This window comes from Oratosquilla oratoria, chromosome 9 (genome assembly GCF_046742065.1).
Source record: "Oratosquilla oratoria isolate Oo_2021 chromosome 9, ASM4674206v1, whole genome shotgun sequence".
Lineage (NCBI taxonomy): Eukaryota > Metazoa > Arthropoda > Malacostraca > Stomatopoda > Squillidae > Oratosquilla > Oratosquilla oratoria.
Genome location: NC_134785.1, coordinates 72,715,402 through 72,787,490, shown reverse-complemented (window position 1 = coordinate 72,787,490; position 72,089 = coordinate 72,715,402). Strand labels below are relative to the sequence as shown.

Here is a 72,089-nt window from a genome sequence, read left to right as displayed (position 1 = left end):
CCTTAGCTTGGGCTTCAAGGTCTACCTCCTACTGAAGGTAAAATATAGTCCATAAATTGACAGTATGGATTTTTTTTAATAAATTTGTTTCCATCTCCTCGTGAATCTCACATCCCCAATCAAATATATTCTCTGTCGGTGTTACAAAATTCTATTAACGACCTTAATACAATTGGTAAGTTATCTCCCTGCTCCCTATTTTTTCAGTCTTCTTTATCATCATATTAATATAGATTACTTAATGAGGTTACAATTTTATTATCTCCTTGTCCATGGTTTCATCCACGATTTTACATTATACGTTTGTCAGATGTCAAAGTATCCGTGACCAACGTACATACATATACCAAGGCTTTTTCCTCCTTACAAGGGAGGTAGCCAAAAAGGAAAAGGCATAAAATCATTCCCACCCAATCCATCCTCGAATACACTCCACATCCCTTCACCCTCCCTCTTATCTTAGCACCTCCTGGATGACGGGCCATCCCTGCACCTTGTCCACTGCCCTTGGTCAGAAGCAGTGTCGCAAGACACAGCACATCCACAGCAAGGCCGCTTCATAAAAACAACGACCCCCCTCACCGCCCCCCCCCCCCCCCATGCATAAAAGGAGAAGACGGGGAGAAATCCCTTCGGGCTGCGTAAATTTTTGCTCACACCAAGGTCAATACATATGTATTGACCTTGGCTCACACACACTACCTCACCCCCCGTTCCCCCGTCCATTCCACCTCATGCATCACAACATCATCCATATACAACCATTCTCCATTCACCCCTGTCTTCTGTCCTCTCCCGTCCTTCCTTAACAGACATTCCACTCTTCCCCAAAGCCCCCTTCACCCCATCCATCCACCTCATCCTAGGACGTCCCCTCATGTTCACTCCCTCCAAATCTGCCTTCCACACCTCTTTTACTAGTCTTTCTTCATTCATTCTTTCCATGTGTCCAAACCATCCTAATACTCTTTCATCAACCCTATCTCCCAACTCCCTTTCCACCCCCGTTCTTCTCCTCACCTCCTCATTTCTCACTCTAGCCTAGTAACCCCCATCATACTTCTCATACATACATACATATATATATATATATATATATATATATATATATATATATATATATATATATATATATATTATTCTGGTAACCACTTAAGAAAGAGAAACACAGAAATCCCAAGCGCTTTCATGTAATTCACATCCTCAGGGGAGAAGACAGACAAAAGTACAATACAAAGACAATACAAACGGAAAAGTATAAACCTAGGAGAGCTAAAAGGCTCCATACAGGAAAATAGGAAGGGTCACCACACGGAAAAATTAGGAGAGGTCACAATGCCCCCACACGGATCATATCATCATATACCAAGGCTTTTTTCCCCTTACAAGGGGGGTAGCCAAAAAGAAAATGGCATAAGATAATTCCCACCCATTCCATCCCTGAATACACTCCACACCCCTCCACCCTCCCTCTTATCTTAGCACCTCCTGGATGACGGGTCATCCCTGCACCTTGTCCACTGCCCTGGGTCAGAAGCAGTGTCGCAAGACACAGCACATCCACAGCAAGGCCGCTTCATTAAATCGGCGACCCCCTCTCTCCGTCTCCCCATTGCATAAAATGAGAGGCCGGGGAGAAATCCCTTCTGGCTGCGTCAAATTTTGCTCACACATACTACCTCACCCCCCATCTACCCGCCCATCCCACCTCATGCTATCACAACATCATCCATATACAACCATTCTCCATTCACCCCTGTCTTCTGTCCTCTCCCTTCCTTCCTCAACAGACATTCCCCTCTTCCCCAAAACCCCCCTCACCCCATCCATCCACCTCATCCTAGGACGTCCCCTCATGTTCACTCCCTCCACATCTGCCTTCCACACCTCTTTTACTAGTCTTTCTTCATTCATTCTTTCCATGTGTCCAAACCATCCTAATACTCTTTCATCAACCCTATCTCCCAGCTCCTTTTCCACCCCTGTTCTCCTCCTCACCTCCTCATTTCTCACTCTATCTAGCCTAGTAACCCCCATCATACTTCTCAGACACCTCATCTCAAACACATTCAAACTCCTTCTCTCTTCTTCTCTTATGTTCCATGTTTCTGCCCCATACAGTTCTGTTGGCACAATCACTCCTTCATACAGTCTCCTCTTAGCATCCATTCCCAAATGTCTATTCCTCATTACACTCTTTAATCCACCAAGGCATTTACTCGCTTCTCTCAATCTACATTCTACCTCCACCTTCACTCCACCTTTCCCTGCCACATTTGCACCCAAGTATCTAAAACTATCCACTTCCTCCAGTCGCTCTCCCTTAATGCTCACTTCCAGTCTACTGCCACTTTCACCCCTTGTACATCTCATCACCTTACTTTTACCCACATTTATCTTTAGCTTTCTTCTATCACATACTCTCCCAAACTCTGCCACCAACTTCCTCAATCCCTTCTCCGATCCTGCCACAAGCGCAGTGTCGTCCGCAAACAACAGCTGGCTCACCTCCCACTTTTTCTCCACACGGAACCACACGTAATTTGTCCTCTCTTGGGATTAACCAAAATCCCCTATACCGGATTGTTTACAAATTTTCCCAATTATGTAATTATCTAATTTATACAAACCATTACTTATGTTCAAATTGTCTGACTCAGTTTGTTTGATAAGGCTACTTTCAATAATGTTCCTGTTAACAATAGGATTACATGATAAAACTGATGATGCCTTAGTCCAGTCTATACAATGATTATAATCCCTCATGTGCACAAATAAAGCATTAGAGTCTTGTCCTGCTCTGACACTATATTTATGTTGCTTTATTCTAGTTGAGAGATGTTTACCTGTTTGCCCTATATAACAATTCCCACAATCTTTACACGGAACCTTGTATATGCAACCACATGAATTTTTTGGAGAATTCTTAATAATCAATTTCATTTCTTGAATGTGCGTGAATTGTTAAAGACTACATTAACGTTCCATGTTTTCAGTAAATGAGGAATCTGAGAAAGATTTTCACTAAAAGGCAAGACTAAAAGATTCTTAGTTTCAAAGGGATTTCTGTGTTTCTCTTTCGTGGTTACCAGCATATTTCTGATCACGTGTTCAGGTGGTTTATTTGCAATATATATATATATATATATATATATATATATATATATATATATATATATATATATATATATATATATATATATATACATATACATATATATATAAGTAAATTACTTATTACAGAATACTTCATGTGATCTAATATTTTACTTATTTCTATTGCTTTCCATTTTTTCGTGGTGTAAGTTTTCCATGACTGGTTCTTGTAGATATATTTTCGACATTTTCTTCAAACTTTGCGTTGTCTGTAAGTACGAACCCTTACCATCCATTTTGTTCTCTTTTTTTCTATAAGTTAAGGGAGAATAAAGCTATAAAGAATGCGCAGTAGAGTATCAAAGAGGGGAACGGCACCCCTTGTATGGAATAAACTAAGCTAGCCTATCTATTCATTTTACAAAGATGCGGGATAATCATTCAAATTGGTCTGAATCGGTGTATTTTGGCGTTGTGGAGTCCTCAAGCGTTTTTTTTTTTTTCTTCCGAAAAACGACTCACCATGCGGTGGAATATGATGTTCAGTGGTTCGGTTTTATCATTATTATTATTATTATTATTATTATTATTATTATTATTATTATTATTATTATTATTATTTTTATTATTATTATTATTATTATTATTATTAATTATTATTATTATTATTCTTATTATTATTATTATTATTATTATACCCCGTCTGGGTATTGGCTGCTTGTTATTGTGGCAAAGTAGCATGCAGTCGATACTTTAGGGTCTATATGGGGCGCCCCTACGGACCAGAGCCACACATCATTTTGTCTATGATAGAAGAAATTCTGTTCATAGAGAAATGATGACACTTTTATACTACGACTGTCCCTCCGTTATGCTGTCCCCCAACCCCTTGTTGCTGTCCTGTACCATTTCTCTGAGTATTCTCTTTCTGTGATGGGGGAATTCCCTGTGGTAGGGGAAAAGAATACTGCCACCAAGTATCCCACTTGGATCGTAAGAGGCGAGAAGAAAGGGACGGGGAGAGGGACTAGGCATCCTTCTCCCTGTAGCCCCACGGGGCACATATCCTAAAAAGAAAAGTGAAGGCATAAGGGGTGCTGGAGGGCCTCGGGCCAGCACCCTAAGGTTTGGGTCTTTTAATGTGCGTGGATGTGGTACAGATGAGAGTAAAAGGGAAGAGATAGGTAGTATGTTTGTGAGAAGAAAGATGGATGTGTTGGCTTTGAGTGAAACTAAGTTGAAAGGGAAGGGTGAGTGTAAGTTTGGGAGTGTAAGTGGGAGGTTATCAGGAGTGAAGAGAGGGCGAGGGAGGGAAGGGGTGGCTATTCTAGTAAGTGAGGAGATAGGTAAACAGGTAGTGGAATGGAAGGAGGTTTCCTCAAGGATAATGTGGATGAAGGTGAAACTGGGAAAGGAGATGTGGGTCTTTGTAAGTGCATATGGGCCTGGCAGTGAGAAGAGCGTGGAAGAAAGGGAGGCCTTTTGGATAGATTTAAATGAGTGCATAGAGGGTTTAGGAAGAAATGTCAATGTAATAGTACTGGGAGACCTTAATGCTAGGGTGGGAAATGGTCCAATCGATGGAGTGGTTGGGAAGTGTGGAGTTCCAGGAAAGAATCGTAGTGGAGAGTTGATGGTGGAAATGTGTCTAGAAAGAGAGCTGATGATAGCAAATACAGTGTTTCGGAAGAAAGTCAAGCATAAGTACACATGGGAGAGGGTGGTGGAGGGAAGGGTGGTAGATAGAGCGCTAATGGATTATGTAGTGGTAAATAGGATTATGATAGGAAGAGTTAAGGATGTACATGTGCTAAGGGGAGAGGGTGGGGGAATATCAGATCATTGTTTGGTGGAAGGTAAGCTGAGAGTGGAGGATAGATGGAGAAAGAGGAAAGGGACAAAAGGTAGGGAGGTTCTTAGAGTGAACTCCTTGAATGAAAAGGAGAAGGAGTACGAAAAGAAGCTGAAGGAGGAGTGGGAGGGAGTAAAGGATGGAGCAGAGATGGGTGTGGAGGAGGAATGGGGATGGTTCAAGGAGGGAGTCTTAAAGTGTGCAAGGATGGTGTGTGGAACAAGAAGGACAGGGGGAAATAGAAGAAAGGGTAGTGAATAGTGGGATGAGGAAACAAAGAAGGTTGTAGAAGAGAAGAAGCGAGCATTCACAGATTGGTTACAAAAGAGGACGGGGGAGTCATATGAGAGGTACAAAGAAAAGAAAAGAGAAGTAAAGCAAAAGGTAAAGGAGGCAAAGAGGAGAGCAGATGTGAAATGGGGTAGGAGTATGACAGAAAGTTTTGAAAGTAATAAAAAGATGTTTTTGAAAGAAATTAAGAGAGGAAGAGGAGGCGAATCAAGTAGGGAAGAAAAGGTAAAAGGTACAGATGGAGAGATGATAATGGAAGAGATGGCAGTAAGGGGAAGATGGGCAGAATATTTTAGGGAGTTGCTAAATGTGAAGGAGGATAGGGAAGGAAAGATAGCTGCAGTGGGAAATGCGGAGAAAATGAGAGTGATGAGTGAGGAGAATGGAGGAGAAATAAGGAAGGATGAGGTGAAGGCAGTTGTAAAGATGATGAAAGCAGGTAATGCACCTGGTCTGGATGGATGCCATGCAGAATGTCTGAAAAAGGGAGGTTCAGTGATGGTGGACTGGTTGGTGAGGTTATTTAATGTTTGTTGGAGAGAGGGTAGAGTACCGGAGGACTGGAGAAGTGCCTGTATAGTTCCTCTTTACAAGGGAAAAGGGGACAAGTGTGAATGTAGTAGTTTCAGAGGGATTAGCCTGTTAAGTGTAGTAGGGAAGGCTTATGGGAGGATCTTAATTGAGAGGATTAGGAGAGGAACAGAAGGAGTAATTGGTGAGGAACAGTGTGGATTTAGGACAGGTAGAGGTTGTGTAGATCAGATCTTTGTGGTAAGACAGATATGTGAGAAAGCTATAGGAAAGGGGAAGGATGTTTTTTGGGCTTTTATGGATCTGGAAAAGGCTTATGATAGGGTAGACAGAAAGGCACTGTGGGAGGTTATGCAGATTTATGGGATAGGAGGAAAGCTTTTGGGAGCTGTCAAGAGTTTTTATGAGAGTAGTAGAGCTTGTGTCAGGATTAGAAATGGAGAGAGTGAAGGGTTTGAAGTAAAGGTGGGGCTTCGTCAAGGATGCGTTATGTCGCCCTGGCTGCTCAACTTATACATGGATGGGGTGGTGCGAGAGGTGAATGCTAGGGTAGTGGGTCAGGGATTGGAGATGGTTAAAGAAAATGGAGAAAAGTGGGAGGTGAGCCAGCTGTTGTTTGCGGACGACACTGCGCTTGTGGCAGGGTCAGAGGAGGGATTGAGGAAGCTGGTGGCAGAGTTTTGGAGAGTATGTGATAGAAGAAAGCTAAAGATAAATGTGGGTAAAAGTAAGGTGATGAGATGTACAAGGGGTGAAAGTGGCAGTAGACTGGAAGTGAACATTAAGGGAAAGCGACTGGAGGAAGTGGATAGTTTTAGATACTTGGGTGCAAGTGTAGCAGGAAAAGGTGGAGTGAAGGTGGAGGTAGAATGTAGATTGAGAGAAGCGAGTAAATGCCTTGGTGGATTGAAGAGTGTAATGAGGAATAGACATTTGGGAATGGATGCTAAGAGGAGACTGTATGAAGGAGTGATTGTGCCAACAGCACTGTATGGGGCAGAAACGTGGAACATAAGAGAAGAAGAGAGAAGGAGTTTGAATGTGTTTGAGATGAGGTGTCTGAGAAGTATGGTGGGGGTTACTAGGCTGGATAGAGTGAGAAATGAGGAGGTGAGGAGGAGAACAGGGGTGAAAAAGGATTTGGGAGATAGGGTTGATGAAAGAATATTAGGATGGTTTGGACACATGGAAAGAATGAGTGAAGAAAGACTAGTAAAAGAGGTATGAAAGGCAGATGTGGAGGGAGTGAACATGAGGGGACGTCCTAGGATGAGGTGGATGGATGGGGTGAAGGGGTCTTTGGGGAAGAGGGGAATGTCTGTTGAGGAAGGAAGGGAGAGGACGGAAGACAGAGGTGAGTGGAGAATGGTTGTATATGGATGATGTTGTGATTGCATGAGGAGGAATGGGCGGGGGGGGGGGGTGGGGTAGTATGTGTGAGTAAATTTTGACGCAGCCCGAAGGGATTTCTCCCCGTCCTCTCCTTATATGCAAGGGGGGACGGAGAGGGGGGGTCGCCGATTGAATGAAGCGGCCTTGCTGTGGATGTGCTGTGTCTTACGACACTGCTTCTGACCCAGGGCGGTGGGCAGGGTGCAAGGATGACCCGTCATCCAGGAGGTGCTCAGATGAGAGGGAGGGTGGGAGGGGTGTGGAGTGTATTTAGGGATGAAATGGGTGGGAGTGTTTTTATGCCTTTCCCTTTTTGGCTACCTCCCTTGGAAGGGGGAAAAAGCCTTGGTATATGTATGTATGTATGTATTATTATTATTATCATTATAATTATTATTATTATTATTATTATTATTAATATTATTATTATTTTTTATTGTTGTTGTTGTTGTTGTTGTTGTTGTTGTTGTTGTTGGAAGTAGAAGATAAATGTAAGATAAAAAGTTGAAGTTGAAGAGAAATGTAAAATAAAAGTTAAGGCGATGAGATGTGCAGAGAAGGTTGCAGTAGACTGGAGGCGAGTATTAAGGGAGAGAGACTGGAGGAAGTGGATAGTTTTAGATATTTGGGGGCGAATGTGACGGGAAAGAGAGGGGGTGGAGGTGGGGGTAGAATGGAGATTCAGGGAAGCAAGTAAATCTCTTAGTGGATTAAAAAGTGTAATGAGAAATAGACATTTGGGAATGGATGCTAAGAGGAGATTGTATGAAAGAGTGATTGTGCCCACAGCACTGTATGGGGCAGAAACATGGATCATAAGAAAGGAGGAGTTTGAATGTGTTTGAGATGAAATGCCTGAGAAGTATGATAGGGGTTGCTAGGCTAGATAGAGTGAGAAATAAGGAGGTGAGGAGGAGAACAGTGGTGGAAAGGGAGTTGGGAGATAGGGTTGATGAAAGAGTATTAGGATGGTTTGGACACATGGAAAGAATGAATGAAGAAAGATTAGTAAAAGAGGTGTGGAAGGCAGAGGTGGAAGGAGTGAACATGAGGGTCGACCTAGTATGAGATGGATCGATGGGGTAAAAGGGGCTTTGGGCAAGAGGGGAGTGTCTGTTGAGGAAGGACGGGAGAGAATAGAATATAGGGGTGAATGGAGAAAGGTTGTGCAGGGATGATGGTGGAATGCATGAGGTGGAATGGGTGGGGAGTGAGGGAGTATTAATTTGAGGCACCCCGAAGGGATTTCTCCCCGTCTTCTCCATTTCTGCACGAGGGGACGGAGGTTTAATGAAGCGGCCTTGCTGTAAATGTAGTGTGTCTTGCGACACTGCTTCTGACCCAGGGCAGTGAGCGAGATGCAGGGATGACCCGTCATCCAGGAAGAGCCAAGATAAGAGGGAGGGAGGGAGGGGGTGGATGGGAGTGGAGTGTGTGGGGATGAAATGTATGTGAGTGTGGATTTATGCCTTTGACTTTGGCTACCTCCCTTATAAGGGGGAAAAGGCTACTGGAATGTGTATGTATGTGTGTATTCCTATTTGTGGTTTTCGTCTATGATTTCTTAATATGGCGGAGTCTGTCCACAGGCAAACCTGAGAAATTTATTTTACTTTTTTTTTTTTTTTTTTTTTTTTTTTTTTTTTTTTTTTTTTTTTTTTTTTTTTTTTTTTTTTTTTTTTTTTTTTTTTTTTTTTTTTTTTACTTTTTTCAAATTCTGAATCTGGTTCCTGGCTTTGCCGCGATGACCTCTCTTTGTTTTAATCTGTCGCTGTGTCAGTTTGAATTCCATTAACTCACCAGTCAGTGACGTGCTATGGGGGTGGGGGCCGAAAGGTCGGTGCCCTAGGGCAGAGGTTCTCAAAGTGGGGGTCCCGACCCCCAGAGGGGTCGCGAAATAATTTTGAGGGGTCGCGATCGAGATCGTGCAACCCCTCCTCCTCCTCTTCCTCCCACTACCCATCCTAACGCGTCTATAACTCGCCGCAGCAAGAAATGGCCGTTATGGCGGAGCCACCATCCAATGTTGCCACATCTCCTTCTTACTGTTCTTTCACTTGTATGCGACCCCAAGAATTCCTCCACTGACGGTGTGGTGCAGATTGATGAGTCGACTGACATCTCAAATTCTGCTCAGTTACTCGTATTCATGGAAGACTTCATGAAGACATGCTGTTTTGCTCTACTCTGGAAGGAACATGCACAGGGGATGCTATTTTCACAGAGTTAGACAGCAAGCTACGTGAGATGGGATTGCTGTGGGACCAGTGTGTCGGTGTATGCATAGGCGGGGCTGGGGCAATGCTAGGTGAAAGAAAAGGATTAAGAGGAAAAATCATGCAGGTGGCTTCTAATGTGAATTTCGCTCATTGTATCATTCATCGGGAAGCTCTTGCCGTTCCAGAGCTAAACAGTGTTCTTGAAACTGCAATTAAAATAGTCAATTTCATAAAGTCACAGCCATTGAACGCCAGATTGTTTGCCATACTTTGTAAGGACATGGGTTCGGACTATGAGGCTTTATTGCTCGACACAGAGGCCAGTTGGCTCTCCCGAGGCAAAGTTCTCACACGCCTGTATCAGGTGAGGGATGAAATTCGCCTCTTTCTTCTTGAATGTGGGTCCACACTCAATGTTCATTTGTGTGACTCCATATGGCTAGCAAAACATGCATATATGAAAAAGTGAATGAGCTGAACTTGTCAATACAAGGCCCAAACACAAACATTTTGACAATGTCCGACAAAGTAAATGCATCCAGAAGGAAGCTAGAACGATGGGCTGTGAGATCTGAAGAGGGAAATGCTGAAATGTTTTCCTTGCTGGAAGAATTCGTTGAAGAGGATGAATTACACGCATGTTTGGATAACATGAGAGGAGCCATCGCCACTCACCTTCGAAGCCTCTTTGACCACTTCAAAAAGTACTTCAAGGAAGAGACAACTCTACAACAACATGACTGGATTCGACAGCCGTTCACTGCTACCGGGAGTCACTTACCATCAGATCTGTAGGATGCCTTGCTTGAACTTTCGAGTGCTGGAACCTTACGGATAAATACAAAGTAATGTCGTAACACATTCGTAAAATTCAACAAGAACCCACTTTGTTGGATAAGAAGAAATGAAATAGATGATTTCCATAGATTTCGATCACGGACTGTGATCCTCTTCAGTGGAATACGTGATCGAAATATATGGAAATCATCTATTTCATTTCTTCTTATCCTACACAGTGGGTTCTTGTTGAAACTTACGAATGAAGTTTGAGTCGACAACACTGGACGAGTTTTGGATATCAATGGCACTCCGTGTTGCGGTTTCCAGCATTGCCCCAAGGCTGGAGACGCCGTGCTCCAAGAACCAAGCCTATACTTCCCATTAATAATGGTAAGTTGTTCAGCCTTTAAAGACGGTGAGAGAGAGAGAGAGAGATATCCATACAAGCTTACATACGTACATGCATATATACTGTACATACATTATCCATACGTGCGCACGTACACAGGCTGCATACATTAAGATTACAAAGGATTACAAAGGCGGAGCATGCCGACAGGAGACCTTTTGATCCATATCTAGGTCGGATGCGAAAAAAAAATTTCATATTAATAATAAAACAATGAATAAAAACTATAATAATGTAAATAACAAATAAAATACATAAATAAATGCATAGGTATAGTTGAATAATAAACAAACAGGTAAATAGTAAATAATTATAAATTGACATATAACTAATAATAAATGAAAATCAGACAGACAAATGATAACAAAACAAAAACAAAATAAATGAAAATCAGACAGACAAATAATAACAAAACAAAAACAAATAATATAAGATAAATTATAATCATTACAGCATCTTACTTAGGTATTTATCTAACTGATTCTTAAAGCTTCGAACTGAACTACATTGCACTACCTGTGCAGGAAGTTTATTCCATTCATTTACTACACGGTTGGCAAAGTTGTTTCTACCTACTTCCAAATTGAATCTATTTCCGGACAGTTTGAGACCATTGTTTCTTGTCTGGTTCTCATTCAATGTGAAAATTTGGTCACTTTTGATGTCAATTCCCTTTAAAATCTTAAAGACCTGTATCAAGTCACCTCTGAGTCTACGCTTTTTTAGGGAAAACAGATTCATGTGTTTTAGTCGATTTTCGTATGATTTATTTTTGATATTTGGAATCAGTTTTGTGGCTCGCCGTTGTACTTTTTCCAGTCTGTCAATATCTTTAATGAGATTCGGTGACCATACGGAAACAGCATATTCCAAATGTGGACGAACTAACGATTTATATAGCTTGTTAATGAGTGATGGACTTTTGAAATCAAAAGATCGCGCAATCAGTCCCAGAATCTTATTTGCTTTCTCAGAGGCTGAAATACACTGCTTGGATGATTTGAGGTCGTTACTGATAATTACGCCGAGATCTTTCTCACTATCCACTTTTGTTAACGAATTACCAAATAACTTGTAATCGTACTTACTGTTATTTTTACCTATGTGCATTACCTTGCATTTACTTGTGTTAAATTTCATTAGCCACTTTTCAGACCATTGCTGTAATTTATCTAAATCTACTTGAATATCTAATTGGTTTGAGTGATCATTTGGCACTCCGCACAGTTTTGTATCATCAGCAAATTTGGAAACAGTAGATTTTAGTCCATGGTCTATATCATTTATATATACTATGAAAAGAAGTGGCCCAAGAACGGAACCCTGAGGAACTCCACTTGCAACACTTTTCCATCCAGAAGTTTTTCCATTTAAAACAACTCTCTGTTTTCGACCATTCAACCAATTACTAGTCCAACCTAATAGGCTACCACTTATTCCATGCAAAGCTAATTTAGTAAGTAGTCTTTCGTGTGGGACGGTATCAAAAGCTTTTGCAAAGTCTAGATATATTAAATCTATATTGTTTCTTTTGTCATAATTCGAGATAACTGAGACAGGGAAATGCGTTATAGTGATTGTCAGAAATTTGTTGTTGTTGGGGAAGTGGGTCGCGACTCTATCGAAGTAATTTGTAGGGGCTCGCAGCCAAAAAAGTTTGAGAACCCCTGCCCTAGGGCATGTAAATGGAGAGGGGGGCATAGAGTCAGATCATTTGGGGAGGGGAGGATTTAATAGATTTGGTTGATTTATATTTAAATCGATTAAAGTGTTTATTTCAAATATGTGTTTACATATTAAAAAATCTTCCTTTCTCATAATATCCCTGCTCTGAATATTTCATCGTCTCGCTTCTTACTGTTACTGGTGTTGGGTCGAACTTAAATATTGTTCTCATGCTGTAATCACATATGTGACAATAATTTTCTTGTGTTCCGAAATGTTTAATATATTTCTCTGCATACAATACCTCAAAGTGGCGAAACGATAGATCTTACAAAAATAAAGAGAGTGAATTACAGGGAAAATAATACACTAAAACCTAGCCCACTATTATAAGTTCCCATGCAACACCCTTCCCATCCCAACCACCTTGCGACAGAAACTGGCCTGAGCAATTATACCCTTCGATTCACTTTGCATTTGCGAGTTGAACATCATTCGTATTATTCATTCACCTCCAAAACTACTTTGAGTCTTTTCGTGTTTACATCACTGAAAATTAACTGCCGTTTCTGGAATTAGAATGATACCATCCGCAGATTTAAGGTGATTCAAATATTACCCATTATTTTCGAAACTTTTCTTTACCAACTAAACATAGAAAATTTTCCTTTATTTTATCTATATCCTTATGTAGTTGAATTACAGTGGTACCTTTCACATAAATGTTTTGTAGAGCTTTATTTTATTCAGTTGTTTTAGTGATTGGATGATTCATTGTATGTAAATTATCTCAATCTAAGTATCCGATTCTGAAACATTTAGATTTTTTATTACTGGAAATATGTAACGGTTGAACAAAAGAGATTTATATCAAAGAGAGGAATACAGCCTGAGATTCCGAAAAAAACATTGAGTTGAGATAATAGAATTTAAATTCTGAGGTCAATTGGATAAGAAATTTTAATCAAATAGTAAATTTTGGAACTCAGGGCAATTAACTCCTGGCTTCAAGTACGTTCCTCTTGGAATCGAATCGTGTAACGTCAACCAAAATAATATATGGAGAATGTAACTCCATAATTATCTTAGCAGAAAACAATCACTTCAGCTTCCATGTTTTGTTTTTTTCTGACTCGAGTCTATATAAAAAAAAATGTGGCAGTCCTTCAGTGAAGAAGGTTAATGAAATTTGCACGCAACAAATAAACACTACTGTTTATATCCTTTTCGCAAGTATTACATTGAAAGCTTAACCCCAACCCCACGAGTATTTAGAAGCATGTGGAGGAGACGAAGACGATGTAGTTTGTTTTACTGTGGGTTGCTTTTTTTTCGTGGCGGACGCTTGGGGAAGACTGCATCATCGATTAGATAGGTAGCAGAAGCAAATATGGCGCATGTTGTAGAAGGAGGTGGGGAACGAGTGAACATCACCTTTCCCTGGCTAAAACGGATTTCCATTGCTAGTTTGGACTTGATAACACTATAAACAGTGGATTTTGTAGGCTTTTGCAATTTTTTCAATTAACAACTTCCATATATATATTTATATATATAATATATATATATATATATATATATATATATATATAATGTATATATACTGTATATATATGTATATATATATATGTGTGTATGTATATATATATATATATGTGTGTGTGTGTGTGTGTGTGTGTATGTATGTATGTATGTATATATGTATGTATGTATGTATGTATGTATGTATGTACAATTACAAACGCGTGATTCTAAAAAAAAAAAAAAATAGACTAAGACCAAGTAAGAACATATTTAGTACCCAGGATTGGCATTGAAAATCTTTTCAAGTTGATTTCCCTCGGTAGGCTCCTACGCTGAAGGAAGTTAATGTGTGCTTAATCCTAACCAACACCCAGGGTTGCCACTCTGATCTGTGCCAGTTCCCACAAATGAGTGATTTTTCCCCCACAAAATTCCCACAAGGAAATCTGAATTCCCACATTTTTTCCCACAAAAAGAAGGAATTATTATAAACACAAATAAGTTCATTGCAACATATATCTAATCAAATTCTACACAAAAATAATGGTAAGCAGTTTAAACATGATAGGTTGGAAGCTACAGTAACTTAAAATTTACTTTTGTATGAAAGATATAATTCAGAATAAAAATAAAGTATTGCCTTTTACATTGAAATTAAGTTGTAATGATTTATTCTAAAACTGCATTGAAATGATTAAAAAAAATGGTTTTCAAAATACAATTTCATTCTATGTCTACTTCCAAATAAACAATGTCTTGATTTTCTTGTGTTTTTTCTTCAGCCTTAGCAAAAAAGCTCCTTAACATGTCTTCAGTGGGAATAAAGTCAACACAAGATGAACCCTAAAGAGACAAGCCATACCTAATTTGCAAAATTGCCTCAACAGATCGTACACTAAAGTTGTTCCTTACTTTTGAGTGCACGATGTTCATAACCGAAAATACCCTTTCTACATTTGCATTTGAGAAAGGCAAAGGCAATAATGCCAAGGCGAAGGGAGAAATATTAGGGAAGTTCCGGTTACCTGCAGAATCTAGTTTTTCATATACCTCTGCCCAAAATGCAACACTGCTTTCCAAACATGATTTTGGCCATTGCTCAAGGAAGTACACCCCATTCATTTTCTAGTTCATCTATATCTCTAACTATAGATCTGTACCTGGAAGCAATAGTTACAATAGAACCCTTGATTTGAGAAGTGGCTACACGAGGATGCAATTTCTGTAAAAGAAGTAGGGTGTCAACATTATCTGGCAGGCACAGCTGCACTTGATTAATCAACTCAAGTACAAACTCTTTACATTTCTCTTTGACGTTAATCAACTGTTTTTTGGTTAAGGTACAAGAGTCTGCAAATGTGTTGAATTCATAACCAAAATTGATAGCATTCAAAGGCAAAATATAATTCTGAAATTTCAAAGAAGGGAGATCTTCTTTGGCACATTTTGATAAGTGACCTGATTCTACCACCATATGCATAATATTACGATACATATCGATCAGGTCTTCAGTAAGTTTAGCTACCTCAACATTTTGCCCTTGGAAAAGTGTGTTGACTCTCACCACCTCCTTAAGTACTTTCCGAACATATAAAAGGTACAACTTATTATGAGGATCATTGTATGCTAAGATTAGTTGTTTTGCTGTGTAGCAACGCTCACTTGTTTCACACATTTCAAAATGCAGTTTTCGGGAGTCCCATTGATCAAGGATAACGCTGATTGCCTCCAAACGGGACAACCAACGTGTGCTAGCTAACCCAGGCACTTTCTTGGGTACACGGTCCTCAAGAACTTAATACAACTCTGTATATTTCTTGGTCCTATTTGGACTATTAGAGAACCATGTGCGTGTCTCTCTAACTAAAACATCAAGAACAGTGGGGAGGTTTTCACATGCCTTACTTGCAGCTAGATGCAGGGAATGACACACACATCTAATAAGAGTTATTTCAGGGTTGTCATTCTTTAATAATGTTATGAGTGATGACGACCTACAGTTGAATTTGCCCCATCTGTGCCTATACCTATCAATTTGTTAACATCTAATCCATCTTCCATCAAACAGTTTTTGACAGTTATATAAATGGTGTCTGCTTTTGCATCCCTTAGAGGTACTAAACGGTAAAAAGTGATTGTTCCTGTCCACCTACTTTATGTAAACTGTATGTCGTCACTTAAGGTCTACGTTTGGTACGTCCGAGTCTTACTGGGCACTCAATTCAAATTTCGTAATTCATTCTATACGTTGGTCCTACTCTCCACTGTCCGCTCTCACACGCTCTATGTGAAATCACGCTTGGGGTCCCGTGAGACGTGCAAAACGTTCTCCTTCTTTACCTCTATAGGTTCTGTACGTATACATACATCATATAACTAGACATTAAGCAATAAAGATTAAATGTGATGTTTTCCTTATTAGGGTAGACTTAGCTAGAATATAATCGGTATTCGGTAGTCTTAATTTCTTTACCAGTGCCTATTTATCTACAAATTTAGGGCACTTGTCACATTTTTATCTTGGTTAATGAAAAACTACAAGATTTGTGGTGTTTTCAGAAGAAAAAAAATACAAGACTCCAAGATCAAAGCAAAAAAAAAAAATACTAGATCTAGAAGGAAAACAAAAGGAGTGGCAACACGAAATACGAATTTATGAGAACACCAATGCCACCCCCCACCCCCCATCGCCAGGCCCGGGCCAGCTATAACCGTTTCTGTTGATACTTGGCTGATACATATTTGAAAATTGACGGGGTGTCTTGCCTTATTTAGCTGTGTATGTACTTTTGCACTAATATTATTACCATTATTTTAACATTTACTTGATATCCCATAAAAATTCCACAAAAATCAAAATTCCCATGAGACCTCCAACAAAAATGCAAAATATCCACCAAAAAAATCCCACATATATTGGGGTGTTAAAGTCCTCCCACAAAACATCCCATGTGAGCAAATTTCTCCCACAAATTTGTGGGACATTCCCACAAAACGGCATCACTGCCAATACCATACTCTCATCAACCAGAGTGATCTCCATAACCAGGTGTAATTCTCACTACCGATTTCCCCACATCCATAGCGGTAAATAAGAGCGTATTAGTAGGGAGTTATTAATATTGTAACACAAGGGAGGACATCTAAGTCATGGGAAGTCATTCCTTGAAACCATCTACCATTCGTTGTGGTTAGAATTAAATTTATTGTAGAAATTACATACTTTATTATTTAATATCCAATTATATTGTATTGATTTTGTTTTTGTATTTCAATTAATAGTTTCTTTGTGTTTATATTTTGATAAATTAAAATTATATAATATTTTTTTGCTTGTGCTACAAAAATATTTTTAAGATTTTTATTTATTATTTTCTTTTGTTTTATTTTATTTTGCTAAAGATTATTAGGGGGTAACTTTGCTTATACTTATCTCTATCCCGTGTAAACCCTTCAGACAACAGCTACGAACTAAAATAACCGTGTCATGATTCTTCTTCAGGAATCGCCATTCTACTTTTACACTGAAACCCGATGCATTTTATCGGGAACTGTTTACCAAGTGTTTTACTGAGTTTTTCTCTACATATTTTCATTTTGCATACGAATTTTTACAAGGATATAATGTCTGAGGTGTTTGGTTTGAATATATTGAACAAGATATCCGTATAATTTGAATGTTCAAGTTGACCAGTGCCAAACCAAAGATCTCGATAACTGATATACGTTGACAATTCAATAGTCTTTTATTTTCTAATACCTTTGGATCATTACATAGCTGATGATATATACGAAATTGCTTATCATCATGTAACCTCTTCTGAATGACAAAATAATTTTCATTGTAGAATGACCGTTGGTGTGACAAAACAAAGAAGTAAATATTCAATCGCCTATTCAAATCCCAACGTACAGTAAAAACAGACAAATTCCCTACAGAACACTTGTTCTGAGAACAGTTCATTTTAGCTAACGCCGGGCGGTTTTAATTTAATAATAATAATAATAATAATAATAATAATAATAATAATAATAATAATAATAATAATAATAATAATAATAAAAGAAATGTATACGTTCATTGTGCGAAAACATTCCCCCAACTGCAATCTATTTTGCAATACTATGCCCCCCCATGATCAAGGAGATGGATGTATGGTGTGTCCTCAGAACATAACCCACTGATCGGGCTGTATCATCCTGCATGAGTTCTCGTCCAGGATATATCTACCAATTGCGAGTCCAGCACATGGTTAAGATATGGTGAAACGTACACGAAGAATACACTGCCGCGTGCACTTTCCCTCACGGGCGCACGCACATAATACGCACCTACTACTCATTGACGGTGCAGCAGATGTCGACACACTTGTATTGGAACACTAGACCCACCAAAGCTTTATTTCTTTGTTTTATTTTGTTTTTCTTTCGACGGTGCAAAGTAAGATTTTGGATAGAAAAAACAGAAACTATGAATTATTTGGAGCATGATATAATAATAAAAAAAAAAAACTTCAATTAAAAATCCTTCCGGGCGGAATAAGAGGAGGAGGAAATGATGCGTAGGTTCTGGCACAATAACGTTATGTCGTTAGCTTTCTTTTCGAGGTTAAATGAACTGCTATCGTGTAGACCCGACTTGCTTTTCTGGTAAACAAGATCACATCTACTACTTGCCACGAGGCAAAAGGAAGTAGCCTACAACTATTTAACCTTTTGATCAATCGAGACGACTCCAACTGAAGAGCAAAATAATTTCTTAATGGTTGTGCATTTTAAAAAGATTATCTACAGAAGAAATGGCGGTAAATTTTGGCAGTACGATTCAATTTTAAAACTAGACCATACAGGTGCTTTGAAGCTGCATCAGCTTCTACCTTCGGATTTCAGTCCCATAATGCCATAACTCTCCAGCCTGTGGTTTTCTGAGGCGGCTCCCAAGTTGCATAGGAGGCAAAGCGGTCGAGACGATGATCCAACAGGAACGCCAGGCTGGTTGTGCAAGCCATGATTGTTCTGGGAGGCTGTGGAAGTCATCTCACCTCCTTGCCACCTAGTTTATGGTGAGATGTGTTGTTGGTGCCGCTTTATTTTGCCGAGCTAAGCCCTAGATTTTAATGGTTCATGTGTGCGCGCGAGCTGATCTTCGTCTCATCTTTCGTACTAGACCTGCTCGATGTGGGTGACACAATTTTGATCTCTATTTACTCAACTCTTGTTGTCAGATAGTCAAGCCTATCCAACATATCAAGGTGTCAGCTCTCGGATAAGTGTTTACATACATACATACATACATATTGTATACACATGAATTTGTGATATACGACGTTCTTCTCATGTCTTATCTATATGTTTTTATTATTATTATTTATTCGATAATATACATATTGTAAAGGAAGCTTTGCAATACAATAAGTACAATTTTTTAGGATTGTAATAGCGATTACTCATCCCAACCCACCTGTGACACCTCGGCGTGGCGACATGGGGGGAGGGGGAAGCGCTTATGCCACGTATCTTAGTTAATTATTTTCGTTGTTATAATTCTATAAAAAAGGGATACTCATTGTATTACACATCTTCCTTTACTGTATACAGAAAATAAGATAGCGCATAGATGGTAAATAAGAGAGAGAGAGAGAGAGAAACTAGTAATTGGTTGAATGATCGAAAACAGAGTTGTTTTAAATGGAAAAACTTCTGGGTGAAAAAATGTTACAGGTGGAGTTCCTCAGGGTTCCGTTCTTGGGCCACTTCTATTCATAGTATATAGAAATTATATAGATCATTAGGCCCGTGCACAGGGGGGGGGGGTGCTGGGGGTGTCCGAGCACCTGTCCCTTTGCCCTGTGCCCCAAAAGTGCCTTTCACAAAAATATATAAAAATGAATAAAAATATTTCTTACAGGCTTTTTCCATTTTCTTACCATTCAGAAAATATAATGTGGAAAATGGTGTTGCACCCTACCGAATAGTTGCCAAATACGAATAATTAATACAAAAGAGTGAAGTGCCCAATTTCCTGCCCAAAGCACCTGCCCCTTGCAATGTCTGTGCACGTTAATTTAGATCATGGACTAAAATCTACTGTTTCCAAATTTGAAGATGATACAAAACTGTGCGGCATGGCAAATGATCACTTAAACCAAATAGATATTCAAGAAGATTTAGATAAATTACAATAATAGTCTGAAAAGTGACTAATGAAATATACACAGGTAAATGCAAGACAATGCACATAGGTAAAATAACAGTAGGTACGATTACAAGTTATTTGGAAATTCGTTAACAAAAGTGGGTAGTGAAAAGGATCTCTGGGTAATTATCAGTAACGATCTCAAATCATCCAAGCAGTGTGTTTCAGCCTCTGAGAAAGCAAATAAGTTTCTAGGACTGATTGCGCGATCTTTTGATTTCAAAAGTCCATCACTCATTAACAAGCTATATAACTCGTTGGTTCGTCCACATTTGGAATATGTTGTTTCCGTATGGTCACCGAATCTCATTAAAGACATTGACAGACTGGAAAAAGTACAACGGCGAGCCACAAAACTGATTCCAAATATAAAAAATAAATCATATTAAAATCGACTTAAACATATGAATTTGTTCTCCCTAAAAAAACGTAGACTTAGAGGTGACTTGATACAGGTCTTTAAAATTCTAAAGGGAATTGACAACATCAAAAGTGATTTTTATCCACATTGAATGAGAATCAGACGAGAAACAATGGTCTCAAACTGTCCGGAAATAGATTTAATTTGATAGTGGGTAGAAAAAATTTCGCTAACCGTGTAGTTAATGAATGGAATAAACTTCCTGCAGAGGCAGTGCAATGTAGTTCAGTTCGAAGCTTTAAGGGTCTTTGAGATAAACACCTAAGCGAGATGCTGTAATGATTATAATTTATTTTATATTTGTCTATTTGTTTTGTCATAATTTGTCTGTTTATTATTATTTGCTTGATTCTCATTTATTATTAGTTATATGTCAATTTGTTATTATTTACTATTTACCTGTTTGTTTATTATTTAACTATACCTATGCATTTATTAATGTGTTTTATTTATCATTTACATTATAGTTTTTATTCATTTATTTATTTATTATGACTTTTTCGCATCCGACCTAGATAAGGATCAAAAGGTCTGTCGACATGCTCCTTGGAGCGTACATGCTATAGGTAAGATCAATTGTAGACTAAGAGACGGAACCTTAACGAGCGTTGCTCCTTTCCTGTATACTACAAAGTAAATACAATACATACATAGATACATGCATGCATGCATACACACATACATACATTAATTATTATTTAAATATGATAACTGGAAAATTTAATTATAGCCGAAGTTGGAACCATATATGAATTTGATTTGAAGCTAGGTATAATAAATTGGAGTGAGGATTCCACGAGCATTGCTCCTTTCATGTATACTACAATGATATATATATATATATATATATATATATATATATATATATATATATATATATATATGTGTGTGTGTGTCAGGTTAAATTTCTGCATGTTGCCCTCCTCGAGTCTCTCGTTGTTGATATGTATATATATATATATATATATATATATATATATATATATATATATATATATATATATATATATATATATATATATATATATCATACGGAGTGAGCCGAGGCTTGAGACCTCTTCCCATGTTCCCCTTTCCTTTGTTAAGGGTGCTACTTAAGCATCACGCTCTCTCTTAATTGTATCTACTGAAGAGGATTGCAGTTTGCAATCGAAATATATAGATTCCCCGTTTCCAGTCGTTTCTACTCTAACAGTGATTGACAAATGTGTGATTACATTTTTCACCTGTAACATATATATATATATATATATATATATATATATTTATATATATATATATATATATATATGCATATATATATGTGTGTGTGTGTGTGTGTGCACAGACAGATACATACTGGTACGGTCTATTCTGTGAATTTTTTTTTAGCTAATATGCAAGAAGTTCGATGACTACTTCAGTCAGATATTGAGTAGCAAAACAAATACGCATTTGTCTTGTACTTTAGCCTGGTGTTAACACCATGGCCTGTCTTGAGATCCGCGACCGTATGTACAGTATTTCTTTTTTAGCAATAGTTGTCTGGCGTTGCCAATATTACACATACTGGGCATAAAAAGGCAACCATAGAGAGGGGAGTCGCGTCTTCCCCTTACTTGCGCTCTCCGTTCAAATCACGATCCTCTGTATTCTGTCCATGTTGTGGTCTGTTTATTTTTAATCTCGAGATTCCGTTTTTGAATTTCGCGGGGTGATTTTCAGAACAATCTGTTAGGTATTGGATATCAGTTAATATTAATTCTAATGGTAGAAAACTATTTATAACATTTGAATTCTGAATATCTTTTAACTATTATATACTTTAACATTTATAAATTAATTCAGTATTTTTCTGAAGTGCAATAAATTGTTAGTTGTTTACAATTGTCATAAAATTTGGTGTTCGTACGGGTTGTGTCTGTTAACGTAAATACAAGCAACTGTAAGTTTGTTTATGTTGTCTTTTGATTACATTATAACTCATAAACTCACCATGTAACATTAAGTTAAGGCAAAATTATATGGAAAGGCTTACACAGGAAAGACATTGAGATGGACTCGATTATTTCCTTGTGTTTGATACATATTAATGTTTACTTGATGCCTTTTAATGACCTTCGTCATTGTAGTTATATGACGTTTCTTTATCTATATGATACCATATACCACCATGACAGCTCATATACCCGACTTGCACAGTCAATGTGTCATTATAAAGGTAGAATGAATGAAAGTGTTTTTTAGCAATTACTTTTGCCTCGGGCATAAATTGGAGATTTCCAATGTTATTTCTAATGGTAGTATTGTGAGCTAGTCGACATGTTTGTAAAACTTTACCTTAACTCACAATACATTGTGTATGGATTATCCGAGTTGAAATATTTGCTTAATCTTTGGAAATAATGTAACTTAAGACTTTATTTTTTTTTAATGTTAAACTTAAAGGCTGTGGGGATTATGTATGGTATATGACATTTCCGAAGCAAATTAATTTTTGTTTTAGATCCCCAAATTTTATTAGAGACATAGAAAATGTATATTTTGACTAATATATTTCTATTGTTAGAAAGTATGGGGTAAATTTCCAAAGACCATATTGCCACTTCTCCTAATAGGGGGTAGTTGTTAATATTAACATGTCATTATTTCTCAACTGATATGTGTTTTTTGAAACCTGTTTGGATAAAGTTAAGGGGTCTAACTATAATGTTTTTGTTGTGACTGATTGGTCAGTTCCCAAAGTATTGAAATTTAGTCTTTTGTTCAAGATGTCATAAAAGTTTTATTCAGCTGGAGGGAAACCTTCCATTCATTGAATAGGTTAGGGAATTGCATGTGAAAAAGCATAATGTTTAAAGAAAATTAAAATCAGTTGTGTAGGAGTTAAGAACATAATTCTTATATCATTATATAAAGTTTACAATTAATCAATCTGTTGCCCCAGGTTTATCTTGTATAAGAGCTGTGGCCTTCAGGAAACTGGCAACAGCTGATTGTGGAAGAACAAGTTTACACAAAACTCACAAATTACATTTACTTGATATCATGTGAAGTTGTTGAGTTGTTTACTAAGTAATATATAATTGAGGATTTTAGAATTTGGAGGCTGATATATAGACATTAATTTTATGTATTAGATAAACCAATATTCTTAGATATATAAAAGGAAAAGTAATGCAAAGAGAGGTGTAATTTTTTATTTATTTATTATTACCAAGCATATTTTATTGATGATTATACATTTTGTTATTAAAGTGCATTGATTTTTCTTATGCTATTTACTAGTATGATTGTAGTGTGACCTGTATTGAGAAGTTACATTAATATTTCCTTAAATTCATAGGACCCCAAGGTTGTTCAGATATACATTCACTTCAGGTGTAAATGACCTGAGTTTAAATCTCTTGGTCCATAAAAAAGTGCTTGTAGTAAGGTTTCATATATAGATACTATGCATGTCCCTGTTAAGCTTGTCTGATACCTTTACCTGGAAAACACAAGCACAAAACCAATCAAATACTTTCCCACCACATGCACATGTCTGTTACACTAAAATCCTGTATGTATCCACCCAGACATGCTGTGGCACAGTATGTTTGGGTGAAAGTGGGGCAGAAGACGACTCCCCATTGGTCGTATGATTTCCCCGTAAGGTTTTTCACAGAGGTGGGGCTGACCATAGTACAATGTGACAAAGTGGCTCTAATTAATTCCTTAAATTCACACTTGGTAGATGGTATGCCTTTACTGGATTGTAGGTAGATGGTATGCCTTTACTGGATTGTAGGTAGATGGTATGCCTTTACTGGATTGTATATTTGGGTTGATTTGTTTAAATTGCATTTATTTATGGGATATACATTTCAATAATTTTTTATAAATTAACTTCGAGGTAAAGAATAGGATATGTGTACCACACATCATGTCTTTGAATGGAAAGGTAATCAAGTCAAGTTTGAAAGGCCAATATGGAAAAGTCATAGAGAATGAAGGAAAGGCATCCCATTGATTGTGAAATTTCACAATATGGCATTCAGTGTTTATTTGTAGAATATTCCAAGTTCATGGGTCACTTTTTTATTTATGTTCCACAAATTTGTCATGTTTATCCTATGTAATACTTTTCAGTTTTCCTTGTATCTGTCATTAATGCATCTTCAAACATTTTGTGAATGTTGGTGCTCCGTATTTTCTGTAGTAGATCCAGGCAATATTGTTGAAGTTGTAGGCTTAGATGTTTCTGTGTATTGTGGAGTATTATTAGAAATAACCGTATTTTGACTACTTTTAGCTCTTCTTGAGATCATGGGAGGAGCAGAATTTCTTCGCACGCTTGTCTTACTTGGGATTAGATCACTGTTGAGGAATTTTTTTGTGTGTCTGGCAAAATTTTGTGGCGTATAGAAAGTTTTATATCTTGAAGGATGTGAATCTTCATTTCTTGAGGCAAGGAAGGGACTCTCAAGTGAAATTACTGTGGATGTTTGAGTTAATGGTGTAACGGTAGCATTTGAACGTTCACTAAAACAAGGACACAGATTCATTCCAGATATAGTAGTGCGAACCTGTAAAGAATAGAAATTATAATTATATACATTATTGGCAGATTAAATGTAGTAATTGGAATGGAACTTTTTCATAATTTACATTGATTATTTGAACGTTATTCAGTTCATGATATAATTTTCAGCTAATTGTAAAAGTATCACCAACACTAATTTTTGTCTTAAGTTTCACTGACTGGAAACCTGTAGCCTGACAGTGGCTGGCAACAGTCCTCAGGTTCTCCCATAAATCTCTCTGGGAAGAAACTCTGGACTGTTTATGTTGTATTTGTGTGGGACTGGTTCTGTGTGTCCCTGGCTGAGCATACTAAGAGGGGGAACAATTGCCAGTTGTCAGCTCTCCTTATGTGAAAAGGTAGAGGAAATGTAATTGAAATTGATAGACAGAGATCTTGGGCCTAGTCTGGAGGTCAATCACAGCACCTTTAGGTGAAGATAAAGGGATTCATGAGTTTTGAGCAGGGAGATGATTCTTGCTGCTATCTGTCTTGCAGGACCACCACCAAAGATACCTACCAATGATCCCAAGTAGTATCAAAACATAGGACAATGAATTTATAGGCTGACCCTGAAAATATTTGTATATTAGTTTCCCACATTACACAAATTACCAAAATGCATGACTTTGTGAAGCCATTTTAGTACCAGATTTTATTATTCCATTGTCTTAGTGCTTTATTGCTCCCAAGGATAGAAACACTGGTAATCACTGACAAAATAAGTTGTCTTTGTCACTCAGACATGGTTTAGTAATTATGATTCTCTTATTCAGTGCATTTGTTAAAAAAAATGTACCAACAGAACACACATTTTTGTGGTCAGTCCATATTAGCTCACTGTCTGCTTTTTATAACATTGTACAAAGGTATGATAGATATTTTTGCAGTTTTGTGTTTCATTGAATAAGAATGTAAATGGCCTTGATTTAAGTGACATTTTAGAAAAAGGTTGATTAGTAATTAATAAGTGTATAGTTAGCCTCACCTGAGCATCATCAAAGACATACAGCACTCCTCGTAACAGGTTGTGTGTATGGCCAAGGAGGAAAAGGAGTGCTGGAACAAACATGGGCAAGAGCAATTCTATTCTCCATGCATAGAGGAGTCGCTCTACCATAAATGGAGTCCAGCATACAATGTACACAATAAGAATACTTAAAACCTGTTAAGATGGAAAAAAAGTGTTCAGAAGATAAAAATATTGAAATTTGTTTAAGTTCAACCAGAGTTGTATTTTCCTTATATGAATATCTCATGAAGCTGTTAAAATTGGCAAATGTTTAGGCACAAATCATACCTTGACTGTAGCACGTTTAGTGTGTGACCATTGGTGATAGGTGGAGTCTTGGGTGTTTGGTGGCCGGTGATTATACAGGACGTGGGCCACACAGAAATAGAGACCAGCACTGGCAAGAAGTGGAATGGCAAATACTCCAACAAATAACATTGTCATGAGTATTTTAAGAAAGCCAGGCTGTAAAGGAAATAATGCAGTTAAATAACATTTCATATTACTCATTTTGTCTGGGTAGTTAAGAATTGTTATGGATTTTGTATATAAATTGAAAAGCTGGGAAGGGAATAGCACTAACTTGATAACTAAAGAAATTTAGAGTAGGTTAAGTCTCATTTGAGAATTTAAATTGTGCACTGTTCACTGTATGCAAATTCACAATTATGTGGCAATTTTCCAGAATGTATCCCTCGCATACATGGAGGGGCAGGTGTACCAGTCATCTGTTCCTTTTAAACAATAATTCCTTTGCACAGACACTATCTATTAGGCATGATTGTAGGAACTTGGCATGCTAAGTGGTCCTAAGCTTGGTCCCTATCTAGGGCTGAAAAATATCACAACACTGCAAGTCACACCAGCTCCCTTGGAGAAAGAGTTGGGTGTGTGTATAAGTCCATAGCATTACCCATAGATTAAGTAAGATATGAGCTCTCAGCCAGAATGGTAAAAACTGTTGATCATGAATTTGGCACATGATTCAAAACCACTATGGCTTATACAACTCCTCAGAACAATTTGGTCAAGCTAGATCATCTAGTATATGCAATATGCAACCATTTGAAGTAAATTGAATCTTCATTGTGTAGCATAAACTACCAAAGCAATGAACAGAAATATTGTATGGATGAGCAATTTATAAGTATATTGATGGCTTGTGAGATGAATGCAAAAAATGATAAAGTGGTGGAGGAAGGCAGAGGTAGATTTGAAGTGAATCATATAGTAAATACAGGTAGAAAGTAGGAAAGACATGTACACAAGAATGAAAAAATATAAGAGGAATTGCAAATATATAATTAAATGGAGAGAGGTAGAAAGTAAAATGGAATAACATGAAGTAAAGGATAGGTAGAAGAAACCCAGAAAGTTATAAAGAAAAAAGAGAGACGTTTGGGCTTGAACAAGTCAAAGAAATCAAGATAAGAGATGAAAATGGAAGTAAAAAAATATGAGAGAAAATTAAGAGAAGCTGAAATAACATCAGGTGTTTATATTGAAATATATGCTGACTGACAGACAAGAAGTAGAATTAACAGCAGTGGATTTGGAGGGGATGGGACTTTGAATTAGGGAAGGCTTGAGAATGAGTAGGATGGGGTGTGAAGGAGGGAGATGTAAAAATGGGAAAGTTTTATGTACTGTATACCAGTACTATGTTCATGCTGACTGAATGTGATGGTAAACACAATTAGATTGCTTATATACATTAATGATCCTGTAATAAAGGCATTTAATGAACTGTACTTCTGAAGTCCACATGTACAAAACATAAAATCGACAAAACATACCTGGGCTCGGCAGACTTTTGTCATATCAGATTTGATATCTCCAGTCATATTTTTTGATGAAGATGGAATGGTTGGAATTGAAGAAGGTGACTGTCGTGTGAAGAAAGGGCCATGGTTTGGTGGCTTTTGTCTTCCATTTTGTTCAGTAGGTTGGGGCACATTCTGCACAGTATTAGGTGGTTTGGAGTCCAGGATTGGTGTGGGGGCTTTTGAAGAATTCGGTAATTCATTGTAAGGTATAGAATGTTCTGGAGGTCTGGTTTTGGATTCATTTATTTTTGTAGAGAAAGTTGTGATCATTGGCTTCGGTGTTGTCACTTGGGAAGGTTTTTGGTCTGTACTGTCATAGTTTTCAGAATATTTTATGGATGAGTTGTATTTTGATTCATTTTCCTTTACTATGCCTGTACTATATGTTACATTTTTACCACTGTTCTTCATTGTGTCATTAATGTTCATCCCATTCAGGGATGTTTTGGTTTCTTGAAAATTGGTATTACCAGTGGAATTTAAAATGTCTTTATGTGCCAATACTGAATCAAAAGTGTTTTGAGAAGTCAAGTTTGTTGGAGATAGTGTGTCACTAGAGTTATTTAAGTGTACTGTTGTGGTAATGGATGTGTTAGGTAGTGTGACATGTTTCTGATTTATAGGTATTTTGATTTGGCCATTATGTGTGTTAGTTATGGATGGGGTGTGTAGATTATCATAATTTTCCAGGGTATCAGCAGATGTTGAAGAGTTGATTGGATGTAGTTGACTTGATATTGTATATTGATGAAAGGTGTTGCTGATGGGTTTGTCCTCTGTACCAAATGAAATAGATATGCTTTGACCTTTATTAGTTTCTTCTGTTTGTATTGATGTATTTTCTTTGTGAGTATTGTTTTCTTTTGTACTATTAGGAGCAAAGCTATAATAGTCAAGAATATTCTCATCAATGTTTGTTACTTGTTGTTCTGGAATATTTGTTTGAGTTTCCATATTATTTGATAATGGGTGTATCTGAATAACATTATTGTAATTTGGTTTTACTTGATGTAGGAACTTATTGGCATCCTCTTTGTTTGCATTATTTTCTGCTATGTTCTTATTGATCTTTGATACTTCATTTAAAACTATTCCTTTAACTATTCCCACAACAATATCTCCCTTTTTCGCATGACTTGCCCAATCAAACTGGCTCCTTTGGGACCATATATCTTCTGGGAGGCCTCGACTATGACGATAGTCATTTTCATACTCCCAGTGGAAGGTGCTGTCATGTGTGACAGGTTGTAGGTGTAATTCTGTGTGCCCCCAGAGAACAATAACGAAGGCAAGTGCAGTAAACCATGATACCATAGTCCACACCACAGAAAACAGTTTGTATGTGTTCTCTGACCTCTCAAGGTTTACAATAGCTCGATAACGCTCAATAGCAACTCCTAGCGCTGAAAAGTTACTTGTGACGAGGGGAAACATCAAAAGAGTGTACGTGAGGAAGTAGCGATAACAGGTACTGCTGTAGGTCAGATTAGAAAAGTATAGACATCCATCAATGAATAAACCAATTCCAGCCACTGTTCCTGCTAAAGTATCGGACAGTCCATAGATAGCAAGAGGAAGGATTGTGTGATGGTGTTTATTGATAAGAAATACTGCTGCAGTCATGTTCAGTAAGAAGCCAAGTCCTCCAACAAATATGTAGAGTGAGGCAACAAATGATAGAATTCCCATCCTCATTTTGATGTACAGTAGACCGTCAATATATCAAACTAATTGGGGGGAAGGCTTGATCATTATAGCCGAAAGTTTGATATATCTGAAGGTTTTATTATATCAAAGTTTTTGCACATATTGAACTTTGGCTCAGTTTATGTGATGGAAGTTTGGTACACACTGTCCAACTAATGTACCAGTTACATTAGAGTATTATTTTCCAACCAGTTTTTCATAACATTGTATAGTTTTGGAAATTCCACAGGCAGTCAGTGGTACTGATTATTATATTGAGTATGCATACTTGACACTTCTTTGGTTACACTTTATGAAAGAGGACACATTTGTACCATAATTCTTTTTTTTTTCTAGTATTAACATGTGCAGTTCTGAAGCATGGATTTATATGCCTGTACTTTCATGGTGATGTAGATTTTTTTTTATTAAACTACAAGTAATTAAGTGATATAAATTATCATATGTATTGAGTTGTGTTTTTGTCTGATTACAGCAGAAGTTGATATGTTGATTTTAGCCATATATGTGCACAAAGTTGGTTTTGTTTCTTTATCTCTTCAAGCCACACTAGTTACAGTCTGAATATTGCCACACAATTAGAATACACAAACACTTGGTATTTGACTGTGGTACAGGTCTGGAGGCCACAGACATAAAATAACAAGTGAGAGCAAAGGTGAGAAAGTGTGTATGTGTGTATGTATGTATGTATGTATGTATGTATGTATGTATGTATGCACATGTGAGTAGTCACCTGTCACCAGCATATATATCTAAAGATTGTACCCTCATGCTGGTTGTGAGTCATTTAGTAGCCTCTTACCCCTATGACTGAATGTTCCTCTCAGTCAATATGGAGTATTGATTTTTATTTCTTGATAGTTGACTGACTAGTGTCTTTTTGTATAGTTTTAACAAAGGAGTGAGACAAAAAGGAGGAGAGGGAGAGAGAATGAGTGCACAGGTGTTCTTCAAGGTTATCCTTAACACTGGTTGTGCTTTGTGTGAAAAAGTGATGGAACATGATCGATGGAGAAATAGAGGTTCTTGTTATAGCACTGTTTGTTGGATTGGGCTTTCAACTTTTAGTTGTTACCAACATTAATTGTAAAGAGGTCTCCATGTTATAAAAAAGTGAAAAAAAAATGATAATGATGATAACAGCCAGAGTAATGTATGCAAATATAATCACCTATAAAATAAATTGCATTTACTAATTACTTGTTTAACAACTTTCAATTTGTAATTTGTATTCAAAACTAGATATTAGTCAGAATAAAATATAAATTAGGTTAGAGTTGTTAGATTTAATAAAATAGATAAATAGGTAAAATTAAATGATAAACAAGCAAGTAAATAGTAAATAATAATAAATTGACAGATAAATAATAATAGATAATAATCAAGTAAATGATAATAAACAATCAGAGAAATAATAACAAATAAATAAATAAAATAAATGGCAGGCATTAGATCTTGCTTAGGTGTTTATCTAAACGAATGGTTAGATTTATTTAGGTTATATGTGATTCTAAAACATTGGATGAGATAGTTTTAATCAAAATAAAAGGGAAAAGAAAAAGATGGATTAGTATGACCTTGACTCAAGAAACACAAGTGTGACATGTTGATAACCTAATCTTGTTCTATGTTGGATTCTTTCCTTCTCACACCAACTGTCTTCTCCAAAAAAAACTATAACTCAAGAATGCACAGTTAAGAATTGTTTTTCAGAGGACTTCAGCATGATACTGACTTATTATAAGAATTTAAAAATTAGCTTGAATAAACATTTCAGGGATTCTTTTCATTTCATTTCAGATTTCACAATGAAGGGGTCTGTGAGGAGATGCTCGGACCCATTGATATGTCAATACCTCTGGGATGCTATCACTACCATCAGGAACCACAAGCAACTCCCCAGTTTTGATCGCATACGAAGATACATGAGTCGAATACATAATATGGAAGCAAGTAAGTTAATTTTTTACTTACCCATTAACCTAGAGTATGATTTAATGATGTGTACCTGGAAATGGTGATCCTGGAAGATTACAATTGGAGAGAAGTGTCTCCCTGCTACTCATCTTCAAAACCCATCAAAAAGTCCCCCATATGGAGGCCTTCTTTGAAAGGGGGCAGTTCAAGACATTAAACCAGAATAAATCAGAATTATTTAGATGAGCTATGGATGCTCTGTTATAGATAGATATAGAATTCTTGTTATGGTCTTACATTTATATATATATATATATATATATATATATATATATATATATATATATATATATATATATATATATATATATATATATATACATACATATATTTATATATATATTTATATGATAGTAATTGTTAGCTTAGATTTTACTAATTGGAAACCAGTAGCCCCCACAGTGGTCAGCAATGGTCACTAAGAGAGATAGGGAGAGGGAGAGACATATGCACACACACAGACACACACTCACCACTACCAACAACAACAAAACAGCTGACCAGTGTCTCTTTCTGGAGAATTCCCAAGAACCCAAGGAATGTTGCTTATGGGGCTGCTGGTTCCCATTACAAGAAACTGAAGGCAACAATTATTTGTTTGACTGGCAAGTAGAAGTATGATGGTATACATTCCTAAGTAGTACCTTTATATATAGTATTTATATACATCTATATTTTCAGGTGAGGTAGAAAAACATTTGGAAGATGCAGCAAGTGACAATCTTATTGCTGTAACCAGAAAGGTTGGCCAGAAAGGATCAAAAGTTGGAATAGAACAAGAAGGCTTTCGTTTACCAAACCCCTCGGTAAGTCCATTCATGAGTAAACAAAGAAAACTAGATGAAATTCTTTGGGGTGTGAAAATTTATCTTTCATTCACAACACTTCTTAGCTCAAACCTATCACTTGTCCTCTCCCCTCCCTACTCAACAGATATTCCTCTTTAACCTGAGGCCCCCTTTACCCCATCCATCCATTTCATTCTTGGTCTTTTCTCAAGTTCTCTTCATCAGTCTCTATCTTCCACATTACTTTTGCTAACAATGATGGGATGATGTGGAATATGTGCAAGAACAAACTCGGGTAGTATTCTGGTTGGCCTTAAAGCAATGTAGAATTTATGTTTTTTTTCAGGGAATGTATTAAGTTTTGTTGGGATTTATATGATGCCTTTTATTATGTTCTAAAGCTTATTAGGATTCAGACACTTGTTCAGTGACATTATGATTTGCAAAATGCAGTAATGTAGATTTGGTATATGATGTTATTTGAATGACTATATCTGATTTATAATGTTACAAAGAAATTATGAAATTTATTTTTTGGCGAGTAGGAACAAGATGGCCATGACTGGTACTGCTTTGAGTGTCACAGAGGAGGAGAAGTTTGTTGTTGCTCCAAATGTTATCGAGTCTTTCATCAAGAATGTGTGGGTGTTCAAGACCACCCAGATGAGGGGGAACCCTTTGTATGCACAATATGTAAGGTGAGTTTATTAGTATCTTTTGTATATGTTGTGAAATATATTGTGCTGCATGGCTGTGATATAGATTAATAGAGATTGCTGTATAAGTAGAGTTAGTAGGTAGATGGCAATGCTTAGTTGTACCCCAGTGGTGCGTTGTGGAAGGAAGTTTGGTAATTTGATGAATACAGTACTTCTCTTTTGGGTTTTTGAGCCATATACATGGGATCTATGTTTAAACAAAGATCCCCTATATGTCATACTCACCTTCATGATTACAAACATTTTATGGAAAGAGTCTGCAGTTAATTGGAAACAAAATATAAAGATGTTTTTGTTGTTGGGATGGACCACTCTCCCAGGAAAAGTAATATTGAGAACAAAAATATTTTTAGGGATAAGAAGTATTTCTTGGTATTTTGTTGGCAGTAAACAGCACCTCCATCCTTGGGGAGGATATTATAATAAAGAGGTGGAGTGATAGAAATGGTAAAGTGGAGAATCAAAGAAAAGGTCAGAATAAATAGTATAAGCTAAAAGTGATTGGCATTCTTTCTTTTTTGAGTGGAAATTAGTTTCTGATCTTTAATCTCTTCAATATGAGTTGAATACTTGTGTGCCTGATGTACTCGGCTGCCTGATGTATGATGATTGGATGATGCATCACAATATGCTCATTATAAATGATAAAGTTACAGTTGTGATGCTCATTCTCTTTCACCATGAGTGTTGATAACTACAGAAAATGCTTTCATGCTTGTTCACAGAATACAGGGTTACTCAGCCATAAGTACAAAATAGATATAATCAGGACTCTGACACCAGGCTACTTGTATAACCACTTGCACTTCATGATGCTGACATGGGCATTATCTTATCATAAGGGTTAAAGAATGCTGCATGACTCTGATCCATAAGAATGTCAATGAAGTCTGAAGTATTAACTGCATAAAACATATGCAGTCATTGGCCCATATTGTGGTGGTGAAAGGGGGGGTAAAAAGAAGGGAAATTAGGAAGAGACTGGGAATGAGGTTTGCTGTATAGAATGTAGGGGAGGACTATGAGAGAAAGAAGTATTTCATCAGTGATAATTCAATGCTTCTAACCTTGTAGATGGTGTCACAGTAAAAGAAAGAAGTTTATTAAGTTTATTCACTCCAGGGTTGTGTTATGTAGCCATGGCTGTTCAATGTGTATATGGATAGTGTGGGACAGGAGGTAGATGTGAGGGGCAGAGGATTGGAGATGGTTAGAAAGACTGGAGGGAAGTGGGAGGTGAGCCAGTTGTTGTTTGCTGATGACACTGCACTTGTAGCTGGATCAGAGAATGGTCTGAGGCAGTTGGTGACAGTTTTGGGAAGGTATATGATAGGAAGTTGAAAGTAAATGTGGGTAAGAATAAGGTGATGAGATGTACAAGATTTGAGGGTGACTAGCTCCTTTGCTAGGGAGAAGAGGACCTTGGTAGATTGATGACTTGAACTGATTTGCAGGTTTCTGTTAAGTTTGAAGATCTTTAAAAAGTTTGTCAGATTCTAAAGTTTAAATTTCACAGTAAAAAGAAATGCTGTATATATATTCTGTGGTAATAGGTGTATGTAAATACAGTTTTTGTTGTTTGGCATTCTACTGTGATATGTAACAGATAACACCAGTAAGGTACACATTTAAACAAAGTATGAATGCAGGAAGTTGACCTAAAGTTTTGTGAAGGAGTTGGCTAGGATGTTGGGAGAGCTAGTTTAGTATTAAGGATTTTGAGTTATAATCACATATTCTTGACATAATATAATAATCACTGCTCAGAGTATTCAAATCTTTGGCTTCTAATTCCAGAATAAATTTTTCCAGAAAAGAATATATAAAAGGACATCAAGAAATAGACTTAATAGAGAAGAATTGAATGGTTTATTAACCTATACTGTAAACAGACTCAAGGACCGGGTATGTATTAAACACTTTTATTTTTGTACAAGAAAGTAGCCTGGAATGAAGAATTTTCTGTACTCGTTAAGGAATCAGGTTTGATATAATGAATATCCTTATTTTTAATATGTTTACATACATGTTTCTGTGTTATGAAATTGAGTGTATTGACTTGTTTGATTGAGGAATTGTATAAGAAATATAAAAGGAATGGAATATGTGAATGCCATGTAGACATGGAAATATGAAGACCCTGATGCAATATTTTCCCCCCTCCCCTACCTCCCCTTTCCTCCTCCTTCCATCTCAGTATCTTATGAATGATGGGAAGGATCAATAATGGGGACTTGCATGTGGTCCTGCAAGATGGACTGCAAAACTGTCCATTTTCAAAAACCTGTTAATTCCAATTGCAACCCCTAGGGGCTGGCACTTGATGTCTGGACTGGGTCCAAGATCTCTCATTACCAACTTCAACTTTCTTTCATTTTTTCATGGGTGGAGAACTGACAACTGGCAACTGTGCTTGTCTTCCTACCACTTTGAGTCAGTGACATAGAAACAGTCCTACACCAATACAACACAGATAACAATCCAGAGTTTCTTCCCAGAAAGATCTGTGGGAGGTTTCAAGGACCATTGTCAGCCACTGTGGTGCTGTGGGTTTTCCACTTAGTGAAAGTTGAGGCAGTAGTTGATTAATTGATTGAAGGGTTGTCCTTATCTCCTTCAGGCAATGTCACTTTGTTATCCATTTACAACCACTCTCTACTCACATCTATCTTTTCCCCTCTACATTCTTTGCTCGACAGACCTTCCCTTTGTAGCCAAGGCCTCCTTCATGTAATCAATTCATCCATCCCATTCGTGGTATTCCCCTTAAGTTCACTTTATCCACATAGACCTTCCATTCTCTTTTTACCAGCCTTTCTTCATTCATTCTTTCCATATTAAACCATCCCAGAGTTGCTAGCCTTTTTTCATTTATTCTTTCCATATTAAACCATCTCAGAGTTGTAGATAAGCCAGCAGATGTATTAGGTAATATGTTGTGTCAGGAAAAAATGAAAGAGGAAAGAAAATGTTGGAAATGTTTATTGAAAGAGAAATGATGACAGCAAATCCAAGTTTTTAAGATGGAAGACATACATAAGTATACATGGACTAGGGTGGATAGTAGCAGGGTAATGGAAAGGGTATTAATGGAATATGTTGTGCTTAAAAGGATAAATGGAAGAGTTCTGAATGGGAATTTATTTAGGAGAAAGAGTTGCAGAATATCTGATCAGTATTTGGTAAATAAGTTGCAGACATAACAAAATAAGTCAGGATTAGTCTTGCACCACTCCAGTATTGCATCTGCAGATTAATTATGTTTTGCCAATCAAAATAAAGATATTCAGACATTTGTCATTAGGGAAACTAGACATGATACACAAAAATGGATTGAATTTTTAGTCAGTATTTAAAACATTACTTAGCACACTATACAATAAATCTAATGAATTTTGAGTTTTAGCTAGTGTTGTTTTATTCTATTTATTATGGTGTGTCTTGCTGCATTACTTCTGACCCAGGGTATTCGGTGAGATACAGGGATGACCCATCATCCTGGAGGAGCCAAGAAAAGAGGGAGGGAGTAGTGGTGAATGGGAATGGAGTATGTGGGGACGAAATGGGTGGGAGTGGACTTTGACTTTGACTACCTCCATTGTATGGGGGAAGAGGCCCTTGGTATATGCATGTATTTATTATATACATGTATTGTACAGGTATGTGTTATGTACAAGGGGAGAGGAAGGCAGTAAGCTGGATACAAGTCTTAAAGGAGAGAGGCTGGAGGAAATGCATATTTTTAAGGGAGTGTTGCATCTCTTTATAGAGTAGGTGAAATTAAATTTTCAAATATGTATTTAATGAACTTGGGTATAATTACCTCTTATTTTAGTGTATAATTCCTCAGGGTACTGTGTTCCTCTCATGTATATATAAGGCATAGTGAATATTTAATGAAGATATAGTGAGCTCTAGTGAAGCTCTAATTGCAAACATATACCTAAGGCTTTTTTCCCCCTTACACAGGAGGTAGCCAAAAAGAAAAAGGCATAGAAACCACTCCCACCCATTCCATCCCCTACATACTCCACTACCCTCCACCTTCTTCCCTCCCTCACATCTTGGCACCTCCTACTTAATGGAAAATCCCTCTACATCATTCAGCTTGGTATGAACAAAAACTATTGAATACATTTTATCAAACTAATACCTCTGATTTTTTATTAATGTGTTTTTCTGAATGATTAAAAAATGCTGCAAAATTCAGGTTTCATAAATGAAAGAAAATTAAAAAATTCAAATATCTTTTATTTTTTACTATAGAAAATAAAGAGCATGTTTTCTTTCAAATGAAACTAAAATAACAAAACTCCATACAGAACAACCGAAGATATTACAACAGAAGGAACAAAAACATAAACTTTACAGGACAGGGGATTTAAATTTTTGTGAACATTTTTTGCGACCATTTGTTTGCTGGTTGCAATGTATAGCAAATCTCCAATTTCCTCTTTGCTGATGTGTGAGGTGAGGGTGAGCGGAGTGGCATGGGTGGAAGAGGCGTAAGGTGAGTGTGGCTAGTAGATGCTTGGAGAGTGCTGGGTGCAGCTGTGCTGCTTTTCTCCTCTTTCTTTTTCCTTCTTGTTTCAATTTTAGGCACTCGTGGGCCCTCTCTATATTTTGCTACTTCACTCTCTTGTTTCTTGTTAATTTTTCTGTGATCACAGCAACAATACAGGGCGAGGAATCAAAATTGTTGTGTATGGTGATAGCGCCAGGAGTGAAGTCACCTTACTTTGACCTTTTCAAGAGTACTGGTGCCCTATTCACTGTCTTTGTGGGGTATGCTGGTGGGAGGAGTTGCCAAATATCTCCATAAACACAATTCTGTAGCAAATAACGAAATAACTGTAGAAATGTTGACACTGTTTCAATATACAGAATGTTTTTTATGCAATAGGGTTGCCAGAGGTTGCCAATATTTTATCTATTTTATGCTGTATGAAAAAATAAAAATAAAATACAGTTGTATAATTTTGTATGAGTGTTGCCACCATCATAGAGATTCTTTTGAAATGTTTACCTAAAATTTGCTCGTGTACCAGAATTTTTCGAATAATTGCTGGCGATGCTCCCTTAAGTATTTGGGGTTGCATGTGGCAGGAAATGGAGGAGTAGGGGTGGAAGATTGAGGGAAGCAAGTATATGTCTAGTCTTGGGGATTACATACATATACCAAAGACTTTTTTCCCCCTTGCAAGGGAGGTAGCCAAAAGGCAAAGGCATAGAAACCACTCCCACCCATTCCATCCCCTACCTACTCAACTGCCCTCTACCCTCTTCCCTCCCTCTTGTATTGGCACCTCCTGGATGATGGGTCATCCCTGTATCTTGTCCACTGCCCTGGGTCAGAAGCAGTGTCACAAGACAGCACATCCACAGCAAGGCCGCTTCATTAATTTGACGACCCCCCCTCCCCCCTCTCCATCCCCTCATGCAGAAAAGGAGAAGATGGGGGAGAAATCCTTTCAGGCTGTATCATTTTATTTCTCATGCATACTCATCCCCCCATCCCCCACCCACTCCCCCTCATGCATCACAGCATCATCCATACACAACCATTCTTCATTCACCTCTATCTTCTGTCCTCTCCTGTCCTTCCTCAACAGACATTCCCCTCTTTCCCAATGCCTCTTGTACCCATCCATCCATCTCATCCTAGGTTGCCCCCTCATGTTCACTCCTTCCAGCTCTGCCTTCCACACCTCTTTTACTAGTCTTTCTTCATTCATTCTTTCCATGTGTCCAAACCATCCCAATACTCTTTCATCAACCCTTTCTCCCAAATCCCTTTCCACCCCTGTTCTCCTCCTCACCTCCTCATTTCTCACTCTAGCCTAGTAACCCCTATCATACAATTCAGGCATTTCATCTTAAACACATTCAATCCCCTCTCTTCCTCTCTTATGTTCCATGTTTCTGCCTCATGCAGTGCTGTGGGCACAATCATTCCATCATACAATCTCCTCTTAGTATCCATTCCCAAATGTCTATTTCTCTTTGCACTTTTTAATCCACCAAGGCATTTATTTGCTTCTCTCAATCTATATTCTACCTCCATCTCCACTCCTCCCCTTCCTGCCACATTCACCCCCAGGTATCAAAAACTATCCACTTCCTCCAGTCTCCCCTTTAATACTCACTTCCACTCTGCTGCCACTTCCTCCCCTTGTACAACTCATCACCCTACTTTTACCCATATTTATCTTCAATTTCCTTCTTTTGCACACCTTCCTAAACTTCCTAAACTTCCTCAATCCCTCCTCTGAACCTGCCACAAGCACACTGTCATCAGCAAACAACAATTGGCTTATTTCTCACTTTTCTCCATTTCCTTTAACCATCACCAATCCCTGATCCATTACCCTTGCATTTACCTTTTGCACCACCCCGTCCATGTATAAATTGAACAGCCAGGGCAACAAAACACATCCCTGATGAAGTCCCACCTTTATCTCAAACCACTCTGTTTCTAATCCTAACACAAACTCTACCACTCTCATAAACACTCTTGACTGCTCTTAACAGCTTTCCTTCTATTCCATATATCTGCAAAACCTCCCACAGTGCCTTCCTGTCATAAACCTTTTCAGATCCATGAAAGCCCAAAATACATCCTTACCTTTTCCTATAGTTTTCTTATATATCTGTCTTACCACAAAAATCTGATCCACATAACCCCTACCTGCCCTAAACCCACACTGTTCCTCACCAATTATTCCTTCTGTTCCTCTCATTATCCTCTTAGTCAAAACCTTCCCATAAGCCTTCCCAACTACACACATCAAACTAATCCCTCTGAAATTTCTACATTCACACTTGTCTTCCTTTCCCTTGTAAAGTGGAACTACATTGGCACTACTTCAGTCCACCAGCACTCTACCTTCTTTTAGACAAACATTAAATAACTTCACCAGCCAGTCCACAATCACTGTACCTCCTTTTTTCAGACATTCTGCATAACATCCATCCAACCTGGGTGCCTTACTTGCTCTCATCATCTAAACAACTGCTTCCACTTCATCTTTCCTTATTTCTCTTCCATTTTCCTCGCTCATCATGGTCATTTTCTTAGCTCTTCCCACTGCATCTACCTTTCCCTCCCTATCCTCCTTTACATTTAGCAGCTCCCTAAAATACACTCCCCATCTTCCTCTTATTACCGTCTCTTCCATTATCATCTCTCCATCTGCACCTTTTACCTTTTCTTCTCTACTTGATTTGCTTCCTCTCTTAATTTCTTTTCAAAATATTTTTATTACTTTCATTTTTTTTTTTGTCATACTCTTAACCCATTTCATATCTGCTCTCATGTTTGCCTCCTTTATCTTCTGCTTTACTTCGGTTCTTTTCACTTTGTACTTCTCATATGATTCCCTTGCACCACTTTGTAACCAATCTATGAAACCCTGCTTCTTCCCTTCTACCCCTCATCCCGCCACTCACTACCCCTTCTTCTATTTCTTCCTGTACTCCTTGTTCCACACACCATCTTTGCACATCTTATGACTCCCTCCTTGAACCATCCCCATTCCTCCTCTACTCCTAGTTCTACTCTATCCTTCACTTCCTCCCACTCCTCTCACAGCTTCTCCCTATACTCCTTCTCCTTTTCTTTCTCATTTAACCAGTTCACTCTAAGGACCTCCCTACCTGCTGCCCTTTTCCTCTTTCTCCACCTATTCTCCACTCTCAACTTACCTTCCACCAAAAAATTATATGATATTTCCCCACTCTCTCCTCTTAGAACATGTACATCCAAAACTCTTCCTATTGTTCTCCTGGTTACCACTATATAGTCCATTAACACTCTACTACCCTTCCATCCACCACCCTCTCCCATGTGTACTTATGTTTGACTTTCTTTCTAAACACTGTATTTCCTATCATCAACTCTCTAGACACATCTCCACCATCAACTCTCCACTACGATTTTTTCCTGGAGCTCCATATTTCCTAATCACTCCATCTATTGGTTCATTAAGATCTCCCAATACAACTATATTGACATTTCTCCCTAAACTCTCCATGCATTCATTTAAATCCATCCAAAAATCCTCCTTTTCCTCTACGCTCTTCTCACTACCAGGCCCATATGCACTTACCAAAACCCACGTCTCTCTTCCGAGTTTCACCTTCATCTATATTAACCTTGAAAAACCCCCAACTCCACTACACTCTTTATCTCTGCATTTCTTAGTATAGCCAACCCTTCTTTTCCTTGTCCTCATTTCACTCCTGAGAACCTCCCAACTACACTCCCAAACTCACATTTACCCCTCCCTTTCAACTTAGTTTCACTCAATGCCAACACATCCATCATTCTTCTCACAAACGTATTGCTTTTCTCTTCCCTTTTGCTCTCATTTGTACCACATCCACACACATTAAAAGACCCATACCTTAGGGTATTGGTTGGAAAACTCCTAGACCCTTTTATGGCTTTACATTTTTTAGGAAAATCCTCTTTGGGGCTACAGGTACCAGGATTCCTAGCCCTATCCCCATCCCATTTTTTGTCGTCTGGTATGATTAAAGTGGGAAGACTTGGTGGCAGCATTCTTTTCCACACCACAGGGTTAGAAGAAAGGAAATGAATATTCAAAGAAATGGTACAGGACATTAACAAGAGGTTGGTGGACAGCATAACGGAGGGACAGTTGCAGTATAATAAGTGTCATAATTTCTCTATGAACAGAGTCTTCCTTTATCACAGACAAAATAATGTGTGTCTCTGGTCCATAGGGGCGCCCCATATAGACCCTAAAGTATCAACTGTATATTACTTTGCCACAATAACCTGCATCCAATACCCCAGACAGGGAGTCTTGGGGATTGAAATGTGTTATAAGAAATGGGCATCTGGAAATGGATGCAAAGAGGAGATTATATGAAGTGGTGATTGTATGGATGACACTGTATGGGGCAGAGACTAGGAGTTAAGAGAGGCAGAAAGGAGAAGTTTAAATGTGTTTAAGATGAAGTGTCTGAGAAGTATGATAGGGATAACAAGGTTGGATCAAGTGAGAAATGAGGAGGTCAGGAAGAGAGTAGGGGTGGAAAAGGAGATGGTAGATAGGACTGGTGAAAGAGTATTGGGATGGTTTGGAAACATGGAAAGAATGGGTGAAGAAAGATTAACAAGAGGTGTGGAGGGCAGAGATGGATGGAGTGAACTTGAGGGGATGACTGAGGATGAAATGGATGGATGGGGTGAAAGGGACATTGAACAAGGAAGGAAGAAGTCAGGGGATAGGGGTGAGTGGAGAATGACTGTGTATAGATGATTCTTTGATGCAGACAGAAGGGATTTTTCCCTGTCTTTTCTATTTTCTGCATGAGGGGACGGAGGGAGGGGGGTAGCCAATTAAGTGAACTGGCCATGCTGTGGAGGTGCTGTATCTTGCTGCATTGGTTCTGACCTGTGCAGTGGGCAGGAGACAAGGATGACCCTTCATCCATGAGGAGCTAAGATGGGTGTGGGTGTGTGCTTTTAACTTGGCCTCCCTTATAAGGGGGAAGAACCCCTAGGTATATAGATAGATTAGATATTAATTAATTAATCAATTTAATTATTTATTATTTTTTTGCAAGTTTACTTCTGTTTATATTGCATTCAAAGTGCCTCCTATCTTCTTATAAATTATTGTAAGCCATCATAATTGTCCATCATCCTGCTTAACCAGCTTGAGTTTCAATCATAAACCACCATTGTTTCTGCTTGAGTATTTTAATGTAATTTTCTTCATCCATTCAAGTAGCTTACCTCTGAATCATCCAATATACTTCATTTCCTATAAAAAGTCTTGTGAAGTTCTTTGTCAAATGCTTTCATCAGATCCTAGGATACACAGTTCACCCAACCTTCCATTGAGCAGTACAACAACCACTCTTTAGTACAAGCCTAGCTGGTTTTACACACACAATCTTCCAGTTTCACAACAAAATTGTTTACCTCCAAAAATGTTCTTATTTTCAAGATATTTAACCCTTTTATACACACAATCTTCCAGTTTCAAAACAAAATTGTTTACCTCCAAAAATGTTCTTATCTTCAAGATATTTAACCCATCTTTCACAAATTTTCCACTCAATTTAGCTGTTACGCTGGTCTGTGACATTGGTGTAGGTCAGTGGTTTCTGTTTACTTTCTCCTTTAGAAATTGGTACTAAAGTACCTCATTCCCAATTTTTAGTACTATCCTTTTCTTCAGTGAACACACAGATTATATATTGACTCAGTGAGAGAAATAGAAGAAATTGGTTAGATTATAATCAAACCAATTTCTTCTATACTTCTAATAATTATTAGAAGTATAGAGTCATAGTCATTGAAAATATTTTTTGATATCCAAACTATGGAATATAAGTGGTGTTTTTGTGTGAAAGGATTAACTGTAAGTTTGTGTTATTGTTTTGATTAATTTATATTAAGAATGTCTTGTTAATACTTCATTGTTTCTTCTTTACAGCTACCTGTTAATATTTTAGAGCGAGTTATCCAACCACCATCACAAAAAGTTGCGTATATAACAGATAGAACTGGCAGCCAGAATCTGATGAGATCAGACCAGTTAAGTGCAGCCTCTGCTTCAGAACCATGGAGATCACAGTTGCTGCTGCACCACCAAATGGACCTAGAAACAATGGAGCAGAAAACTGCCGATAATCGTTACAAAACTCTTTATGACTTTGAAATTGACTCGCTGACCATTGTACATAATGTTGTCATTTACCATGGAAGTAAGGAAGCTTTCGTATTCAATATTGTTCAGTTGTTAGCTTGGAAAAATACTTGTCTATATAAATTTTCTGCTTCTTTTTATCTCAAATATTTGAAATTTTAGTCTTTGTCATAGTTGCTTGTGTGCAGATTGTTGTTAGACTTCATATGATTTTTTTTCTTCTTTCTTTTGTTTTTACTTTGCCTTGTTTCCTGTTTTTTCATTGAATCCTTTTTTGTTATTATCTGTCCTGTTTTATCACCCCTCCTTTTAACCATTTCGTTTTCGTATTAAGTAATTTTTCAACTTAAATACCTACCAGTTGCTGAGCTGCTTTAATCTTATACAAAGAAAAATTGCTATTGTGGAAACTTAATTTTTTTTACTCTGATTTGAATCTGGTTAAATTTCACAAGCTAACCAAACATGCGTCTACCCAAGTGAAATACTGCTGTGAAATAATAGGGTACTTGCTATTATTTGATGCAGCTAGATGTAGAAGAGACATCAGACTTGCTTATAATTTGGTCTTATCAAGACCTGCCCTCTTTAGTTCACAGTTCAGTGGCAGATATGGCACGGCAAATGTTGCGGGACTGTCAGTATGACCTTATGGAGTTGGAACAGTGCAAGGATTGTTACCGAATGTCAAATGAAAAGACAGACAAGTATTGGTTTTGTCAACCTTGCACACCTCCTCATGACCTGGTTTATGCCAAGCAGAAAGGATTTCCATACTGGCCAGCCAAAGTAAGAGAGGTTGAAATTGAACAATTTAGTTACTTTAAAAATCATAGATAAAGACTTTAGGTGGCTTATTGCACCTGTGATGCAGGGTGAGAAGGCTGCCAATGAGACAGAATTAGGAAACACTGTTTTGAGACTGTGTCCTATGTTTTCCTTTTTATTTTCTCCAGGTGATAAAAGCAGAAAATGACCTCTATGACGTAAGATTCTTTGGAAGTCAGCACCAGCGAGCCGTCATTGAGAAATGCCACATTAGGCCCATCTCAGTTAATATACATTCATTACAGGTAATGCACAGTCTATTTCCAAGTCTTTTGTAACCCTCAGGTGATGCCAATTATCTTGTTTTATGTGTAAGAAGTCAAGAATTCTATTTGCCACTTCAGATGTGTCAAAGTTGTAGCAGCATCCCCATTCATGATGTGAATGGCCAAATGTCCTTATTGTATCTCATCCTGGTGGGTTAGTGTGTGTTGGGGGGTGAGGTTGTCACTATTCTTCACCTCAGTCCTAGGATGTCTTCTAATAGGCTTTGGTCAAGAGAGAAGAGGGTGACAGATAAAAGGTTTGTTGTTGGAGTAGGTCCATTGAGGGACATCCCCCCCCCCCGGGTGCCATTCTCCCTTCTAGTATTGTTCCTCATGGCAAAATTTGTTGCAACCCATAGTTTCAGGATACCTGGACAAAGATTTGTTATTTCAAGTGGCATCATACGTTTTAGACATTTAAAAACTTGAGCACTGGGCTGACTACATCAAAACATGGGGGGGAGGTTGCTAAGTAATGATGCAGTGGGGGTAAACCAATTTTGGCTGTTGGGCTCTGCTGTGGAGGTGCTGTGTCTTGCTGCATTGCTACTGACCTGGGCAGTGGGGAGGGGACAGGGGTGACCCTTCATCCATAAAGAGCTAAGAAGAGAGAACAAATGAGTATGGGATGGGTGAAGGGTGGGGTGTATGCCTTGGCTGGCGACCTCTTTTATAAAGAGAATTGGGGCTCTTGGTGTATGCATGTCTGTGTGTGGGAGTGTTTATGTAAGAGAATTTTTTTTCACTCCTTGGTATCCCACTTTTGTCTTTTTTGTCTTGAAGGTGAAAAGAACCTCAGCTTGGAACAAAGCATGTGAAGAACTGAAGAGACACAAGGAGCTTATAGATCTTGCTGCCAAAGACCCGGACTTCAACAAAAAGCTGGAGAGAGAGCGAGGACAAACTCATATTTCATCAATAAAGAAAGAAGAGGAGGAAGAAGAAATGGTTGAAGAGGAAGAAGAAGAAGCTGAAGAAGAAGAGGAAGAGATGGAAGAGGAGGAGGAGGTATGGTATTAATTTGTGCAAGTACGTCATAATGTAATATGTCTTGCTGCATCGCTTCTGACCCAGTGCAGTAGGCAGGATGCAGGGATGACCCATCATCCATGAGAAGCTAAGATGAGAGGGAGGACAGTGTGGTGGATGGGATTGGAATGGGTAGGAATTAAATGAAAAATGGCTACCTCCCTGGTAAGGAGGAAAAAGCCCTTGGTATATAGGTAGATGAATACTTAAAAATTTTGTTTCTTTAATCATTTTTACCCTTAGAACATGATGAAGATAATCTTAATTTTAGAGCATGATGGAGATAATCTTAATTTTAATTCTGTAGGATGAAAGTGAAAGTGAAGGGGAACACAGTGAAGATGAGATGGAGAAGGAAAACCAGGCATCTTCCATTTCCTCAACATCCAAAGCCAGAAGTTCAAAAGTGCGAAAGGTGAGCCCATGAGTTTTGTTTGCAATATTCTCAAATACAATTTTTTTACATAGATGGGGTGGTGAGAGAGGTAAAGGTGAGGGTAATAGGCAGTGGACTGGAGAGGGTCAAAGAAAATGGAAAAAAGTGGGAAGTGAGCCAGTTGTTGTTTGCTGATAACACTGTGCTTGTAGCAGGGTCAAAGGATGAATTAAGTTAGTGATGGAGTTTTGAAAGGTATACAATAGGAGGAAGTTGAAGGTAAATATGAGTAAAAACAAGGTAATGAGATGTACAAGGGGAGATGATGGCAGTGAGTTGGAAGTAAGTCTTAAAGGAGAGAGAAGCTGAAGGAAGTGGTATTTGGGGTCGCGTGTCGCAGAAAAGGGAGGAGTGGAGGTAGAGGTAAGTTGTAGATTGAGAGAAATAAGTAAATGCATTGGGGGATAAAAGAAAGCGTCATGAGAAATATGCAACTGGGAATGGATGCAAAGAGATTATACGAAGGAGTGATTGTGCCAAGAACTTTGTATGGGGCAGACACGTGGAATTTAAGAGAGACAGGGAGGAAAAGTTTAAATGTTTGAGATGAAATGTCTGACAATTATGGTAGGGGTTACTAGGGTGGATAGACTGAGAAATAAGGAGGTGAGGAGGAGAGCGGGAGTGGAAAATGAGATGACAGATAGGGCTGATGAAAGTATTGGGATGATTTGGACACAAAGAATGAGTGAAGAAAGATTAGTAAAAGAGGTGTGGAAGGCAGAGGTGGTGGGAGTGAATTTAAGGGGATGACTGAGGTTGAGATGGATGGATAGGCTGAAGGCAGTGTTGAGCAAGAGGGGAATGTCTGTTGAAGAAGGAAGGGAAAAGACAGAAGATAGGGGTGAGTGGAAAGTGGCTGTGTATAGATGATACTGTTATGCAAGGAAGGGAGGGCTTGGGGATAGGAGGGTAGAGGGTGCTTTTTTATGTGAATGATATTTTGACACTGCCCAAAGGGGGATTTCTCCCCGTCTTATCTTTCTGCATGAGGGGATGGAGAGGGGGGGATCACCAATTAAATGAAGTGGCCTTATTGTTGATGTACTGTCTTGCTGTATAGCTTCTGATCCAGGGCAGTGGGTGGGATACTGGGATGACCCATCATCCATGAGGAGCTAAGATGAAAGGGAGGAAAGAGTGGTGGAGGGGAGTGGAGTAGGTACTTGGCTACCTCTCTTATAAGGAGGAAAAAGGTCTTGGTATTTGGATAGACTACTTTTTGGGGTCTTAACCCATATTCATACCATGTATTCACATAAATTGACATATTCCCTGTTCTTGTATTATTTTTCAGTCATTCTTTAAAAAGCAAAGTAGTGAGTGCTGGATACCATATAGGGTAAACTTGTATGTCTACTTCTATAGTCAGAGCAGAGATTTCCAAAGAATCTTACATCGTAGAGATATTTTTCTGCATTTATCACTTGGAAAAAAGCAAAAAGGAAGAATGTGAATGTTTTTGAAGATGAAATGTTTGAGAAATATCATAGATGTTACAGTAGTGTATAAAATGAGAAATGTGAAGGTGAGACAGAGAATAAGGAAGGGAAGAGAGTTGTTGTTAGGGTAGATCAGTGCTTAAGTGATTATATGGAAAGAATAAATGAGGAAAGTGTAGCAGAGGGTGTGGAAAGGGTAAGTGAATGGAGTGAATGTGAGAGGACCAAAAAATGAGGTGGCTGCATGGAGTGAAGATGCATTGAATACATGAGAAATGTCTGTTGAGCAGGAAAGAAAGAGTACAGAAGATAGCAAATGAAAGGAAAGTGTGAGTCAGTGATCCAGCCTGAAGGTATGTTATTGTTTACTTCATAAGTTATTTTGAATGGATGAAATAGTGGATGTGAATTAGCTTAGGAGATGAGGTGTTCAGTGGGTTTTCATTGTGTATGAAATGGGTACTTCAACTTGGCCACTCCACCTAGAAGTGGGATGGTGGTGTATAATTGTTATGTATTTCACAGAATTGTAAACATAGCAATTAGGGTGATTTCTAATGCTGTTGGTCTCTTATTTTTGTTTTGCTTAACTTCTTGATTCCACCATTTTTGATTTGCAGAAGGAACCTCCAGCCCCAGAAGATGTAGTTTCTTCTTCAAGTCAGGAACTCTCAACAACGTCAGTTGGGGTGCAGACCTCAACAAGACTGATGAAAGTAAGTTTTTCATTGATTTCCACATCTTAAAGAAAAGAGGGAGGGAAGGGTGGTGAATGGGAGTTGAGTATGTGGGAGTGGAATGGGTGGGAGTGGATTTATGCCTTTGACTTTGGCTACCTCCCTTGTAAGGGGGAAAAAACCCCTTGGTATATGTATGTATGTATGATATGGTTGCGTTGCAGGGAGAAGAAAGATGGTAGAGTTTTCTCATGATTAAAGCAAGAAGGAATTAAATTACCTACTAAGCTAGATTAAACCAGACGTTGCAAAATTTTAATGAAACAGAAGTTGCCACCTAGGTATATATGTATTGTATTTACCTAATAGCATGTATTTAATTATAATTTGCAGGAAAAGAAATAGTCATAGGGCATCTCCATCACCATCTGTTAGGTCTTGCTTTCACTAAAATCTTCCATACGATGATGCCTACACAGGCGTCATGAGGCGTGAATGGGTATACAGGTAGTTCTCGTTATATGCGGGGGTTCCGTTCCGCGGACCCCCCGCATATAACGAATTCGCATATATCGAACTATTGAACCTATGGGAAAAAGGGGGATACGTTCTCAACTCGGACCTGCACCAGGTCCAGCACGCTTAGATGACATTGCGCTGATCCTGAAAACATAATAGGAGGGTTATAGAACAGAGTGAGTGAGCAAAGCGAGCATGATATTCTGCAACATTAACACTCTCTGACATGTAAGTATTAACCTCGGGAAAAGACGCTACCGTAAACATCACTTATTTCGCCAAGCGTATTTTCTTCAGCTGTTTGAAAAATCAGTCTGTTTACAATTCACATTTCAGACTGCTTGCTACGCTTAAACTGACTGTTGATGTGCTCTGGAGATACACAGGCAGGCTTACTGCTTAGAGTTTATCCAGTGTGGAGAATAAACGATAATTCTTGCAGAGAGTGAAAATTGATGAAATTAATTGGGGCAGTAATAAGTATCAAAAATTAATTTGTTTGTGAAAAAAATAATTAATTTGTGTATCAAAAAAGCTTAATTACCTGCAGAAAGACAATGGTTTGTCCTATGAAACAGGAAGGATGCCTAAGACGATGCCGTCTGTACAGCTGCCGGTGTTGTTGTTGTGATAACGCTGCAGTGATGCCAGCTCTACCTAGCTGATGCAACCAGTGTTACCACACGGCTTTATGCGCACCAACTTCAAATATATAATAGGTATTTTGAAAAAAATAATCGGCCGCGACTATTTTTATTATTTTTTTTTTTAGGTCAAATCGCATATCTTCGAATATATCCCCGCACATATCGAAAAGTGGTGCAAATTCTTGAATCGCATATACGCGAATTCGCATATATCGAAGTCGCATATATCGAGAACTACCTGTATAAGGATACTGGTGTTGGTGTCCTGATTATATTTATTTTGTTGTTGTAGCTGTGGACGTGGATGTGCTGTGTCTTGCGACACTGCTTCTGACCCCAGGCAGTGGACAAAATGCATGGATGCCAAGATAAGAGGGTGGAGGGGAGTGGATTATGTAAGGGATGGAATTGGTGGGAGTGATTTCTATGCCTTTGTTTTTTGGCTACCTCCCTAGCTGAGTGACCACCATATTTAGTGAACTGGCTTGCTTGCATTTTCTGTGGTTATTATTACTCAGAGTGAAAGCGAACAAGTAAATCAGCAGTGACTTTTTATTATATAACTTGAGTATTGTGATGCATCATCGAATCATTGTACGTGGGGCATTGGATGCTGCACATGAGAATTTGATTATTTCGTTATTTATTTTTTTGTTGCCATATCCTCCTGTAAGTTATTCCAAAAATTGATGCATCATTATTTTTTTTCCTGTGACCTTTTGTCATTCTCTACACCCCCTCCTCCATTAAAAAAAAAAAAAAAAAATCTAACAAAGCAGATTTAGTCATTTCACCTTTCAAACGATGAGAGAGATTTTTTTTTTTTTTTTTTCTCCTCCATTAGTGTATGCAACTTTCTACTCTCTTTTTTCTTTCCTTATGTTTGTATGTGTATGTATATTCATTTATTTATTTTTCAGATTGCACTTGAAAAATTTGGAGAAAATAGAGGGAAGAAATCAAAAGATACAGAAAGGGCATTACGAGATCTTGCCGAAAAGGTAAATTAATGGTTTATTTATTTATTTATTTATTTTTAGAATTTGTATGTTGGGTAATCACTTCCATGAACATTGAATTCAAAATTACTGGCCACCTGTGGAGTGGGGGGAAGATTGGCCAAATTAGTGTACCCACCCACATAAAATACTGACATAACCCACTCCTTCACTTCACCCATATCAGCCCATAAGTTATCAAAATATATATACTCAAATTTATTTTTATTAAGTAATTATTATTATTTTATTTATTTATTTATTCTATAGTTGAGGCGTGAATATGAAAATGAAAAAAGCAAAGCGGTCCAGAGTGCAATAAAGCAGATGGAGAAAGATATTGAAAAGATGAAAGAGGACCATAAGAATAAACAGCTTGATATTGAAGAGAAGCACAAGCAGCACATCTCCGAGACAAAAAAGAAGCAGTGGGTGAGTTCATTATTAGCTCCTTTTAGAGATTTATGCTCTTTTTTCAGACTTTTTTTATGATTAATGTCTGGTTCTGTTCTTCATCAGTGTCAAAACATAAAACAAATGATGCTTAACTATGAAACTTATTCAGGAAAATTTAAATCTCATAACATTGTTGTTTTGGTGATAGTATTTTTATGGTATTTTGTTTTATGTAGCTCTAAAAGCTTTGAAGATTTTGTTTTGATTTATTTATATATTATTATTGTATGCCTGGTGCATGGGGATAAGATTGATGAAAGAATACTGGGATGGTTTGGGTACATGGAAAGAATGAGTGAAGAAAGATTAGCAAGGAGAGTTATTTAAGTCAGAAGTGGATGGAGTGAACTTTTAGGGAAGCCATGAATGGAATAGATGAATGAAGTGAGCTTGAGGGCCATTGGGCATAAGGGGAATGTCTGTCAAGCAAAGAAAGGAGAAAGCAAGAGATAAGTGTGACTGAAGAGTAATTGGGAATGCCCAAGAAATAGGTGTAAAGAGTTTCTTCTTGTCTTCTCTTTAATTTTTTTAGTATATGAAGGGAAAGGGTTGCCATGTAAGGAAGTGGTGGAGGTAAATCAGCTTTGGTCATCAGGTCCAGCTGTGCATGCTGTATAGCTTCTAACCTGAGCAGTTGATGGGGGGGTGAATGACCCCTCATCCATATGGAACTAAGAAAAATGGGTGTGGGATAGGTGAAGGGTGGGTATATGCCTTGGCTAGGCCACTCCTTCATAACAGGGGAAGGGCCTTCTGGTATATGTGAATAGGGTTGAAAGGATCACATTGTGGGATGTGCAGATATATAGGATAGAGTGGAAAGGCTGGTGATGGGTGTCAATTTTACGTGAGTAGTATAAGCTGCTTCTGACCCAGGCAGTGGACAGGAGGGAGGGATGACCCATCATCCAGGAGGTGCCAAGATAAGAGGGAGGGTGGAGGGGAGTGGAATATATAGGAAATGGAATGGGTGGGAGTGGTTTCTATGCCTTTTTCTTTTTGGCTACCCCCCATTTAAGGGGAAAAAAGCCTTTGGTATATGTATGTATGTATGTAGTAGAGCTGCTCTTGGGCCCTGCTGTGGAGATCCTGTGTCTTGCTGCATTGCTTCTGAATCAGACAAGGGACAGGGAACAGGGATGGCCCTTCATCCACAAGGAACTAAGATAAAAAGGGAAAATAAGGAAAAGAAATGGAGGATGATTGAAGGGTGGTTATATGCCTTGGCTGGCCATCTCCCTTGTAAGGCCTCTGGTATATGTATATATGTACATAGCCTTGAAGCACCCCATTTTCTCTACTCTCTTACAACTCTTACTTGCAAATGCTTTTGGAGGAGATAGATAAATGCATACATATGCCAAGGGCTTTTTTCCCTCTTACTAGGGAGGTAGCCAAAGTCAAAGGCATAAATTCACTCCCACTGATTTCATCATCACATACTCTACTCCCATTCACCACCCCTCCCTCCTTTCCTCTTTTCTTGGCTCCCTCTGGATGACAGATCATCCCTGCATCTTGCCCACAGCCCTGGGTCAGAAGCAATGCAGCAAGACACTTCACATCCACAGCAAGGCTGCTTCATTTAGTTGGCACCCCCTGTTCCCATGTGCAGAAAAAGAGAAGACTGGGAGAAATCCCTTTGGGCTGTGACAAAATGTCATTCACACATACTCCCTCACCCCCCCCTCTCCATCCCCCACCCCACTCCCTTCCATGCATCATAGCATCATCCATACACAACCATTCTCCACTCACCCCTATCTTCTGTCTTCACCCTTCTTTCCTTAACAAATATTTCCCTATTTCCCAATGCCCCTTATTCCCCATCCATCCATCACATCCTTGGTTGCCCCCTCATGCTCACTCCCTCCTCCTCTGCCTTCCACACCTCTTTTACTAATTTTTCTTCACTCATTCTTTCCATGTGTCCAAACCATCCTAACACTCTTTCATCAACCCTATCTCCCAACTCCCTTTTTACCCCCACTCTCCTCCTCATCTCCTCATTTCTCACTCTACCCAGCCTAGTAATCCCTACCATACTTCTCAGGCATTTCATCTCAAACATATTTAAACTCTTCCTCTCTTATGTTCCATGTTTCTGCCTCATACAGTGTTGTCAGCACAATCACCCCTTCGTACAGCATCCTCTCTTAGCATCCATTCCCAAATGTCTGTTTTTCATTACACTTTTTAATCCCCCAAGGCATTTAATTGCTTCTCTCAGTCAACATTCTACCTCCACCTCCACTCCTTCCTTTCCCACCACATTTGCACCCAAGTATCTAAAGCTATCCACTTCCTCCAGCCTCCTTAATACTCAGTTCCAATTTGCTGCCATCCTCTCCCCTTGTCCATCTCATCACCTTACTTTTACCCACATTTATCTTCAACTTCTTTCACACACCATCCCAAACCCTGTCACAAACTTCCTTAATCACTCCTCTGATCCTGCTACAAGTGCAGTGTAATCAGCAAACAACAACTAGCTAATCTCCCATTTTTCTTCATTTTCTTTAACCATCTCCAATCCCCAGCCCATTACCCTTGCATCTACCTGTCACACCACCCCATCCATGTATAAATTGAACAGCCAAGGCAACATGACACATCCCTGGCGAAGTCCCACCTTTATCTCAAATCATTCACTCCCTCCATTTCTAATTCTAACACAGGCTCTACTACTCTCGCAAAAATTCTTGACTACTCTTAACATCTTTCCTCCTATCCCATGTATCTGCAATACCTCCCACAGTACCTTCCTATCATAAGCATTTTCCAAATCCATAAAAGCCCAAAAAACATAATTACTTTTTCCTGTAAATTGGAAATATACAGGCACTCCTCCAGTCCTCCATCACTCTACCCTCTTTTAGACAAACATTAAAAAACCTCACCAGCCAGTCCACCATCTTTATACCTCCCTTTTTTAGACACTGCATGACACCCATCATTTTAATAACGGCTTCCACCTCATTTTTCCTTATTTCTCCTTCATTCTCCTCATTCATCACTGTCATTTTCTTAGTGCATCCCATTGCAACTACCTTTTCCTCCCTATCCTCCTTCACATTTAGCAATTTCCAAAAGTACTGTGCCCAGTTTCCTCTTATTGTCATTTCTTCCATTATCATCTCTCCATCTGCACCCTTTACCTTTTCTTCTCTGCTTGATTTGTGTCCCCTTCCTCCCTTAATTTTTTTCCAAAACATCTTTTTATTACTTTCAATATTTTCTGTCATACTCCTCCCCATTTCACATTTGCCTCCTTTATCTTATGCTTTATTTCTCTTTACTTTGTACCTCTCATATGATTCTCTCATATTTTGCAACCAATATGTGAATGCTTGTTTGTTCTCTTTTACAACCTTCTTTACTTCATCATCCCCCCACTCATAACCCTTCCTTCTATTTCTTCCAGTCCTCCTTGTTCGACACACCAACTTTGTACACCTTGTGACTCCTTAAAACATTCCCATTCCTTCACTCCTAGATCTACTCTATCCTTCACTCCCTCCCACTCCTCTCTCAGCTTCTTCTTGTACTCCTTTTCTTTCTCATTTACTGTATGTACTCGTGTATAGGTCGCACCGCTAGTTTGTGAAGTGGTTATTTGCGGTTGAGCCGCGGATAGGTCGCACTATAATCTAGCGATTTACAAGACCCATTCAAACATAAAAATTGTCAGATATTTACTTTTATTTAAAAAAATTTACTCATACAATTTTAATATCAGAACGCGTAGATTATCCGACTGTCACGTGTGCACATAATGCAAACTTACATAAACATCGGTTATGTTTTTAAAACTATAATAGTAAACAAATGCATACATACATACATATACCAAGGCTTTTTCCCCCTTCCAAGGGAGGTAGCCAAAAAGGGAAAGGCATAAAAACACTCCCACCCATTTCATCCCTAAATACACTCCACACCCCTCCCACCCTCCCTCTCATCTGAGCACCTCCTGGATGACGGGTCATCCCTGCACCCTGCCCACCGCCCTGGGTCAGAAGCAGTGTCGCAAGACACAGTACATCCACAGCAAGGCCGCTTCATTTAATCGGCGACCCCCCCTCTCCGGCCCCCTTTGCATATAAGGCGAGGACGGGGAGAAATCCCTTCGGGCTGCGTCAAAATTTACTCACACATACTACCCCACCCCCCACCCCCCCGCCCATTCCTCCTCATGCAATCACAACATCATCCATATACAACCATTCTCCACTCACCTCTGTCTTCCGTCCTCTCCCTTCCTTCCTCAACAGACATTCCCCTCTTCCCCAAAGCCCCCTTCACCCCATCCATCCACCTCATCCTAGGACGTCCCCTCATATCATGTTCACTCCTTCCACATCTGCCTGCCATCCCTCCTGTACTCGTCTTTCTTCAACAACTCTTTCCATCTGTCCAACCCATCCTAGTAAACAAATGCACTTGTGTAAAAAACATTATAGTCAACTTGACCGAAAACAACAACAACAAAAATCATTTCACAATAAGGCCATTATTTCTAAGGTTTACAATGCAATCAAACAGTTCTTTTTCAAGACTTTTGTATGGAGATACTGAAAACCTTGCTGCTCTCTTGGATTTTGGCATTTCTGCTTTCTCCATCCCCTCACTGCCTTTTCTGAAACCCCAAACTCCTTTTCTGCAGATCTGTTTCCATGTTCTGCGTAATCCACCACTTTCAGCTTAAAACCTACTTCATAGCTCTTTCTCTTACCGGTACTCATGATTAGGGTTTGCAGTTATTAGGCCTAAAACTCCGTGCGATCTACTGTAGATCTATCAGTACGATAGGCCTAATGGAAGTTTACAAAAATAATAATTTTTCTATGACAAAAATCATAAGTTTATTTAAGTTACGTTACGGAATGTTACATTATGCTACAAAAACATAATTTGCGCACATATAGAAATGCAGCCACAAGTGAAACAGGTGATGTATGGTAACATACGTTAAACATAGGGCCAAGGTTGCATTGGGTATAAACCCTATAAAACATGAAAGTTGGAAAAGAGAATATGGTTTTATTGTAATTGATATATAATTTTCTAGCAGCAATAGTTCAGTTTAAAGCAGTGTCGGTAGGAACCTTTGATATATTTTATGCATAGAAAAGGCTTGAAAAGCTTTCCGATGTGAACACCACTGAAATTCTGTCATTGTCACATAGAAATCACCAATTGTTGCGACCTCGGTTACAGAGTAGTGCTGTCCCTCATTAATGTCAAGTGGACAGGTCGCACCACTGATTTTGAAGAAATATTTAGTTAAAAAAAGTGTGACCTATACAGTATATACGGTAAGCAGTTTTCTCTTAGTACTTTCCCACCCCCTGTCCTTTTCCTCTTTGTCCATCAATCCTCTACTCACCTTCCACCAAAAAATGATCTGATATTACCCCACTTTTTTCCCTTAAGAACATGTGCAACCAAAGCTCTTTCTACTCTTCTCCTTGTTACCACTATATAGTTCATTAAAACAATATCTACCATCCTTCCATCCATCACCTTCTCCCATGTGTACTTATGCTTGACTTTCTTCTTATACACTGTATATCAACTCTAAACACATCTCCATCATCTCTCTACAACAATTTTTTCTTGGTACCCCATGGTTCCCAACCACTCAATCTATTGATTCATCTACTGCCCTAGAATTGAGATCTCCCAATACCATTCTATTAATATTTTTCCCTAAACCCTCTATGCACTCATTTCAATCTATCCAAAAAGCCTCACTACCAGACCCATATGCACTTACAAAGACCCACATCTCCCTTCCCAGTTCCTTCATCCACATTAACCTTGAAGAAACCTCCTTCCACTCCACCACATGCTTACCTCCTTACATTCCACCACACCCTTACCAGATGTGTTAAACATAGGGCTACACAACCCCAAAAATAGATCAAGGTTGTTAAACATAGGGCTACACAACCCCGAAAATAGATATAGCTTAGATAACATGTTTTTAGAGGAAACTGTGTGTGAGAGAAACTTGGGAGTTTTACTGAGTCTTGACCTTAAATCCAGGAAACAGTGCATTGGTGCCAGGAATAAAGCTAACAGAGCATTAGGTTTCATTACTAGGACGGTTACGAATAGAAGTGCAGAGGTAATTATGTAATTATCAAACTAGTGTCAAACCCATCCTTGACTATGCAGTACAGTTTTGGCCTCTATCTTATAGAATGGACATCATTTCAGTGGAATCAGTACAGAGGAGAATCACCAAAATGATACATGGGCTCAGAAATTTACCTTACGAAGACAGGCTTAGGCACCTTAACTTACACTCTCTGGAAAGACACTGAGTGCGGGGTGATCTAATAGAGGTGTTTAAGTGAATCAAAGGACTCAAGAAGGGTGATGCAAACAAGGTCATCATATTAAGACAACAGGGCAGGACTTGCAGTAATGGATTTAAAGTGGACAAATTTAGATTTAAGAAAATAGGCAAGAATTGGTTTACTAATAGTGTGGTCACTGATTGGAATAGACTTAGTAACCATGTAGTGGGTGCTGAAACAATCAGTTGTTTTAAAAAACGGTTAGACAACTTTACGGATGGGGATGACAGGTGGTAATGGACATGGAACTACATAGTGTAGGCCTTTTGGTGTATTGTAGTCTCCTTCATTCTTATGTTCTTATGTTATATCTTCACTTACTAGTATAGCCACCCCTTCTCTCCCTCATCCTCTCTTCACTCCTGACACCCTCCCAACTACACTCCCAAACTCAACTTGCCCCTCCCTTTCAATTTAGTTTAACTCATTGCCAACACATCCATCTTTCTTCTAACAAACATACTGCTTATCTCTTCCCTCTTACTCTCATCTTTACCACATCCACACATATTAAAAGACCCAAACCTAGGTTTCCGGTTGGAAAACTCCTCCTTAACTCACTTATACCTTTGCTTTTTTTAGGAATGTCCCCTTTGGGGCTACAGAGAGTAGTATACCTAGTCCTATCCCCATCCCATTTTTGTTGCCATCTACAACTTAAGTGGGAACATTTGGTGGTAGTATTCTTTCTTCCTGGTTCAGCAATAAAGGAAATGAATTTTCAGAGAAGTGGTACAGGATGAAGGACAATTGCAGTATAATAAAGGAACATAATTTCTCCATCACAGACAAAATGATGTGTGGCTTTGGTCTATAGAGGTGCCCCATATAGACCCTAAAGTATCAGCTGCATGCTATTGAGCAGATTTTAACCCTGCAATAACATGCAGCCAGTACACCAGATGACAGTAGTACAACAAAATTAAATTTTGTTTTTGTTTCGTATTCTAGTGTTGGACCTGCGAGGCTGAAGCCATCTACCATTGCTGCTGGAATACAGCCTACTGCTCCATTGAATGCCAACAAGTTCACTGGCATAAGGAACACAAGAAGCTGTGTCGCCGCAAACGATAACAGGCTTTGGTAATGGTCCAGAAATTTTGGGCGGCTAATGTGAAATGTGTAGCTTAAAAGGTGAATCAATCATGGCTGGCTGTATTTATAGTGACTATAGAAGGACTGAAATATAATTTTATTAAGCTGAAGTCATATTTATGTTAACATATGAAAGATTTTGTATGATTTAGTGAAAGTGCATTTCATTATATGTGTGTGTGTGTATGTGTGTATGTTTTATTAGTGTGCATGGTGTGATGGGTACACTGTTAAGTCATGGACTCTGAGCCAGGCTTGTGAGTTGACAGCACAGTTTAGGTCTTATGTAAGGAAACTTTTATTAGGCTAGGAACTGTATTATTCTTCCATTCCTCCTGGGCAACTGTAATACTGTTATGTATTAATACATTGGATAATCTGAATGTATCACTCAGAATATCACATTAGATACATAGAAATATGTACATACATTATGTACATCAACAAACATCTCCATGTATATGAGTGTGTGTACATGTTTGTATATAAACCATATGTACATGCACATTTCAGGCCATGTAAAATGGATACACAGAACTCCTGCACTCAGGCATTGGTTCATGTACAAGTGACATAATATGTCAGTAACAACTGAACTACCTGGTATTCGTCATACCAGAAGGGAGGGACAGCATCTGTCCCACCCACTGAGACCAACTTGTCAGGAGTAACTCAGACGTGTATTAGGGCTGTAATAGTGTCTGTTTCTTGTGGCTGGAACTATTTATGTGAATGTGTGTCTCATGTGGGAGAGTACATATGAACATAGGTGTATTAGAATTTCAGTATATGGCTAGCTGTGTATGTATAGATGCTGTATGGGTGTGAGTGTTAAGGGTTTAAGTATGTAGTTCTATATGCACACAAAGATCGGTGAATTTAAGGCAAAGTTTGATCATTGAATGTATAAAGACACACACACACAAACCATACACAAATTTAAGAGCAAACTAGACACTGTGAGATGCTCGTACAAAGACAGGACACCATGAGCATAGCTCCCTTTCCCCAAGATACAACTAGGTAAACACACACACACACACACTGACTCACTCATTCATTCATTCACTCTTGATTAAAGATGGGAGGGCTTTAAGGAGTCATGGGAGCAAATTAAGAAAGACCATATTATGTCTAAAGGATGTGAAGAAATACAATTTTCCATATAGATGCATAAAAACTTAGGAAGTGATATAGCCTAAGTTCAAACAATACACAAGTTCAAATCTAAATATGATCATTTGAAGTCAAGGATATAGTTGGAACTGTACATGAATTTGAGTCTTGATATGATTGAAAATTAGAGAATAGTAGACAGGATCCACTGAGTGTTGCTCCTTTCCTGTATACTACAATTAGATGTAAACAAGCATACACAATGTTCTTAAATAATCTCTCATGTTTTCTTAATTTCTTTCTATTTTTCAAATTGCTATTGTAACTTTTCTGTTTTGATTTATCATGATCACTTTGTGAGTAGTCAGTATTTCTTTTAGTGTTTATTTAATTTGTTCATGTTGCTTAGCTGCCCTAATTTCTCTCTCTCTCTCTCTCTCTCTCTCTCTCTCTCTCTCTCTCTCTCTCTCTCTCTCTCTCTCTCTCTCTCTCTCTCTCTCTCTCTCTCTCTCTCTCTCTCTCTCTCTCTCTCTCTCTCTCTCTCTCTCTCTCTCTCTCTCTCTCTCTCTCTCTCTCTCTCTCCCCTCTCTGTCTCTCTCTCTCTCTCTCTCTCTCTGTCTCTCTCTGTCTATCTCTCTCTATCTCTTTCTCTCTCTCTCTCTCTCTCTCTCTCTCTCTCTCTCTCTCTCTCTCTCTCTCTCTCTCTCTCTCTCTCTCTCTCTCTCCTCTCTCTCTCTCTCTCTCTCTCTCTCTCTCTCTCTCTCTCTCTCTCTCTCTCTCTCTCCATATCTTTTGCTGTAGTCATTGATTTGTTCATTTTAACCATTTTTGTCTTTGATTTAAATTTCTTGTCTCATTATTGATATATAATAATTTTTCTGTTTAAGGTCAGCAGATCCACACTACCTCTTGGGGCCTTTACCCATCTTCTAAATTGTTATTTCACTTCTGTTGTTTCATGTAATTTTCTTTCCTTTTCTTACCATAATGGTACCCAGTGGTCTCCCTCAGTACCACTATATATCCAATAAGTATCTCCAGATCATTCTGCATTTGTATATGTATACTGTGTAATCTTTACTGTATGACACACTGGGGAATTGTGTGGAGTACATCAAATTTTGCAGTTGGTTGAGTAGTGAACTTACAATTTTTTTCAAATATGCAGCATGAAAGGGCCTGATACAGGTTTATTGAGAGCTCATACTCCAAGAAGCCATTTGTACAAAATCTGACTCCAAGTCCTCCGATTTAGCTATGTGAAATGCATATGTTTTGCCCAGATCCATGTCAGGTTGGGTGTTTTATTGTAGAAAGTAGATGGACTGATGTACTCCTCCATGCTGTTCTCACAAATCTCCAGATGTTTGCATGTTACCATTTTCTGCTTCAGTGTTAAAATGGCACATCAACATTTGGCTGGTATCTTTGTTGTGGTGGGTAATTATGGAGACATTCATTCAGAAATTATTGGGAGAATTACACAGTTAAGCAGTCAGGTCTGGCAAGCAAATGCTTGTTCAAACTACACACATTTCTGACACTGTTGGAGAATTAAATTGGAGGACACAGAACTATTCATATGGCTTCATGGTTACATATTTCATATGTGTATGATAATGATAATTTTACATAGAATTTCACAAACTGGAAAGCCACAGTGGCTGTCCCTTAACCCCTCCTTTACTCCTCTTTGAGAAGAAAGATTGGGCTGTTGTCTGCGTTGTATTAGTGAAGGACTGCTTCTGTGTCATGAGCTGGAAGTAATATTAGGAGGGAAGCAGTAACTGGTTGTACTTGTACGAATAGCTGGGGAAAATACAGTTTAAGTTAAAGGAGCTTTATTTGAACATGAACATCTTTGAACATGTGCTCAGACCAATGGTGGGTAGTGGTCATGTGAGATGGAAGTCTTCAAAACTTGTCAACACTTTCTCCTCCATCTGAAAGTGCATAGAGTTGGAATTTAAGTTTACCTTCACAGGTATTATATTTTGTTTTATCACCATTAATCCAAACTTATCCGTGGTGACAATATTGTACTTAAGAGATGGAGACAAAGAGGTGGTTAAAAAGAGTTTTAAGGGGTAAAGTAGAAAGAAGGGGCAATAAGAGTTAAAAATTATTAGTATTCTTCTTTGAATGAAGATTTTTCTCTAGTCTGTAGGGGTGTTGGCCCCTACAGTATTGACTGAATAAAGTTTGTGCAATCAGTATTGTGTACAGGGCTCAGGTATTGTTGTATACAATCAAGGAACCATGTCAAAAGTTGATAATAATCCATATAATTGTTTCCAATTCTTGGGGTTTATATTATTCAGATTTATCTATCTAATGAACCTTTTCTTTTTGCAATTAGTAAGAAATGATAGATACTTGTGGAGTATGACATACTGGAATTTCACTGTGGATTGTAGAATCTATACACATCCACACATGCATATATAGACATATTGCAGCATTGCTGAGCTACATTTTTAAGTGCCAGAACTGTTGGTATGGCAAGTCTTGTGTGGTTGGACCCACTCAAATAAAGTTTAGCCTTTGTCTATATTAGAAGTCAGGAAAACTATTGTAAGATATTATTGTCGTGTTATAATATGGTCATATTTGGGGAGTGATGACAAATGCTGTTTCTACAGAGCAGTCAACAAGAGATGCCAAAGTGGTGCTCCAATGAGCTCCAGCAGCATTGCACTTCTGACACACTTTGTATGTATGTGTTTTCCCTCATCTCTTTTCCAAGTGTTGTCACTCTTGCCTAGGTACCTCACATGTTGTTTTTATTGGTGTGCATGTTAATGAAGAATGCTGATGTAATACTTTTCCCTGTGCTACTTCTTGTTGTCTTGTTTTACTGTCATAGTTTATACATGCATTGCTTTATTTTTATTTTTTATTTGTTTATTTTTTGTGATGTTATCCAGTCGTAGAAGATCTTTATTCATTTGTGGTTAGGATTTTTTTCCAAGTTGCTATTGGTAAAACTATTGAAATAATCTTCAGAGTTGTCCAAGTCTTGTTCAAGGTTGGTAGTCCTCAGCTTTAGTATTAAATCAGTTTTGAAACTGTATACAGTTATCGAGTTTGACATATTTGGTGTGAATGCTCAGCTGTGTTTGGATTGAATGCCACTTAAAATGCCACAGTAAAGTTGTAACCTCTGTAGGAGTAGGTTATATCTGTCCTCAAATGTTTTTGTACTCTTGCATCATCAGCCAGTGTACTTCTTTTATTTTTATATGTAATTTGTGCTTAGTTCACATAAATTTACACTTTAGCTGCTACTTATATTTAGTTTGACAGACTTGAAACAGCAGATTATGTGAATTATATTTTGAAAGGATCTAACTAATCTATGTCAAATATCTTTTCAAGTAAACAAGTTTGATTTGTTTAAATCTGATTTTCTTATTCGTTGCAATCCCATGAACCACGACATATCCCCAGTTTGCATCCTCAGGCATAAAGCCCGAAAAGTGAATACAACAGTGTAGGATAGCTGAATTACAAAATATTGTGACACGTAAGGTTATGACATGATATGGGAATTAGGGTTAGTATTAAGACTATCCAGTACCGCAGTCTTGTGCGTTCAGTATTTAACTGTACTAACACAACTCAGCAGTGTTTCATACATGTATGTGTATATACACATGTGTGTGAAATGACTGACTTACGGAACAATAGTGGGATTAGAGATACCTGCTTGGACGGGAATAGATGCTCTAATACTTGGTAAGAGAATGTAATACAACTAAGAGAAATGACATCTTATAAGCAACATTGGGTTCATCTTTTCGGTAACTTGGGAAGTGTGCTCTGGTGCTCCATTCCCAGGGTTGTGCACACTCTTAATGATTTATCTGGTTGCAGTCTTGACTGAACATATAAATCCCTCACATTGGTTTATACTTCTTTTTCTTTCTATTTGATCTATTTCAATTCTTGTAATCTTCATGGACCTTGGTTCAATACTTGGGTTTCATCCCAGTTGGGTAGGTGGCCACTGTTGTCCAAGTGTACCACTATGTATACTCAACAGCCCTTCTGTGCTCTTCTAGTCTTCTTTCAAATCTTCTGCCTATTTCACAAATATATGATTACTATACCCACACCATGGAATAGCATATACCACACTGGGTTCACATATTTCCCATGTCTCTCTCTTCGCCTATCATCCTGTATTGTTGGATGTAGTGCTGTGTTGAAGAAGCTTTTTCTGTCAATCCATATGATAATTCTGCTGCAATCATCAAATGCCCGTACACCCATCCCATTTTCTCTAGAACATTACCCACCATCCCACTTTTGGCCTCTTCTCCTCAAAGGGGAAACAGATAATGGCTGATAATTTCTTATAGTTCATCATTACTTCACAAATTAACAAAGCAGGAATGTTGTTTCTAAAATCTAATTGGTATTTTGCATTCTCATTTCCTTTAAGATAAAATCTTAGATACATGTTCTAGGCAGTATACAAGTAACACCAAGGCCACATAGACCTTTAGTAGATTTCTATGAAGTTACAGACCCTCAGGGCTTTCCATGTGTTTGGATAAAGCTTCGTAATCTATTTTTATGTATATATTTCAGAAGTTCCAATGTATTCATATTGTATCAGAAGATAAGCATGTTAGATTTCTCATCAGTATATGTTGATCACTACAGCATATGTAGTCATCTGATAGTTATGAATGAATTCATGTAAAAGATTTAAATGATGGAGAACTCTAAATTTATCTCAAACTTCTCTGTCACCTTTCATTGAGTAGTATGATGAGTTTGTTATTAAATTGAAAAAAGATACTGTATCTAGTTTTCAAAGTATCAAAAGTTACATCATGAATATCCAATTCCTTTGTTATTTAGTCTTTTCTTTAACTGCGGCTGTCACATCACATGTGATGTGATCACGTGTACAGGGACACTGTTTATGTAGTATTTTTTATCGACCAAATGTTTACTTTATTTGTTGCAGAAAGTCTTATTCCACTCACATGTTTATGAAAAAAAAAAAAAAAAAATTCTACTAGGCCTCTATTCTTGTTACAGGATTTGTGAATCTCTCCCAGAATTGGTAGGACAACTAGTGCTCAGTAGTGCATATCCCCTGTAGTTTTTATATGAATTTCCATCCTGTATCTGACCATGATTTCAGGGAAATGTGTACCTAGTTCGTACATATTGCAATATTGCATAGTAAATACCTTTTGCAGAATTCTTAAGTATCATAATGCATCTTGGAGTTTTTAGCTGCATCAGTCACCACCAAATTAGGGGTATGTGCATTGCAAGAGACAGTGCATAGGGATTCATGATCAAATGCTGAGCAGATGTTATGTTCTAGTTCTACATTTCTTCAATATTTACGTTCAGCTTAGGTGTTTTCAAACTAAATTTATGGTATAGACATCGGTGGCAATTGATGGACTTTAAGTCATAGGTGGCTGCATAGTTTGCCAATGCTTCAGGCTGACCTCTCTCACAACACATTATTTTTGTTATGGTTTATTGATTTCCTTGAATGACTTCATGTAATAAGGTGCATAGTATGATATATACTTGTGTCAATATATTTCCTGTATTCACCTTCACTTGAAGAAAGAGAATAAAGGGGTTATATTAAAAACAAAGAGACAATGGAGGATATAAGTCAGGCTTTTTTACTTTGTAGACGATTAGAGAATTGATCATGCTAAAGAAGAAAGTGATAGCTTCACCTCATATTGTGAGAGAACTAAAAATGTATTAAATTAGAAAATGATGAGATGAGAGTAGAGGTGGCCTTAAAAAATATTTTCAAACCCAATTTTTTTCTTCTCATTGTCAAGAGAATCTCATTGGAACAAATCTTGTTTATTCTATATCTGGGGTCATACGTTGAGATAGAATTCAGTTTCCCTTTCAAAAACTGATAAAGCTGAGAAATATCTCTATTCTTGAATGCTTCCTCTGAATTATTCCTGTAAATTTGTCTTCCATATTGTTGAAGGTTTTCCATCTATTTCAACTACTACCTTTCACTGCCTTTACTACCTCCTTTATTTTTTAGATCCCTCCAAAGTATTAAAATATTTTATATTTGAATGCTCTTTTTGCAGTCTGAAGCTTGGATAGTGTACCCATCCATTTCTCTCTTGCATCTTGTAGAATCTCAGAAAAAAAAATTGAAAACAAATTGTCATCTAGATCAAAAACACTAGTTGTCATATGGATATATTTTTTTTAATGCCAACTACATGTCACAGAAACATCTTTCATTAGGTGGGAATTATCTATCTCCTATTTCATAGATTGGCTTTATCTACCAGTTTTTATATTCTTTATAAGTGGAGCTTTCCTCTTATGTATTAAGCTTTTGAAAATGTTTGTGATAAGTTTAGTGTGTAGCAAGTTCAACTTCATGTGTCTTCATATCTCTCCATTTGTTTGATCAGCAACCTGCCTGTAACTTAGCTCCTTCAGGTTGTAATTTCACTCCTGCTTTACTGAACTTCTTTCTTTGTATCTATAAAAGATAGCCTAATATCATTACTCTTAATAGGTAATATGTATAAGGAGTGGAGATAGTTCTATGAAAGACTATAATGAATGTGAAAATAGAGTATGAAGCATTATGGAACTGGTTTCAAAGATTATAAATGAAAATAGAAATGGCAGATTACTTTCCTCACCCATCATTTGAACTATAGATATCAAAGAAAATGTACAAATGTCTGTTTAGTTTCTTTTTAGTTCTGTTATCTACAGATTTTTTTTTTCAGCCATCATACTTGTGTGTTTTCTCCGTTAATGTTCCTTGTCCCTTGATAATATCTTTACCATATCTATGATCATACTTTTCTTCTCCAAACACCACATGACATTCTAACTCCAGTTTTACAGTCTTCCTCTTCTCATCCATTCTACATTAGAATTTAAGAGCATAAGAATGAAGGAGACTGCAAGAGACCATAAGGCCTACACTAGGCAGTTCCATGTTCATTACTACCTATCATCCCCATCCATAAAACTGTCTAACTTTTTCTTAAAACAACCAATAGTTTCAGTGCTCACTACATTATTAATAAGTCTATTCCATTCATTGACCACAAATGCAGTTCTTTCCTGTTTCCGTCTTGAATCTAAATTTGTCCAATTTAAATCCATTACTGGGAGTACTGCCCTGCTGTCTTAATATGATTATCTTGTTTGCATCCCCCTTGTTAAAGCCCTTAATCCACTTGAACACCTCTATTAGATCACCCTGCACTCTGTGTCTTTCCAGCATCTTTAAATCATAGAGTTTTCTTAAAAGTCTGCCATTTGTCATTTTCATAAATCCAAACCACCATAGCAGTACCTTGTTATTTATTATCATTATTATTGCTTTTATATATACTGTATATATATATATATATATATATATATATATATATATATATATATATATATATATATATATATATATATATATATATATATATATAAGAGGGAGGGAAGGGGGTGGATGGGGGTGGAGCATGTGGGGATGGATTGGGTGGGAGTGGCTTTATGCCTTTGTTTTTTGGGTACCTCCCTTGTAAGGGGGAAAGAGCCTTTACTATATGGTATGTTATTTTATATATATATATATATATATATATATATATATATATATATATATATATATATATATATATATATATATATATATATATATATATATATATATATATATATATATATATATTGTGTATTTCTCAAGCTTAGGCTGTCTTTCAGTGTACTGTCTCCGGTCTTATTTTATTTTATTTTTATTTTATTTTGTACAAAAATGTGCCTACCAATCTGTTCAGTAACCTCCCTCTTTAGCTGTTATTTGTGGCACCACTAGCCCACTCATCTGCATCCCTTTAGTTTTACTTTTCCTCACAATGGATCCTGTGTACCTGAATTTTTTCTTGTGTTTTTACTTTTATTTTTATTTTAGTTTCTAATCAAAAGGAGCTAAGATGAGAAAGAAACAAATGGGTAGTGGATGGGGGTGGGTGCATGCCATGGTTGGCTACCTCCCTTATAAGAGGGATGGCCCATTGGTATAAAGATAAATAGTTTCTAATTTTCATTAAGTTTCCTTTTGCTGATTTTTTTTTTTTTCTCTCCCAAAGATCTCCCAGGTGGTCACTAGTTCATACATCAGTACAATATTGACTACATTGTACACAATCATGCATGCCAACAACATAATATACACTCTATAAAGGATTTGTAGGAAAACCCCGTTCCAGCCTTTACATTCCCAAAGAACAGCAGAACAGATGGGCCTAAAATGCAAGGAACAGAAGACAAATGATAAAGCTGTGTAGAAATGGCAATTGTGCACAAGTACAAGAGCTGGTTGGATCACTAAATGTAAAGAAAGTGGACAACATTGTAATAAAACCTTCAGTCCTGTACAGAAGTGGGCTGTGGACACTGACAAAACAGAAAAGACTGGAAATATTTGAAAACATCATCTTCAGAAGAATCCATAGTCCAGTTTATGACAAAGAAGATTTAGATAAATTACAGCAATAGTCTAAAAAGTGGCTAATGAAATTTAACACAAGTAAATGCAAGGTAATGCACATAGGTAAAAATAACAGTAAGTACGATTACAAGTTATTTGAAAATTCGTTAACAAAAGTGGATAGTGAAAAGGATCTCAGCGTAATTATCAGTAACGATCTCAAATTATCCAAGCAGTGTATTTCAGCCTATGAGAAAGCAAATAAGATTCTAGGACTGATTGGGTGATCTTTTGACTTCAAAAGTCCATCTCTCATTAACAAGCTAGTTCGTCCACATTTGGAATATGCTGTTTCCGCATGGTCACCGAATCTCACTAAAGACATTGACAGATTTGATAAAGTACAATGGCGAGCCACAGAACTGATTCCAAATATCAAAGATAAATCATACGAAAATCAACTAAAATATATGAATCTATTTTCCCTTAAAAAAACGTAGACTCAGAGATGATTTGATACAGGTCTTTAAGATTCGAAAGGGAATTGACTTCAAAAATGACAAATTTTTCACACTGAATGAGAATCCGACAAGAAATAATGATCTCAAACTGTCTGGAAATAGGTTTAATTTGGAAGTGGGTAGAAACAACATCGCCAACCATGTAGTTAATGAATGGAATAAATTTCCTGCAGTGGCAGCAGAATGTAGTTCAGTTCGAAGCTTTAAGAATCATTTAGATAAACACCTAAGCAAGATGCTGTAATGACTATCATTTATTATATATTACTTGTTTATTTGTTTTGTTATCATTTGTCCATTTGTTAATTATTATTTGCTTGATTCTCATTTATTATTAGTTATATGTCAATTTATTATTATTTACTATTTACTTGTTTGTTTATTATTTAACTATACCTATGCATTTATTTATTTTTATTTATTATTTACATTATTATAGTTTATATATATTCATTTATTTATTTATCATTATTATGATTTTGATTCACATCCAACCTAGATGTGGACCAAAAGGTCCCCCTGTCAGTATGCTCCGCCTTTGTAATCCTTAGTAGAAAGGGAATTGTAGACCCAGGCGTAATTTGGAAATCCGAGATCAGACTGGCCAACCAAATGTTCAAAGTGAAGTGTGGGCAAGAAGAACAAGGTGGGCTGGACACTCTGATTGGAAGCAGACAGACTGACAGAAGGTAGAATACAGAGCAGACAGCCACTAGGGAGACTCAAATTCAGATGGGTGGATGGAGTGAGGAAGGACGTTGAACAGGTGGTACCAGGATTGGATTGGAAAGAATTGGCACAGGATAGAACCATCTAGAGACACGCAGTTAAAGCGGTGATGGGCTGTCAGACTTGACAGCCACCTGGATAGTAGTAGTAAATGATGTCTAAAGCTGTTCCAACTTGTTGAACTTGTCATCTTTTTTTGTAGGCTCACAGATATCCATACAATAGAATAACACATTTTCAAACTGCACAGGAATGTGGGTGCAAAAAACATTAAACCATTTATCTTCCTAAACAGGACAATGAGTGGAACAGCCCTCCTGAAGAGATTTTGTATGCCAAGACCATAAATGATTTTAATTGATCTTGCCCTGGTTCTCTCTTGCAGTAGAACCACAGCCTCCAGGAAACAGACTGTAAGTCACTCAGTGAAGAGATTTTGTATTGCTGTTTGTAGAACAGTAGTATTGGGTGCTCTGTGTCTTCTGTCTGGTGGTTGCAGCTGGGACAATTGACATCTGTTGCCAAGCTAATTCTATGTTGTTACTCTTTTAGTGCAGGATGGGGACTTCAATGTAGGGATGCAAGAATCTGTTCATCAGTGTGGTAGAGATGATGATATAAGGTTCATTTCTTGTAGAAGTCATTTTGTGGAAGGGAGCTGTTTCACATTATGAGACTGGAGGTTCTTCCTGTTTTGTAAAGATAATGAGCTTCAGGTTGATGTCAGGGTCAGCAGGGTATATTATTGCTGATCATTTTTTGTCATAACCTTTTCATTATTTTTGTACTGTATTCATTTGACAAAATTCTTGTACTAAAAGGGGCATCTTGTGGTGGTAAATCTTGTCTCAGGAAATTATCCAAATGTGTATTGTTTAATACAGCACAAGAAGAGGGATGAGTGAGGGCACAGTGTCTCATTTGGCATTTACAAACAAATTAAGGCAGAAGTCTGGACTTGTGGCCTTCACATACACATTGATGATGAATAAGTTGATGGCACAGTTAACTAGTGTCCAAGAGAGGGAGTTGTGGTCAACTGTCACTTCAGATGTATAATTGAGGGAAGAATTATGTTTGAAAGTGATTGCAATGTGGAGAACTTCCTGTTTATTTATAGCCCTAATGAAGACAGCATTCATATATCTAATATATACAGGTGGTAGGAATTAAGGATTTTGTGAAAATACCTTCTTTCACTTCTGCAGCCATGTCACAAGGTCCATAGAAAGGCAGTTCTTTTGTACAGTCATGAAATAAGTAGCATAATGTGTCTTCAGATATCAGAAAGAGGGCCTCCTCTAAGTCTCTATTGCAGTAAATTACCCTAAATGTTACATCAGTGGTTTCATCCACTGGTTAGAGTGACCACATCCATAGACACAATATTGCCTGAATGTTGTTTTGATCTTAGAATGCCAAGGAACTCTTCCATGGAATTCAGAATGAAGGAAGTTGGAATGAAGGGGTGATGAGTTTGTTGTAAAATGTCAGAACCATCCTATACATATGTGACATTCTAACACCTACCAGAGGCAGACGTAAAAATTGTATCCTACACCAGCAGCATTACATTCAAAAGTATGAAGTAGTCATTGTTCACTTACAGGCTTAAGCAATAAATAATTAATCAGTGACAATTGTAGATCTCACAAGTGACAACCAAATGCATGCACGCCAGATATTATAAAGAAGTATTACACATGCCTAAAGCCTTCATATAATCACAAATGTAGACTTTAGACAAGACAGCAATACCAGTATACTGTACAAATGTAAGGAAAGTACACTTGTACAGTATACAGCATGAACTAGACTATGCCACCCCAGCTTGGGAAATACCCATCGTAGTTGCATAAGACCATATCACAATTCACACAAAATAAGACACTTTAAATTGTCACAAGTTACATACATATAACACAAAAAAAAAATCTAACAGACTGGAATTCTGCCTGCATCTCTCCAAACACCTCAATACATATGGCACACAGCTCAAAATATGTCAGCCAAAACCTACAGCATACCTCATTGTACATCTCATCACCTTAATATGCTGACATTTATTTTCAAGTTACTCCATTTACACACCCAAACTCCTTAGACAAGAACTACCTTGTGTTTCCTTCCACTCTCACTCTCAAAATCCAACCACTTATCACCCTTATATTTACTTCCTTCACCACCCCACCCATATACATATTGAACAACCATTATAACAATATACAACCCTGGCACAGCCCCATCTTTACCTACAACCACTCACTCTCTCTAGTCCCGCTGCTCCCACAAGCTCAGCTACTCATGTAAAAACTTTGACTCCCATCAATAAACTTCCCCTCTTCCCATACATTTGCAATGCACTCAACAGTACCTTCCTGTCAGTGCCCATATGATATCCTTATTTTTTGCAAAAAAAAAAATCACATGTGCCTCTCCTAAATATACACTGCTCTTCCCCTGTTACTCCTTTTGTCTCTCTCTTAATTCTAATTGTAATATACAGTAAAGGAGCTGTATTGGGGGTCCTGTCCCGTATTCTCCAGTTATTGAAACTCGGTTTATATTAATGCATGGTTTAACCTTGAGCTCTATCATTTCCCAGGATTTTACACATCTGTATGGGAAATTATAATTCTTCACATCCGTAAGTCACATATTTTCAAATGTTCATACTTTGTTTTAAATTCATACATGGTTCCAACTTGTATCAACTCTAGACTATTCCAGGAGTTTATACATCATTGTGGAAATTTTATTTTTTCAAGTTGTATGGTTGTGTGTGTGTGTGAGTATATATGAGGTGAATGGATTAAAACTTACCCAGTATTTGTGTGTAGCACATTTTGT

General features: G+C 37.8%; 1 protein-coding gene across 3 annotated transcripts; it reads left to right on the top strand.

The window, feature by feature from the left end:
• Nucleotides 1–22,239: 22,239 nt before the first annotated feature.
• Nucleotides 22,240–59,963, top strand: LOC143028596 (zinc finger MYND domain-containing protein 11-like). Of its 3 annotated transcripts, none has more exons than XM_076190928.1 (14): nucleotides 22,240–22,300; nucleotides 31,268–31,420; nucleotides 32,126–32,250; nucleotides 32,778–32,930; nucleotides 34,764–34,856; nucleotides 43,427–43,697; nucleotides 44,217–44,428; nucleotides 44,596–44,712; nucleotides 45,517–45,741; nucleotides 46,070–46,177; nucleotides 48,261–48,356; nucleotides 50,404–50,484; nucleotides 50,752–50,913; nucleotides 58,257–59,963. In XM_076190928.1, exons 2-14 carry the CDS (start codon nucleotides 31,276–31,278, stop codon nucleotides 58,377–58,379), a joined length of 1,911 nt encoding a protein of 636 aa, XP_076047043.1. In that variant the 5' UTR covers nucleotides 22,240–22,300; nucleotides 31,268–31,275; the 3' UTR covers nucleotides 58,380–59,963. The 3 variants fall into 3 exon arrangements, with proteins under 3 accessions (XP_076047043.1, XP_076047042.1, XP_076047041.1); XM_076190927.1 differs by having other exon boundaries at nucleotides 34,749–34,856; nucleotides 44,232–44,428; nucleotides 58,257–59,962; XM_076190926.1 differs by having other exon boundaries at nucleotides 34,749–34,856; nucleotides 58,257–59,962.
• Nucleotides 59,964–72,089: the final 12,126 nt, after the last annotated feature.

Bases quoted from the DNA above. Each gene is read 5' to 3' on its own strand.
- LOC143028596 (XM_076190926.1), top strand. From the start codon at position 31,276: ATGAAGGGGTCTGTGAGGAGATGCTCGGACCCATTGATATGTCAATAC. The intron at 31,421-32,125 runs GTAAGTTAATTT...CTATATTTTCAG, and splicing joins AATACATAATATGGAAGCAA to GTGAGGTAGAAAAACATTTG. The intron at 46,178-48,260 runs GTGAGCCCATGA...TTTGATTTGCAG, and splicing joins GAAGTTCAAAAGTGCGAAAG to AAGGAACCTCCAGCCCCAGA.